Below are 70,965 nucleotides of genomic sequence, written 5' to 3'. Positions count from 1 at the left end.
CCCTCACAGGCTGGTATGTTCAATGTGATAGGTGGCCATTATGTTCAGCCTTGCTAGGATGCCCTGATGACACGGTATGTGACTGTTGAGCCTTGCCATGTCAGTGTGTCAGTGTGCCATGTTTCAAGGTTCGTGACCTAGGTGGGACCAAGCGGTCTCGTTGGCACTGTACCGGCCCTATCTTTGAGGGGGTCTCGATTTTCCTGACTTCATGCGGGCGTCTGACTTTGGCTGTGAGCTCCCGTGGTTCGCCATGCAACGCGGGGGTCTCTGGCTATTTGGTCCATTCCTAGCCTATAAATGGGGTCCTTTCTGTTGTTTGAGCAACTCATGGCTATAACTTCAAATCGCTCCCTATTTCCCTATTGAGAGAGTGTGGTAATGGGAGAGAGGTTAAGAGAGAACCATGAGGTCCCTAGCATGCAACCTGCCAAGGGTCGCTTTCTTCCGCCCCTTCCAACAGCTGGTGCCAGAAGGAGATTTGTGGGTGAGGGGGGATGAGTTGGCAGGTAGGTCCTTCTTGCTGATGATGCGAGGAAATGCTTCCTTGACCTATGTGCATGCGGCCGAGAGGCTTTTTGTGAACGCGCGTTGGCTCATAGGTCTTGAACCTTTTGTTTTTTCCACATGACCGAGTCGTGATCACGCTTGGGCTCCACATTGCACATCACCCTCGCCATTTGCTTCATCGATCTCTCCCGGAGAGGTTGCGGACCTCTGATGGTTTATGAGTCTCTGGAGGTGGCCTTAGGTTTGAGACCTAGGATGTAGGGAGGAGTTAGTCGGGGCTTGGCCCTAACTTCTTTCGGGATCACGGGGACCCAACTCCATTTTTCCCTAACATCCTTGCTGACCTCGAGAGGTCATGTTGCCTTGTTAAAGGCGGGTTTGGTTTCGCCCCACGCGGGGAGAGGCATGTCCACCATAACCACATGGTCAGAGCGGTGCGCCTCGTTGGGGTCAATGGGTAATTCGAGCGGGACCCGATATTCTCCCCAATCGACATGGAGTTCGACTATGCCTCATCGAGAGACGTCCCATAAATCATCGGTCATCAATCCCATCGGTCCCCAACCGCCTTCGCAGCGGCCAGAGGGCAAGATGCCTCCCCCTAGAGGGGGTCAACCCAAGAGACTTCAAAGTGGACAACTCGAACATAGGGAGAGATGTGAGTGTGGCTCCGCACCACCGATTAGAGCCGAGGGGCCCATACCCTCCCTGTCCCTATCCCTTTTGTGGCCTTAAGCCCTTCTAAGGGCCAGCCTAAGAGAGGTTTTTCTGAGCACAACGTGGGGTCATGGTTGCGGTGGGTCACTCTATGCACGATCTTAGGGGGTTGTGGCCTCCCTGGTCACATCATGGCATAATGGCGCCCACTCACGAGCGGTCGTGAGCCATGAAATATGGGCGTATAAATCGAAATGATATGGAAAAAGTGGTGAAACACAAGGCTTACTCAGTTCATGTCGTCGCGTGGGCAGCCGCCGTTCTGCCTTCCCTCCGATCGCTTCACCTGCTCTGCATGATTTCCAAGATGGTCAGTAAATAAGGGTGAATACGCGTGTGCCCAAGGTATCCATTGTGGTTGATTCCTATGGCTATAAATCTAGAGAGCTAGTACGGTGGAGGGAATCATCTGCTCTTTGGTGTTTGCCCTGATGCTTCTTCCTTCTCGCTTTTCGATGCTCGTAGCTTCCTTTCCTCTTCGAGTCGATGGATCGCGATAAGCATCTGTGGGAGGGGTCGCTGGAGGTGGTGGTCCACCGCCATGTCTCCAAGGTCTGCTGCGTGAATAGGGGTAAGTGTTTAAGCAATGTTTTGAGTTTTGATGTTAACCTAAGTTGACCACAAGTGCTCCTCAGGGCCATCTCTCATGCCGTGTTGGGAAGGGTCATCGGTGCTGCTAGTGTTGCCCTAGCTAGGGCCCCACTGGGGGCAAGGTCGAGGTCATCTTCTTCATCTCCATTCAGCCATCGAGAGTTTCGCCGCCTCATCCGTGAGGTGAATGAAGCTCACTGGTAGTTCTCTGTGGCCATCCATGAGGCGAGGCGGTTGGAGCTTGACCTCGACACCGCTAAGGTCGCTCTCGCTGCCTTAGAGGGTGAGTTTGCCGCCGCATAGGCAGTGACCGCCATCACCTAGGCCCGCATCACAGGTAAGGTTTTCCTTCATCTTGATGTTTGGATGGATGTCTGCAGTCGCTGATCTTCATGTTGTCTTGCTGCCAGCATTGGAGGAGCAGCTGGCAGTTTCTCGCCACGAGGATGAGGTGGCTCGCCTCCAGGGGTTCATCATAGCAAAGGATCATGAACGGGCGATGGTGGCAGGGGTATGCAAGGGGCCAGCATCATCCTTGCCGCCATGTAGCTATGGACCGGGGTGAACCTCCGTTGGGTGGTGCCTGGGTTCCCAGAGCACGTCCGGCCGGAAGAGTGGGCTGAGCTGGTCAATGATTTCGCCGCTACCGCAAACGCCATTGTCATTGCCATGGATGTAGAGGAGATCCTTCACGGCGGTGGCTAAGAGCCCTGAGGTATTATCGGGGCCATTAACAATATTGAGTACAAATCAGTTCCTTTTGCCTCATGTTCCATGATTTTCTTATGTGCCGCCATCTTGTTGTGACCGTCGTCGGTCTGGTCGTTCGAAGATCGTGGCTGTGTGGCCCTACCCGGGGATCATCCCATGGGACTTGGCCCAACGTGACCTCATTTTTGTGACCTAAATGTTTGTAGGGTAGGTGTGGCAACATCATGCCTTTCTTTGCTTTTTCTTCGAGTGGCACGGATTCCCTCCTCTTCTTGCTTTCATGCGAGCATGAGGCCCTACTTGGATTAGGCTATGAGGATTCGACCTCACGTGGTCCTCTATTTCGTATGAGCTCGTGGCACGTTGCGGTGTCGTGGGTTGTGCTGCCACTCGCAGAGCAGAGGTTCTCGTGGGCGAGGTGTCAGTCGCCCACGTACGCCATCAGTTCTAGGCTTCCATCATGTGATGGTCCTTTTGGAAGGATTCCATGCTGTACGGGTGTTCTTATGGCGGTGAACATATTTGGGTTTTGTGTGGCTAACATGTGATCGTCACATTCATTTGTCATTTTGCTGCCTCTTCACTTTTCTTTTCGTTTGGATTGGAATGTGCTTCATCCCCTTTGGACCTATGCTTGTAGGTGTATATTTTACCCTAGGGTCTGGCCCGTGGACCTAAAATGGTACACATTCTGCTAGAGCAACGTGACGTCGAGGGTAGGTCATAGATCTAGCTCGATGCGAGAAGTGGGTGAGCGGCTCATGACACCTTCCCTTTAGTTCCTTCTGCCTTGAGCGAGCGAGTTCCCTGTTTCCTTTCAGGTTCATGCAAATGAGAAGTCAAGACTCGGGTCATTAGTTCGTCGCGGTGAGGGACGCTTATTGGGAAAAGTTTGAAATGGATCGGTCACTGGGACGATGACAAACAGTGTTGCGCCATGGGTCGTGTGTATGTGTCTATGAGTGTAGCCCCTGCGAGTTTGTCATGTCCGACCACTAGCGCGAGTCGGATCGAGTCACTCGGTAGTTGAGTGCTACTAGGTTATACTATGTAGGCATCATGCTATCTGGTTTGCTCTATGGGTCAGCCCTAAGCTTCAGCAACTATTGGTGGGCTTTTATGTGTATGTGGACGTGCTTAGGTAGAGAGGCTAAGGCCAAAGTGGATGTGACTAACCGATGTACCAGAAGCTATCATGGAACTGGTTGTTGTTGTTCAGGTTGCGGCGACCCCTCGAGCATCTGCTTGTGGTGGAGTTGCTATTCGAGGCGCTGTGAGCCCCCAAGTGCTTGCTCGCGATGGAATCATTGCAGTCCCTGGGCAGTGAGCTGATGGGGTTGCTTCTTGACTTCTTTGAGCTATCGTAGCTAGTGTGGATCGGCCTCTCAGGTAGCCTTGGGCCGGTCCCTACTGGCTTGACATCCTTGAAGGGCTCGTGAGCCCCTAGGGATGACTTCTTTGCATCTGACCTGTTGTAGTTCCTGGCTAGGAGAGCTCATTCATTTAGGAGCTTGAGTCCTCCTGGCATGACGATGTCATTGCCGCCGTGTCTCTGCTTCTGGGTGTGATTTTCGCTTTTGACAGAGCTGTCATGACCTGTCGCTGTGGGAGCTAGCTTTGAGTGCAACGCGGTTCGATCCACTCGTCGTGGCACGCGGTGTGCTCGGGGAGCCTGCTTCCTCAGATGCACGCGCATCCGAGTGATGGCTGACAGTTTGTAGAGATATGTCATATGACTTGTACATCATGCAGGGGTGGATCCTAGTTCTGGGCTTGGCCCTACGTGGCATGGTGCCAATTAGCCACCTGATCACCTATGATGCCGCCATGCAGCGGTGGGCGATTTTATTGCTCGTCCGCACCCAGGCGCGTCGCGTTCCGCTGGTGATGGAAACGTTGCTCTGGGTAGGTGAACTCTGGGATGTGGCCCCCGAGGGTAGTTCCAAGAGTGTGTCCGTTGTAGGCTACATGTCCTAGATCTCTATGGCAGAGGTTTGGGTCGTAGCCACGGGCGGTCACGGATGCTGGCCCTTTGATGCTAGTGAACTCATAGTTTTGGCAGCAGATGTGGCCACCATGGGCCATTCCACCAGCGAGTTCACCGACAGTGCAAGGAGCCATTGCTTCCTTATCAACAAATGAGAGTGCGCGACTATCCCCTACCTAGCATGCCAACTGTCGGTGTTTTGTAAACCGGACTAGTAAATTTATACGATTTCCGCGCTGCTCTAGGAAGACGATGGTAGCATCCAATAGACACGAGGATTTATACTAGTTCAGGCTAGAGCCCTACACCCAGTCTTAGAGATGATCAAGTGCGCATTCCATGCTTGAATGCTCTAAAATTCTTATAATGGGGGCTGCAAGAAAGGTGGAAGAGATGGAAGGACCTATGCTAGGCGAAGGGCTGCCCGAAGAGAAGCTCCAGGAGCCCTACTACAATGGTGAATGAATAGAATGGTAGAGGATGTGAATCATCCCAAGATAGGTGCCCTGGCTGCTCTTATATAGAGTTCGGGGGCAGGGCTTGTACAAAGAGGTGGTTCTCCCGACCGAAGGGTCGAGAGCCTAAGGGAGGGCCTAGCTAACTTGGCTTGCAAGTTATGCCATTTTCTGGTGCACGTCCAGTCATCATGGTCTTTTGGCCACATTGTGGCAGGGTGTGACATGGTACTACTGTGCTGGCCATGGCAGTATTGTAGCCTCATTGGTGGTTCGTCAGCCATCCTGTGCAACGCGGTGTCCATTGTGGCCTTCATCATCATCTCCTAGTTCCCAGGGGCATCTTACCTAGAGTAGGTAGTTGCCCTGGATCGTCGATCACTTTGTCACTTAGCGAGGCCGAGGACCTCGATCCCGATCATTGGGGTTAGGGCGCTCTGCTGGTCTGGGTGGCCTTTGTGTCATGCCCCTTGTCGTGGATCCCATCCCATAGTGGGTGGGATCGTACAAGCGTCTATTCGGTCCGTATTTGGACGGTGGGTGCCGTACCTATTTCCACCGTGGTGCGGTGTTGTCTCATCGGTACGACATGGCACAGGGATGATATCTAACCGGGCCAAGGTGACCGCTATCCCCTCGGTCCTTGCAGGGTCGGTGTGGCGTGCTTGCCCTTGTCAGAGCAGGCACGCTTAGCTAGGCTCGACCTCTCCCCATTCCTTCTAGGGGTCATTATGGGGAAGAGGTCGTGTGCCTTTCCAACGTTGTGTAGCTAAGGCACGAAGGTGGGGTCATGGCTGACTCTGGCCTTAGCGTCTGGCCTGGTTTGCCTAGCTTAGCTAGGCCTCGGTTGTTCGGACCTTTGCTAACTTATGTGTTATGGGCCGCTCGCCTGCTAACTAATTGGTGCCTTGAGACATCCCGGGGTTATAACCCCGACATCACTAGATGTTTGGGGTGATTACAAACCTCCTAGGACTACCACACAAGTTGGCAAGCTCCACGAGCAACGCTCTAGCTGCTAGGAGCAAGCTCCAAGAGTAACAAACACAATCCACCAGCTTGAACGTGAACCAAGTGCTCTAAAAGATGAAGAACAGTTGGGACTGCTCTCTAATGCAGTTTGGAGGCTCAAGCTCTCTTGGATTTGGAAGGGAATCAAAGGAGAAGCTTGAGGAGCTCCAATGGTGTGTGTGTGTGTGTGTGTGTGAGAGAGAGAGAGAGAGAGAGAGCTGCTCTGGTCGCACTTGGGAAGGGAATGGTCAATCTAAAAACCAGGTTACCGTTGTGAGGAAGAAGAGAATGTATAAATACCCCCCTGCTCCCAATGGTCAGTTAAGTCGCGGTAGTGCCGTGGCTAAACTATGGCAGTGCCTCAGTGTGGCAGTGCCTCACCTAAACTATGGTAGTGCCTCAGTGTGGCAGTGCCTTGCCTCAGCGCGGTAGTGCCTCACCTGCCAGGCAGCACAAAAGACAGGATTGCAAAGCTTGCTATCTTGGCTAAGGCTTTAAGGATATTTGGTGGGTAAATGAGCACTTGGTTGCACATTAAAGCTTGTGCATTGTATCCCCTTTATAGTACAGCTTTTCCTAAGCTCAAATTCAAAATATCAAAGAATTTAAACACCTTTGAGTTGGTCACCGCATCCTTTTATAATTGGGGGCTCCACCATCGAATGTATTGTCCTCTTTCTCAATATTACTTCATAAGGTTTGCAATTATCTTTGTCTCATCTCTTCAAGGAAACACATGTTGATTTTATGACTTGAATCTTTCCAACACATGTGAGTTCAGTCCATTGCTTCAAGTCACTTTCACTAATAATTTGATCCTTAACACAATATTACTCCACATAGCTTGATTAGTTTCTCGACTCAATGCAAGTACTCTCTTCTTCACCTTAGCCACGGTACCTCGGTCCTCAAGCCATCGCTTGCTCTTCACCTCCGCTTAGTCCCTCGAAGCCCTTTCCTTGCTATCTTCACCTTATCAAGCCATACTCATGTCACGTCATACTAAGCATCCATTGAAAACTCATTTCTTCAATATTGTGATCCTTGCTTGAATACCTTCTAGATATGAAAGTTTAGATCAATCAAGCTTCAGTTAGACTCACATAGAGACATATATGGATTAACATCAATATGGTCAAGCCAATTCACGATTCCTTGTATCCTCTTCATTTTGGCTTGACATTCCTAACACTCACTTCAATCTCTATCTTTATACTTCTAGCTTGATCATATTAATGCAAAGTGATTTTCTAAATCTTTATCCATACAAGCAAACCAATGTAGAGAACATCATATATCCATTATACATTATCTCCTTTGTCATTTCACCTTTGCTTGACATTTCCTCACTTATGCACTCTTCATTCATTCATCAATCCTTGATCAAAGCTAGTCCACTATCCAACTCTTCTTGTTCACGCAAAGCAAGCCATTATAGAGACCAATCCAAAATCATCAACTCATGTCTCATTTACCATTTGCCAAATATGCTTGCTTTCACATGATGCTATGATATCTCACAACATAAAAGCCATTTCATCAACTCCATTTGCATTGTTGTCTTTTTCTTGAACTATATTGTTTCCATGATCTTCCAACATAACAATACACAATTTTGGCCTTGATTTAAACAATATATGGAATATCATTAAGTTTGCCTTCTTGTTGAACCTATATGCAATAAACTCAATTTTCTGTTCAACACTTCGTAAACTTGTTATACCTTTAATGGTGTTGTCATTCAATTCACCAAAACCCACTAAAGGGCTAGATGCACTTACACATTCTGGTTGGAAGCAATAGTGACAAGTTTTCTACCACTTTAATTTCTACTTTGGATTTCTCTGTTAGCATTATGTTGTAGGATAAGAAAAGGGAGAATTCTTTATTTGGCACTGAAACAAATCACTCTTCTGTATTTGGCACTAGAAATTTTGAACTTCCTTATCTAGCATCAACTTGAAAATTCCTTCCATATATGGCACTTCCGTCCATTTGATGCAGTAACGGTGTCAAGTGCCACCTAAAATGACATGTATGCCCTTCTATGTACCAGCAACATGTAGTGCCAGAAAGGAAAATAATAAATGGACATAATGTCAAATAAGGAAAGCACAAATATGACAAATATACTTGATGCACAAGCTTCACAAATCTGACCACATTGTCAGCATATCTACATAGAGAATCACATTACAGTTCACATGTCTAGGTTCATAAATATGCATACATTACCAGGTTCATAAACATAAACAAATGAAGGTTCATACATAGAGGGTCTAAGTTCACATTACAGTTCATAGAGCATATGCCTTACCCATTGCCAAGCACATCTACATAGAGAATCACAAGCTCAACCTTCTCTTGGTTCTTGTGCTATTTATAGGACTAGCAAGCTTAGCTGTTTTATTTCTGGTGCCCATTGCAGGGCTGTCAATTTTTTTTAGGTTGAAGCAAGCTGTTTCTTGGTCCTTTTAGCCTTCTCCTTTGTTGGAGATTGAAACTTAGTGGAAATTGGCTCGGGTTGATTGGAGCTGCTTCTTGACCTGCACATGTACATTCAAACTAGGATGACATCCTTGCTCTTCGTTGACTACAGAATAATATTCAAAAATACGAGACAAGATTGATAAATTCATACTATAGAGCAAAGACATCAACTGGCATAGAGGTGACAGTCAGTTACTTTGTTAACAGCTGATTCCAGCATGTGTAGCACCAACCCAACTTTGCAACATAGAGACTACAACAGAGAATTGTAACTGGCATTTGCTACAGCCTCTGATGGCATATATACTAGTAAAACTATTTACTACCTCTTTTACAGCATAGAAAATGTACATTATTATGTCCGCCATTTGATTTTGGGAATATTGTGTTCTTGCCCCTACTTTGATGTCCAATTGTGATTTTACCCTCGTTTTTGTCATCGTTGTGATTTTACCCCTGCTTTGTAACTACTAAGACTCAGTCTACCCTTACTTTTAACTCTGTTAGTTGTTTCTGAAATAAAAAAATTAAAAATCAACAAAAACCCTTGCCAGTAAGACCGAGGGACAAAAATACCCTTATCCTCTCACGAATGGCGTGGCGCATAGTCGGCCCCCTCCTCTCCTGAGCGCGCGTGGCCCCCTCCTCTCCTGAGCACGTGGCGCGTGATGCGCAGGTAGGGCGGCGCCCCTCCCTATCCCCCATGATGGGCAACTCGGCGGCCCTCCCCTCATGGTGGCGCATCCCCTCCCCTCTCGGCGGCGCGGTCCCTCCCTTCCGGTGGCGCTCACCACCGCTTCCCTCCCGGCGGCGCTCACCACCGCTCCCTGTGGCAGAACCGCCTAATCTAATGCCTCACCTGAGTGCTTGCCTTCCATTAGACACTAAGCACTCGAGGGAGAACACTAAATTACTCGATTCCGTCAGGCACACCCCAGGGGAGAACCCGAAAATCCACATTTTTGCCACCAGGATCACAAATGAGAGAATAAAGCTTACATCATTCGTAACCATTTCTTACATCACTTTTAATACAACATCAGAGTATAATATTTATTAATATAACAGCGGGATAAAATCATATTATCAGAGGTATAAACAATTTAATTTAATAGCGGAATAGAAACATATGAACAGAGTTACAGCGGAAATAAACATCTATTAATGACATGATGAATTATTGATATATAGCAACTATGACAACAGATTGTAAAACTTTCTTTTATAAAAGCATTTAGTGAGAGTTATAAATAACAACTACGATCGCAGCGTAAAGGAAATCCTCTCTGAGCCCACCAGGAGGAATCCACACACAAAGGTCAGCTCAAGCGTCCACCTGTTACCTGCAACAGGGGGAATAAAACCCTGAGTACTCAATTGTACTCAGCAAGACTTACCCGATAGGAGAAAAGAAAAGACTCCACGGATATGCAAGGCTATCTGGCTTGTGGGTTGCATTTGCAGAAAGCATTACTAAGCGTGCGTCCTTATATTCGGTTCTTTATTAATAGCCGCATTGGTTCATTAACTAATCATTCTATGTAAGCACCTGTGCTACTTTCAAGCAGGTGGTAAGCAATCAGATTTCCTTTGTCCATCTTCCATCTTTCAATTCTTACTACGATGCTAAACCGCAGACAAGTCGTACCGGATCGCCCGGCGATTCGTGAATCAATGCCCCCAGCTGGGTACCCTGAAAACACATGCCCCGCTTGTACCCCGGGCACAAGCAGGACCAACCCATCACTCTCCTATCCCGGGTGTCCAGGTCCCCGTCTAAACTGGGACTCCAAGCCCCCGCCCCTGAGTCCCGGACTCAGTGCGGTGCAAGGACCTCCTCCACCAAAATAAACCCTAACAGTCGGTCCGGAAAGAGCCGGATCCGCGACAAGAGAGCAACAAGTCTTCCAAGCGCCCATACACAAGTATGTGCTCGGGATAATAAGTCTGTGACCTGCCTAGAGTCATATGCAACGATCGGTCCTTAACCGACCAGACAGGGAAAAATGGTGTAACCAAGCTATGACCCGCCTCCGCGGCGACACAGCTTCTTACACCCACCAATACCCAAACCATATCCCTGCCCGGTCTCCATTTTCCTTTCCACCATTTTATATATTCTAAGTGATAGTAATCCAATAATATATTTCCTATCTCTCGCGAGTGACAGGCAATCACTCGACTTCTACTGGAGTCCTGTAGCATAGCAATCTACACGATCCTGTCATACTAGTAAGACTCATAGGATAAAGATATATATGCAAGTGGGTTTCATTCAACTCCTTGAAACTTAATGCACAAATATAATTTAAACTACAGAAAAGTAGGGGTTATGCACCGGGGCTTGCCTGGGAAAAATATAATCAGAAGTTAGCTTTCCATCATGGCGACATGATCTCCAAAAGCACCATTTCTCTAGCAACTCCCGATGACTCCGTGATCCATCGACGTCCCTATCATGATATGCAAGGTGATGAAATGCAAGGGTATGATCAACTGACTGCAATCGTGACTCGTATAAATTCGCTCTACGTCCCTCAAGTTAACGGGCTAATTCTAACGACGACCGTACTTAGGCTATATATACACGTTGTCGGATAAGGCGTTATTTCCCAACAATTATTGTAGTTATATAAACCAACGGCATTTCTACATTTCATTGTATCGATTTAATCGTTATTCAAAATAGAGCATCATTATCTCCCTAGCAAACTAACTCTTATTGAGCTACAAAATTTACAGTGAGTATGTAATAATATTAGTAGTTTATTGTCAAATTTTTAGAGTCAACACTATTACCGATTTATCCGGAAAATTCCTACAAGTTCATCTTTTAACAATATTCAGCATTTTAAAATAATTATATAGCTCCCAAAAATATTGCCAAACTTTGTGAACAAAATACACTAACATGTAGAGCATGATTTTAGGGGACTAACAAAACTGGTTTCGCTATTCATGGATTCCTATGCCATTTTATATTGATGTTACAATTTTATTCCCGAGACTCAATTAGCAATCGCTTTATAAAACTAAAGGGCCAGCGGCCACACATCTGGCCCAACAACCAGCGAGTCGACCTGGCCCGCGGGTAGAGGGGTGCGATCAGCAGCCCAGGCGGGACCAGCGGACGGGCGCGCGGTGGCCCAGCAAGGCGCGCGGCACCCGACGTGCGGCCCAATCGGTCAGGGCAGCCCAAGCGCGGACAGCCCAGCACGTAGGCGACCAGCCAGCCCAACGGGGCAGGCGGTGGCCCAACGCGGCAGGCGGCCCAGCAAGGCGCGCAATGGCCCAGGCGCAGGGCGGTAGGCTGGCCCAACCGGTCAAGCCCACAGGCATGGCAGATACGCGAAATGGCCCCTACGCTTTTCACTAATCAGTCCTAGGTCCAGAGTACTGTTCAATGTGCCAGGTATTATTGCAGTAAAAACCCCGTATAACATTTTTGCTTGGATTAATACCCCTTCCTCACCTTCCTTCCAAAATCCTGAAGCGAAACGCAGGGAGCAGAGGAGCGCCGGGATGGACGCGGCCGGCCCAAAATCCGACCACCGGCACAGCGTGGCTCCCGGCGGTGGAGGGGACGCGAGGCGGTGCGGGGAAATGCCAGCGGCCTCGGCCGCAGTGGGGCAGCACGGTGAGGTGGGGCTGCGCGAACGCCGAGACACCGAGCGGGCACGGCACGGCGGCAACGGGCGCATCCATGGCGGCCGTGGTCCAGCGTTGCGGGGCTGACGGTCCAGCGAGGGCGAAGAGGCACGGGCACGCTCGCTCACGGGGCGACCAGCACCAGTGGGTTGAGCGGCTCGGCGCGTAGTGGAGGCGACGGCGCAGCTGCAGGTGAAGACCGGTACCGGCGGCGCGAGGCGCGGCGACTGCGAGCGCGGCCCAACGGGTGCCGCGGTGGAGCGGCCGTACCAGAGCGGCATGGAGCTCTGGTGGAGAGGCGCGGGTGGAGGCAAGGTGCTGCTGCCCAGTGTGCCAAGGAGCAGCAGACCCACGCGGAGCCAAGGCGGGCATGATGGTCGTGCGGGCACGTACGGCGGTGGCGATGCGGAGGTGCGCGGAGGAGTAGCGCTCACGGCTCGGTCCAGTGTGGCGTGGCGGCGCGTGCTGCGGGGAGCAGACCAACGTAGGCCGAGGCTCACTCGCGAGGAAGGCGCGGACCAGCGCGGAGCTCGAGCGCGCGCGGGCTGGAAGAAGAAGAATGGCGCCGCTGTGCATAGAGGAGAGGAGGCGAGGCAAAGCCGGGCACGCATACACGAAGGGAAAAGGGAAACAATAGACTGCGTGACCGCCGCGGCAGTACTCCAGGGCTCGGGCGCGCTCACAAGGAGGAAAAGGATGGCGCTGGCGCAGAGCGAGAGCAGCTGCAGCGACACGGAGGTGACCCCTGTCGCTGTGACCCGTCCTGGCCTTGTCTTGGCGTAGAGTGAACGACAGTGACAACGCGCAGGCGCAGAGACATCAGTGGCCTAGCAGACGCAAGAACTGTGGGGTAAAAGGAACTGCACCGCTGCAGGATTGCTGTGCTTCCATAAAAAAATGGACAAGACCACTCGCTGTCAAGCACGAGAAAACGTGCAGCACGGACAGCAGTAGTAGTAGCAGCTCGGTAGATGTAGACTGTATGTGTGCGTATATATATATATATATATATATATATATATATATATATGAGTTCTGCATGGACTTGTGTGGATCTGCATTTGACGCGTTTAATTATGATGACTGGTGTGGTTTTCACGGAGTTCTATGGACACATGTTAAGTTTAGCCCTGTCATGAGCCAGGCGACGCTGACAGAAGTCACATAAAATGATGTGATCCCCCCTCATATGTGTGTATCTATATCTATATATATATATATATATATATATATATATATATATGTGTGTGTGTGTGTGTGTGTGTGTGTGTGCGTGTGTGTGAAATGAGACAATCGATAGCATGCATGCACGTACTTTGATTTAGAGTCATTGTTGTAACGGGTGTATATATATATATACACACATATATGCATATATATATTTTATAACGGTTTACTGCTTTAGTCAATTTGCAACGTCTAGGCACAGGAAAATTTCAGCAAGCTCGAATTTAAATTTGATTCAAAAGCTATATATATATATGTATGTATATGTATATCGTTCTATTTATTAATGGATTTTATTTTATTTACAAAAGTTGCTTTTCATGCTTAATCTAATAGAACGATCCGTTTGTTATCGATTGGCCAGAATTGGCGTTCGACATTCCTAAATATTTCTACGCCCGGCGTAATTTAACTTGAGCGCTTAATTCGAGTCCGCGAAACTAAGTCACACAAGATTCGCTTATCGCTTCACGTATGTTTTAAATCAAAAATTCAAGAAACTCATTTCGAAAGTTTTACTTAGGCCTAAATCGCGGCGCTAAATAGGATCGTAACACCGGGGTGTTACAACCAACCCCCCTTAAAAAAAATCTCGTCCCGAGATTCGAAACTGGAAGCAGAAAAGGGGAAACGCGATTACATTCCGTAGATCAGGGATTACACGAAAGATTACACGACTTCGGATACTAAACCACATGGGGTCTAGGGATACATGGTTACGAGCAACTTGATACAACCGAGATCTAATCCAGAAGTCGAGATAGACGGGGACAATGGAGAAACAACAAGATAATGTTTATCCAAATCATGGCGTAGCACCAACAAATCCAGAAACAGTCGACTGAGAAGTAAAACATCGTGAATCCTAAGGCCAACTAACCAAGGGAACTTGAACTTCTTCGACGAATCGAATCCTTTCTTCTTCTTAGATCACACCATCACCTCAGACAGGCGAACCTAGCTTCACAACATCGACTGGATTTCGTAGCTCTGTTGTGAAAGCGAGAGGAATGGGGATGAAGAAGAAGAGCAAGGACCAAGGGTATCTTATATAGGCGAACAGTGGGGAGCAACACACCGAAAGTGGATGCGGCGGGGATGGGATACACAGACGGTGCATGCTGTGGAGATAAGGTCGGAAACATGGCGTGCTTCCTGCGTGAGCGGCGGAGGGGGAACTAAAGGAGAGTAGAGGGGGTCTGCTCGACGAGGCAGGCGTGCGAGCGGTCGTGTCACTAAAAGAAGAAGGAAAGGAGAGGGAAAGGGGGTCCGGTACGAGGGACAAGGCGTGAGAGTCGAGAGCTGACCGGATGCTGGGAAAAGAAGTGCACAGTGCACAAAGATGGCGAGCACTGCATGATGCCGTGGCCACGCGAAAACGGAGAGCTAAAGACCCGATGCCGACAGCATTCGTAGGGCACGTAGCGAAATGACCCAGCATGCATAGCGTAGTCAACTAAACACAGGGCTTGGGACATGACGTCTACTCAGGCTTTTCTATTACTCCCGGCTATCCACTGCTAACCTTCCTTTACTACTCTTCTTTTTCTTTCCTTTACTCGACCATATCCGTCTTTTCTGTAAACCCAGATCATGTCATGCTTTCTTTCTCCAAACCATCTCTTGTTTACCTTGAGAGAACACTTCTGCATCACCCCATTGTGGATTTCCTGTTTGAACACCTGAACATTTCCAAGGAGAAAATTTTTAAAACAAATGGTACGGTGGTGTAACTCGGCAAGGTACTTGGTCAACAACCTCGATACCAGCGCGTGCCGAGCAGCAGCACCATGTGGCAGTTGTTCCACTGTGAGCCCTCGGTTTCATCGCGGCACCGTAAGCTATTAACCAGGCAACTACTACCAACTTACACGCCATGAAGGCAGTGGGGTCATAGACCACAGAGTAAGGGGGTATCGCAAGGAAAAAATTCAACAACAAAAGTTTCCCTCCACAACAAGGGACAAGGAATTCAAATCCAATGACGGATTTGTTTTTTTTTTAAATCAAGTATTCTGTTGGGACATCCATAATTAGTCGATACACTATCCAATAACACCCAATCACGGCTGATCTGCTGGTATCGGAATGGCAACTTCTCTTGTAACCCACTTGATATCACCCATGAAACTCTTAAGCACATCTAACGAACTTAAGGTAGATGAACGCAATAAACACATCGAAATAAATAAATTGCATGTTACAACCGTCTTATACGGGTACAGCATACAGGCATTCAGGCTCCCATTCACGACACAGCATTCACCTATGGTCGGACGATCTCAACAACTACGGAGGACGAACAACAGACAAGAGTACAATACCAGGGGGAACAGCGACAACAAGCACTACTACTACGGCACAACATCCCAAGGCAACTAGTCTACATCCTCGCGGGGCAACGACTGAGTGAGGGGAACCAAGGGCTCTTCATCTGACACTTCCGAGGGTGGAGGTGCGGGCGGTGCTATAACACCAGTTCTTCTTCTTTCGGGTGGGTGGATAGGGATCCGTTCCAAGATTGGGGCATCCTACCTTTCAGCAGCCAACGTCCTCCGTTCGGCCCTGGTGACAAGATAGGCCACTCGTAGCTGATGAACATGCTGATCTTCGGCTTCCTTCAGGGCTTCCAACATGGCAGTCTCCCGGCTCTCCGCAGCTGCAGCACTGGCATGCGCTTCGGTGAGCTGCACCTAAAGCATCCGGTTGAAGATCTCGGCTTCCTCGGCGCGCCGAAGGCACGCCCTCAGCTCCAAGGCTTGATGGTCGTACTGCTCATCCAGAGCGAGTAGGTACGTGGTCAAGTGCACCATGGTGGGACTATCCTCTTGCACAACTCGTCCTTGCAAAGCCTCCATGCGGGCCCTCCATGCCTGCCGATTCTTATCCAAAGGAGGAAAGAACCGCATGGGGGTACGGGCAATGGGCTCCTCATAGATCTGGCAGAGGTACCGCAAGGCTTTGCGGGCCACAACCTGGTAGGTGTCGACGAAGCGAAACCCGGTTGCGGTCACACTCTAGGCTTCAGTGAGGTCGGAGAACTCTTCACTCTTCCCGATGTAGACGGTAACCTCACACCGCTCGGTGCTATGTTCCTCATACTCTCGGCCCTCATACTCGGGGCGATCATTGACTCCAAGCTTTTGCAGAGTGGCATGCAGGATTCTAGGAAAACCCTCAACGTTCATGCAGTAGGTACTAACCCAGGCTCCTGCCATCTCTGGCGGTGGTTGCAAGGAAGGCTGAGCGAAAAGCTGGCTCAAAGGAAAAGCTAAGCGAGCTAAAGTGCGCCGAGTGATGGTACCAATGGCTAAGTCAGGCTCTACTTATAAAGGCAGAGCGTTCAGTGGTCCTAGCGCGGTTCACTAGGGTTCCCGCGCGAGATCACTATGGCGGATCGACCAAATTTCGCGCGTTGGAGGCGAGCGACGTGCGATGCCATTACTGACTAGTATGACTGCAGGGCAAGGGTCCGACAAGAGCGCAGAAAGGGGTACAGAGAGACGTGGGTCACGACCGGCGCGAACCATGGGCGAACGCGAAACACGAAGCCATAGTGTAGACCTAACTCTAGGACAGGAACGAGTCAGTCGTGCACAATACGACACGCGTGACACCTAAGGATAGCGTATCTACCAGCAATACGAGTACTACAATGCACAGGCAGGATATGCATGAATGCACGTCCTATATGTCCTTTCACTATTGCCACATATAGGGCAACCGTTCTTAGATTTTTGGCACATCGTTCTCTCCCTGTAACTAGTCGATACTATCGAACTATGCTCGAGTCAGTGTACCTGCAGAAACTTGATTAATCCTATCTAAGTCAGCAAAGTGCCATCTATCCTGGATACATAACCATAGTAATAGGGCTACTTATATAACTTCGCATACAAATGCCCTAACTTTTTGCAACAATGGGTTGTCAATTTTTAGTTTAGAAAAGGTTTTCGAAGCTTTATTTCCTCATTTATGCTCTGATACCACCTGTGGCAGAACCGCCTAATCTAATGCCTCACCTGAGTGCTTGCCTTCCATTAGACACTAAGCACTCGAGGGAGAACACTAAATTACTCGATTCCGTCGGGCACACCCCAGGGGAGAACCCGAAAATCCACATTTTTGCCACCAGGATCACAAATGAGAGAATAAAGCTTACATCATTCGTAACCATTTCTTACATCACTTTTAATACAACATCAGAGTATAATATTTATTAATATAACAGCGGGATAAAATCATATTATCAGAGGTATAAACAATTTAATTTAACAGCGGAATAGAAACATATGAACAGAGTTACAGCGGAAATAAACATCTATTAATGACATGATGAATTATTGATATATAGCAACTATGACAACAGATTGTAAAACTTTCTTTTATAAAAGCATTTAGTGAGAGTTATAAATAACAACTACGATCGCAGCGTAAAGGAAATCCTCTATGAGCCCACCAGGAGGAATCCACACACAAAGGTCAGCTCAAGCGTCCACCTGTTACCTACAACAGGGGGAATAAAACCCTGAGTACTCAATTGTACTCAGCAAGACTTACCCGATAGGAGAAAAGAAAAGACTCCAAGGATATGCAAGGCTATCTGGCTTGTGAGTTGCATTTGCAGAAAGTATTACTAAGCGTGCGTCCTTATATTCGATTCTTTATTAATAGCCGCATTGGTTCATTAACTAACCATTCTATGTAAGCACCTGTGCTACTTTCAAGCAGGTGGTAAGCAATCAGATTTCCTTTGTCCATCTTCCATCTTTCATCTTCAGTTCTTACTACGATGCTAAACCGTAGACAAGTCAGTACCGGATAGCCCGGCGATTCGCGAATCAATGCCCCAAGCTGGGTACCCCGAAAACACACGCCCCGCTTGTACCCCGGGCACAAGCAGGACCAACCCATCACTCTCCTATCCCGGGTGTCCAAGTCCCCATCCAAACTGGGACTCCAAGCCCCCGCCCCTGAGTCCCGGACTCAGTGCGGTGCAAGGACCTCCTCCACCAAAATAAACCCTAACAGTCGGTCTGGAAAGAGCCGGATCCACGACAAGAGAGCAACAAGTCTTCCAAGCGCCCATACACAAGTATGTGCTTGGGATAATAAGTCTGTGACCTGCCTAGAGTCATATGCAATGATCGGTCCTTAACCGACCAGACAGGGAAAAACGGTGTAACCAAGCTATGACCCGCCTCCGCGGCGACACAACTTCTTACACCCACCAATACCCAAACCATATCCCTGCCCGGTCTCCATTTTCCTTTCCACCATTTTATATATTCTAAGTGATAGTAATCCAATAATATATTTCCTATCTCTCGCGAGTGACAGGCAATCACTCGACTTCTACCGGAGTCCTGTAGCATAGCAATCTACACGATCCTGTCATACTAGTAAGACTCATAGGATAAAGATATATATGCAAGTGGGTTTCATTCAACTCCTTGAAACTTAATGCACAAATATAATTTAACTGTAGAAAAGTAGGGGTTATGCACCGGGGCTTGCCTGGGAAAAATATAATCAGAAGTTAGCTTTCCATCATGGCGACATGATCTCCAAAAGCACCATTTCTCTAGCAACTCCCGATGACTCCGTGATCCATCGACGTCCCTATCATGATATGCAAGGTGATGAAATGCAAGGGTATGATCAACTGACTGCAATCGTGACTCGTATAAATTCGCTCTACGTCCCTCAAGTTAATGGGCTAATTCTAACGACGACCGTACTTAGGCTACATATACACGTTGTCGGATAAGGCGTTATTTCCCAACAATTATTGTAGTTATATAAACCAACGGCATTTCTACATTTCATTGTATCGATTTAATCGTTATTCAAAATAGAGCATCATTATCTCCCTAGCAAACTAACTCTTATTGAGCTACAAAATTTACAGTGAGTATGTAATAATATTAGTAGTTTACTGTCAAATTTTTAGAGTCAACACTATTACCGATTTATCCGGAAAATTCCTACAAGTTCATCTTTTAACAATATTCAGCATTTTAAAATAATTATATAGCTCCCAAAAATATTGCCAAACTTTGTGAACAAAATACACTAACATGTAGAGCATGATTTTAGGGGACTAACAAAACTGGTTTCGCTATTCATGGATTCCTATGCCATTTTATATTGATGTTACAATTTTATTCCCGAGACTCAATTAGCAATCGCTTTATAAAACTAAAGGGCCAGCGGCCACACATCTGGCCCAACGACCAGCGAGTCGACCTGGCCCGCGGGCGGAGGGGTGCGATCAGCAGCCAAGGCGGGACCAGCGAACGGGCGCGCGGTGGCCCAGCAAGGCGCGGGGCACCCGACGTGCGGCCCAATCGGTCAGGGCAGCCCAAGCGCGGACAGCCCAGCACGTAGGCGACCAGCCAGCCCAACGGGGCAGGCGGTGGCCCAACGCGGCAGGCGGCCTAGCAAGGCGCGCAATGGCCTAGGCGCAGGGTGGTAGGCTGGCCCAACCGGTCAAGCCCACAGGCATGGCAGATACGCGAAATGGCCCCTACGCTTTTCACTAATCAGTCCTAGGTCCAGAGTACTGTTCAATGTGCCAGGTATTATTGCAGTAAAAACCCCGTATAACATTTTTGCTTGGATTAATACCCCTTCCTCACCTTCCTTCCAAAATCCAGAAGCGAAACGCAGGGAGCAGAGGAGCGCCGGGACGGACGCGGCCGGCCCAAAATCCGACCACCGGCACAGCGTGGCTCCCGGCGGTGGAGGGGACGCGAGGCGGTGCGGGGAAATGCCAGCGGCCTCGGCCGCAGTGGGGCAGCGCGGTGAGGTGGGGCTGCGCGAACGCCGAGACACCGAGCGGGCACGGCACGGCGGCGACGGGCGCATCCATGGCGGCCGTGGTCCAGCGTTGCGGGGCTGACGGTCCAGCGAGGGCGAAGAGGCATGGGGACGCTCGCTCACGGGGCGACCAGCACCAGTGGGTTGAGCGGCTCGGCGCGTAGTGGAGGCGACGGTGCAGCTGCAGGTGAAGACCGGTACCAGCGGCGCGAGGCGCGGCGACTGCGAGCGCGGCCCAGCGGGTGCCGCGGTGGAGCGGCCGTACCAGAGCGGCGTGGAGCTCTAGTGGAGAGGCGTGGGTGGAGGCAAGGTGCTGCTGCCCGGTGTGCCAAGGAGCAGCAGACCCACACGGAGCCAAGGCGGGCACGGTGGTCGTGCGGGCGCGTACGGCGGTGGCGATGCGGAGGTGCGTGGAGGAGTAGCGCTCACGGCTCGGTCCAGTGTGGCGTGGCGGCGCGTGCTGCGGGGAGCAGACCAACGCAGGCCGAGGCTCGCTCGCGGGGAAGGCGCGGACCAGCGCGGAGCTCGAGCGCGCGCGGGCTGGAAGAAGAAGAATGGCGCCGCTGTGCATAGAAAAGAGGAGGCGAGGCAAAGCCGGGCACGCATACACGAAGGGAAAAGGGAAACAATAGACTGCGTGACCGCCGCGGCAGTACTCTAGGGCTCGGGCGCGCTCACAAGGAGGAAAAGGATGGCGCTGGCGCAGAGCGAGAGCAGCTGCAGCGACACGGAGGTGACCCCTGTCGCTGTGACCCGTCCTGGCCTTGTCTTGGCGCAGAGTGAACGACAGTGACAACGCGCAGGCGCAGAGACATCAGTGGCCTGGCAGACGCAAGAACTGTGGGGTAAAAGGAACTGCACTGCTGCAGGATTGCTGTGCTTCCATAAAAAAATGGACAAGACCACTCGCTGTCAAGCACGAGAAAACGTGCAGCACGGACAGCAGCAGTAGTAGCAGCTCGGTAGATGTAGACTGTATGTGTGCGTATATATATATATATATATATATATATATATATATATATATATATATATATATATATATATATATATATATATATATATGAGTTCTGTATGGACTTTTGTGGATCTGCATTTGACGCGTTTAATTATGATGACTGGTGTGGTTTTCACGGAGTTCTATGGACACATGTTAAGTTTAGCCTCGTCATGAGCCAGGCGACGCTGACAGAAGTCACATAAAATGATGTGATCCCCCCTCATATGTGTGTGTATATATATATATATATATATATATATATATATATATATATATATATATATACATGCATGCACGTACTTTGATTTAGAGTCATTGTCGTAACGGGTGTATATATATACACACACATATATGCATATATATATTTTATAACGGTTTACTGCTTTAGTCAATTTGCAACGTCTAGGCACAGGAAAATTTCAGCAAGCTCGAATTTAAATTTGATTCAAAAGCTATATATATATATATATGTATGTATATGTATATCGTTCTATTTATTAATGGATTTTATTTTATTTACAAAAGTTGCTTTTCATGCTTAATCTAATAGAACGATCCGTTTGTTATCGATTGGCCAGAATTGGCGTTCGACATTCCTAAATATTTCTACGCCCGGCGTAATTTAACTTGAGCGCTTAATTCGAGTCCGCGAAACTAAGTCACACAAGATTCGCTTATCGCTTCACGTATGTTTTAAATCAAAAATTCGAGAAACTCATTTCGAAAGTTTTACTTAGGCCTAAATCGCGGCGCTAAATAGGATCGTAACACCGGGGTGTTACACTCCCTCTCCAGGCTACCAGATCCGGTGAGGAGGCCAGCCGCCGCGCCCGGATCTAGCCAGTAGGAGGCCGGCCGTGCATGGATCTCAGAGTTGGCGGTATGTCTCTCACCCTCTCTCTCCTCTCAGTACATCTCTAACCCTCTCTCTCTCTCACACAGGCTGTCAGATCCGGTTGCGGTGTCCGCGTCGGCCGCTCCCCCAACCTCCGAGCAGCCGGTGGCGATGGGCGTGGATCTGGCGACCCGCGGTGGTGGCGGCCATAGATCCGACGAGTAGCAATGGTGGCGGCGCTGTGGAGGTCCTCCAGGAGGCGGCGAGCATCTAGGCGATGGCGGATCGAGCACTCCCGGCTGCGGCGGCGCACGGAGCAGGGCTTGCTCCCCCGGCGGTGGCGACCTAGATCCAGCGGCGGCGGCGGATCCAGCGACGCGAGGCCCAGATCCAAGTCCGGTTGGGCTGCGGGCCTAGGTCCATTTTTTTAAAAAAACCAAGGGTAAATTCACAATGTATTCAGATAAGTAGGAGCAATTTCGCATGGGCAAACTTGTCCTTACTTAGCCCATTTGACACCGTTACCTGCTGTTCACGGAATAGGGGTAAACTTAAGCTTCGTTTTCAAAAAATACGGGTAAAATCACAACGATGACAAAAGTAGGGGTAAAATCACAACCGGATGTCAAAGTAGGGGCAAGAACGCAATAGCCCCTTTGATTTTTATTCATTGGTTTTTGCACTTTCAGTTTCTCCAATAGCCTCATTTAGTGTTATTTATCAATAAATGATATTCAATAAGTGATATGGAACTAAATCAAAATCAACTGACAAACAATAGGGGAAAAAGTTGCTTTTACATAAAGCTAAATGAACACTTTCCACCTTTAGAGCTACTCCTTTTAACAATGTGGAACTAGAGCAGTGTGGCCTTCCTGTTCAACCACTAGCTCATGCTTATCCAAAGCATTGCACTTCCTAATTTTGAAGTGTAATAAAGCGGAATGGCCGTCAATCTACTTAAATCAGCTCCTGATACAATGCTATTAAAGTTGACAAGATCTTAGTTTCATGTAAAATAACACTCTCCAGTCTCAACTAAACTATCCTTAAGTATTCAGAGATAAAATAACACTCTCCAGTGTGAAGATAGTGAGTTACCTTTTTGATGCACTAGAGCTGGAGTTACCATGTTTCTCATTTTTCTTGCTTGTAGTATCCATGCTTTGGCTATGGTGAGAGAAGATTGGTAATTAGGTTCTCTAATTAGATTGGAAACCATGTTTCATTAAATAAAATACAAAAGAGATCTTAATACCAGTTTGAACTCTTTGAAGGTCCAGATGTAGAGTCAGGCTTTTTTCCTCTTCTTCTTACTTATTATCTTCTTAATTGGAGACTTCTTAGTTGTAGTTCCCAAGCTTTGACTATGTTATCAAACAATATAATTACAAATCAGCACAGGTGAGTAGATTTTGTACATAGAAATCAGCACAAGTGAGCAGATTTTATAATTAGAAATCAGCACAAGTGAGCACAAGTAAGCAAATTTTGTACTTAGGAATTTACCTAGGTGGAAAAAACATAGATAGCGCTGGTACTTCATCCTCTAAAGGCATAATATAAGTTTGAGCAGATTTTGTAGTCTTTGCCTTCTTCTTTCGTGGTCCTCTACATTGAGCAATAAGAGATTAGTAAGTGGGTTGTAGCAAATTATTTGATGCAGCAAAATATGAACACATTTCTTACCTCACAGCCTTCATAGCTTCAATATCAGCCGGGTTGCCATTCTTGCAATTATGCCAATGATGCCCATAGTCCAGGCAAATAGGACACTGGTGCTGGCCCTTTCTTTTTTCTTATCAGTGCCACCTTTATGCCTCTCAGTTGTGGGCCTACCAGCTATGGGTGTCAATAGTGGGGGATGCATAAAAACCCATGGGAAGATTTAGGCCATTGTGTCTTATCAATCATAGCAGGTATTAGTTGGGCATAGGCTGCTCTAAATTTTTCAATGGAGTAGTAAGAGTCCACATGCATCTCTATTTTACCATTAGCAAGAGTTGTGATGAATGCAAGAGCATGTTTGCATGGAAGACCAGAAACTTGCCACTCTCGACAAGAACAAGTTCTATCTTCCAAGTTAACCACAAATCTGAAGGCACTACCTCCTAGTGCAGTTATTTCAGCAACATGTGGTCCACATTCAAGCACTTCCAAGTTTAGTTCTCTACTCTTTTCATTAAGCTCCTTGATTATGTGTGGCAGAATCAATCCATCTAGTTTCTGTCCAATCTTCCTCCTTTGATGCCACTTCGTCATAACCATTTGCCTAATCTTGTCCATCAAGTCATCTAAGTTCATGGATTTGTGAGGCTTGATCCAATTGTTGAAGCTCTCTGCCAAATTGTTTGTAACATAGTCAACTTTGCATATGGTCAAGAACTGACTCCTAGTCCACAACTTTTTGTGGCATTGCCTTAGATAATCTGTTGCGGCTGGCCTAGCCACCTTCATTGCTGCCCAATGTTTCTCAAATAAATAGGAGTTCCACGAGTATGCTGCAGCCCAAAGATGGTCATCAAATACCTTCCCATGGAATTTCTTCTTGAAGTTTGACACCAAGTGAAACATGCATTCTCTATGTTCAGCTTGTGGAAACACTTCTGCTACCCCTACCATCACAGCCTGTCTAGCATCAGTGCATATGGCTAAACCCCTTGGTGATCCAATCGCCTCTCTAAGCTGAGTCATGAACCATATCCAATTATCATTTGTTTCAGAATCAAAGACTCCTAAAGCAACTGGATACAACCAATTATGTCCATCTACAGCAGATGCACTAGCTAATTGACCTTTGAATTTGCCTGTCAGAAATGTGCTATCTACTGCCAAATATGGCCTACAACCACTAAGGAACCCTTCTATGCAAGGTTTCAAGGCGAAAAAAATCTTCTAAATCCGATTTCTTCTGCAATAGTGTGATGATCAATAATTACTAAATTACCAGGGCAGCAGCTCTCAACTTGTGCCTTAAATCTGTACAGATTATCAAAACTGGAGTCCCAATCACCATATAGATGCTTCAATGCAAGGTTCTTACCATCAAATACTCTCTTGTAGTGGATGGTAACCTTGTAGTGTTCTTTGAGCTTTTCTTGCAATGCACTTGCTCCCAGAGTTGCATCCTGTATGAGCCAGTCCTTCACCTTTTCACAAATCCAGTGTCTGGTGGCATTCCTCACTCTCTTCTTTCTTCTACTACTAGAGCAGCAATGAGCACTAGGGTTCTTTTTCACCTACACAAAAAGGCAAACATAGTCAATTAAATATACATATCAAGTTTGCAATAAAAGTAAGATGTGCAAGTTTGAACAGTAGATAATTACCATTACTGTTATTCGATCAGCCGTTGTAGAAGCATGTATCCTCCATGGACAATTATCGGCTTCTTTCCTTGAACAATAAGGCCTCAGCTGTTTTGGTCCACTTCTCTCTGTATTATACTCAAACTCATTTTTGATTGCATGCTGCGAAAGAGCCAACTTAAACTCTGTCATATTGGGATACATACTGCCTACTGTCATTGAAGGATCTTCTTTGTCATATTCCACATGCGGGCCATGATTTGGATCTTTTTGCATCTCATCTTCTGTCATCTCATTCTCTGTCACCTCCTGTTCACTACCAGATTGTGCCTTATCTTCAGTTAATGGAATAGAGGTCTTCTCCTTCCCTTTATCAGAAGGGACAGCTACCACACAGTCTTCCTTTAACTACATTCCCTCCTCATCCACACCAACCTGGTCATTGTTTGGTAATGGATTCATGAGATAGGTATCCAACTCTTGTTCTATGTCGTCCTTATGTTGTGCTTCTCCTTCAAATTGCCATTCAGTGATAGGCTTGTAAGGTTCAGATGGATCACAATAAGCATCTCGATGACCTTTTCCTTATGTTTACTGAACATTACCATCAGTTCTTGGTCTGACGTTACTTCTGGAAAAGTTTTCAACTCAGCATCATAGTATTGCACATGTGGAACTTCCAAGTACCCTCGGAGGATACCGTTGAACAATGGATTCAACAAGGTCCATATAATTTGTGAAATCAGCATCCACAACCTTCTCCAAGGAAAAACATCTCACATCCTTTCTACTTTTCTTTGGATTGCCAAGAAGATGAATTTTGAGCAAGTAACTTGTATCTGTATCCATTCTGTGTGTCCAAACAACAAAACAGGATTTGATAAATAGGAGTAATAACCTGGAGGATCAGATGGCTCTAGAGGAAGTAAGCTAACTAGTACCCACAAGAAATCCCCTTTTCCTTATCTTCACTCTTTAGTTTCATCAAAAGGAAGCCTATAGTTCATTAAATGAACAGAAACAAGATGCTAACATGCAACGCAACTTAATTACATGATAATCCTTGATTTCCATCTCATACTAGATTGATTAATGCACTCAAATTACAAATGTGGACAAGAAACAAAACCAAAGATAGAAGTTGAGAACACTTTTTGCAAGTAGCAAACTCTGGTCTCTGAAATCTTGTTCTAACCAATGAAAATGCATAGATGTACTAGTACTAGATAAACCATTCCAGTTAGCAGCAAGTATAAGAATGTTATAGAGGTACACTAAACATGATCTAATCTAACAACATAGTGCTAATGGTAATGGTCTAATGGAGGAGCCTCCAACAAAAATGCACAGATGTACTAGCACAAGATAACTCACCCTTCATGCAATTGTGCTGGTGCTGGTGGGCCACTGTGCGAGGTCGGTGAGCCATTGGACGAGTCGACCGTTGCGCCACTGGGACTGCTGCTTGGGCAGGCCGCGACGCCCAGTCCGCCACGCGGTCTGGCCGGAGCTCCGGTGGGTGAGCTCGCCCCGCCGCGTCTGCCACGCCATGGCCTGCACCCCGCGTCGTCGGGCGAGGCCGCCCCGCCACACCACGAGCTGCCACCAATGCCGCTGAGCGAGGCCGCCCCCCGCACACCACGCGCTGCAAGATGGGGCTAGCGCCGGCCGGCGAGCCCACCCCGCCACCGCGTTCCCTGCCGGACCCGCGCCTCGAGCTTGGCAGACTGTGGGGCGCCTCGAGCTGGGGGGCCCGCCCCGCGAGTTCCTGGGCATCGGCGACCGGTGCCTCCTTTTCCCCATCCTCATCTCCTCCAGCTTCCATTCTCTCTAGGGTTTCAGTTTGAGAGGTTTCGTGTCTCTTGTTTCTCTTTCAGAACAGAGGAGCGACAAGAGAAAGGAGCTCGGGGGAGAAGGGGAGACGGACGGATGCACGAGACCGAGGACCTACGCGCGACCAAAATAAACATGGGCATTTTGGTACTTCTAATGAAAAGCTGACATGGTCTTCCTAGTCAACTAACGGAGGGATGCCTGAAATGGACGGAAGTGCCATATATGGAAGGAATTTTCAAGTTGATGCTAGATAAGGAAGTTCAAAATTTTCAGTGCCAAATACGAAAGAGTGATTTGTTTCAGTGCCAAATAAAGAATTCTCTCGAAAAGAAAATGGGGTTTAGCTGAAAATTAGTAGGGGTTTATGGTTCTCCTCATGAGGAGGGGAAGTGTGGCAGAACCGCCCGAAATAACATGCTTTCAGATGTGCTCGTCTTCCACTAGACATTAAGCACCTCGAAAGTGAGCTACATCGGACAGTTCCATCAAGCACACCCCAAGGGAGAACTCGAAACAATCCACGTTTTATATCCAGAATCCAATAATGAGTATGAGCTTACAATACTTAGTCCATTTCATACAACAATAATTCTTAGAAATTATTTATTACAATACCAGAGTTCAGAGTGCGATAATTAAACAGCGGAATGAAAATAAACATCTAGCGAAAATGCTACAAGGATCTGTCTGTGCCCACCAGAAGAATCATCCACACAAGAGCTACTCCTGAAGCTGCACCTACAACAGGGGTAAAATAAACCCTGAGTACACAATATACTCGCAAGACTTACCCGACTAGTGGGAATAGTTTCCCAACTCTCAAGGATATGGTAGGCAATATGGGTTTGCTGTTTTCTTTTTGTTTACAAAAAACATTACTAGAAGTACGTCCTTAAGATCAAGTTTAATTAGCAGTCATGATTACTTCATTAGCTAACCATTCTAGGTAAGCACATGTTCTACTTTCAAGCAAGGGTTAAGCAATTAGAACCATTTCACCACCTTTCATCTTCCAGTTCTTACTACGATGCTAGACCATAGCCAAGTTGTATTGTCTCACGAAAACGATGATTCACGAACCAATGTATCCCAGCTGGGTACCCCGAAACACACGCCCCGTTTGTACCCCAGGCACAAACAAGACCAACCCATTCCACTCCTATCACGGGGTCTAGGTCCCCGTCCAAACTTGGACTCCAAGCCCCCACACTTGAGACCCGGTCTCAGTATGGTGCTTAGACCTCCACCTTTCTCCGCCTCCAATCAGTCGGTCCGGAAAGAGCCGAAACCCACGACAAGAGCGTAATAAGCCTTCCTGCTCCCATAAGCAAGTATGTGCTCAGGATAATAAGTCTGTGACCTAACTACCATCCACAGCAACGGACGGTCCTTAATCAACACGAACAGGGAAAACAGTATAACCAAGCTAAGCCCCGTTGGCCGCGGGACACAACATGTTACACCCACCAATACCCATACCATATCACTGCCCTGTCTCTATTTTTCCTTTCATCATTTTCTTATGAGAGTAATAATAATCCCCTATAGTGAGCAACCGTAGATTACTCATGCTACCAATGACCTAAGCATAGCATCTACTCGAACCTACATTAGTAAGACTCTTAGGACAGGTGTATCTATGCATGTGGCTTCCATAAAATTTCTGTAACGTAAATGCACAATACATTTATATACGGTGAATTATAAAATAGAGGTTTTGCACCGAGGCTTGCCTTGGGTAGGCGCGGTGTCAGCTGAGTCAGTCAGTGGCGACTTCGGGACCTCCTCCTGCACGAGAATCTTCTCCTCGTACTCCTCGACGATCTCCTCGAACTCATGATCATCGGTGGTCATGATCTCCACCAACTCATTCTCTACATGCATGCGATGATGATGCAACACTAGCATTTAGGCAACATCAACTCTTAAAATAAGAATACGCATATCAAGCTACTAAGCTAGCTCTAATGACTAAGATACTAAGCTAACTATTATTTTCAGCAAACAAGGCAGTGGGTTCATCTAACAAGTATGAACTTAGCAACTAAAAATATATCCTTACTCCTACTAACGATTTAACATATATTAAAACAAGGAGCATCCCACTACCCTAAGACTTAGGCTATTCTAAGGCTACAAAAATTACAGTGAGCACATAATAATACAATGAAACTACCATAAAATTTTTAGGTCTAAAGCTATTACCATGTTGCCACCAAAATTTCTACAATTATTTGCTTAACAATATTAAGCATTCTTTAAACTATTTAATAGTTCCTAATGTCAACATATATAAGCATGAACTAACTATACCAACAAACAGAGCAAAATTTCAGGAGTCCAACAAAATTTATTGCACAATTTTTTGACACCTACATGATTTGTTATAATTTACAAAGATCAGCTCAAACTAAATTAGAAAACATTTGCTAATTCCCTGGAAAAAGGAAAACCAGTTTCTTGCGAGGCCCACACTCGCGACCCACGCGCGGTGCAGCGCGTGCACACACGCGGCCCGCTAACCCGGCCCACGCAACGCAGGCCGGCCCGCGACAGAGAGAGAGAGCCCGCGCACGAGGCACTTTTGCGGCCAGCACCCCGGATTCTTCCCAAACTGCACCGGAGTCCTATCACTATTCCTATCACTCACAGCTACTCCCGCTTAACCCCCCAGAATTCTGGAAATTTTCCGGCGCACACCTCCTGGTAAACCCGTGCGTGGCGGCGCGGCGAGCGGCGGCATGGAGAAGCTACGCAGGCCACCGGAGGTCCACTCCAGCCCGTCGGTCGGGCCGACACTCATCTAGGGTTCCACAACCTACACCTAGCAGTGACGCGGGGCTGCGGGACAAGCTGGAGATGGCTACGGCGGCGCGTGGCCGGCCGCGACGGTGGCGCAGCCCCCCCCCCCCCCGACGAACTAGAGCTGCTACGGTCCCAACCAACTACCGTGAGAGCATCAAGGGACTACCATAAGTCAAGCCGCGGCGAGGGTTGGAGCGCCGAGGGACGGAGGGAGGCCAGCCGCGTGCGGCCGAACCATGTGGCGGCGTACCGCGGTGGCATGGTCGCGTCAGCGGCAAAGTAGAGGCGGTAGCGACTGGACTGGGGTGCGCAGGGCTAAGAGGAGAGCAAGGCGAATGTAGTGGCGCAAGTAATTGGGCTCAGGTGGAGGAATGGAGGTCTGCCCTCGGTCATGGCCGAGGCGTGGCCTTAACAGCACGCCGGTGGAAAGGAGCCAAATTGGCGCTTGGCCGGGGCGTCATCATGGCTGTACGGGGTCGGGCGACGAGAAGACTGGAGGGCGAAGGTGCAGATGGGCAGAATTGAGTAGAGGTGACCGCTCTCTGGCTCGCACGTGGGCGCGGCTCGACGGCGACAGAGAGATGAGAAACAGAGAGAGGGGGGTGGGGTACGGCCGGTGGCTCGGCATGTGCACGCCTTGGCTGGATGTGGTTGACGCGACCGTGGAGACCCACGTCCAGGCGCTAGCAGACAGGCGCGTGCATTCGTGACCAGCGTGGCCCGCGCGCCGCAGTGCCATCAATTTCATGGCGACGGCAAGCACGGCCACGTGTGCGCAGCATCCAACCGGGCCAGAGGCGCAACGCAAGGATGACACGACGGCAGCGGCTGCGGCTGCATCGCGACGCACGGCGGGCTGGCAGTGCGGCAGCGCGTGGGATAGGGGTAGGGCCGCACGGCCGCACGGCCCCACACCGCAGCGCCCCCGACGGACCGGCCGGCCGGCAAGGCTAGCCGAGCATAGACAGCGCGTGGGCGCGCTCAAGACGCACCGACGCGACGACGTCGTGCCCCTGAGGCGCGATGACCGTGCCCACTCGGGGAAACACGACGAGGACGTGCTGTGCACGGTTTTTAAAGCTCCCACCGCGACTAAACCGCTGCTACAAAACCTAAACGGTCTTAGCTACACTCGAGATGGTATATGAGACTACCAAATCGAGCTACTACCGAAAAAAAAGGAGTCAAGATTGATAACAGGTTTGTGGTGCCCCATAATGTGGATCTATTAGTTAAGTACCAGGGCCACATAAATGTTGAAAGTGTTAACCGTAATGGAATGGAAAAGTTCTTATTTAAGTACACTAATAAAGATCCTGACTGTGCTAAAGCCACACTCAAGAGAAAAAAGATGGTTCGGATCCTACAGCTCAGGTAATTGATGAAATAAAGGAATACTTGGATTGCAGATAAGTAACTCCCAATGATGCAGCATGGAGATTGTTCCAGTTCGATATACACTACACTAATCCATCTATCGAACGTCTGCCAGTCCACCTTTCGCTGGAAAATGGTGTGACGTATACCGAAGACGACTATCTTGACCAGGTGATCCATGATCCATCAAAGGTCATAACAAAACTAACAGCATGGTTCGAGGCCAACTGGCAATATCCAAAGGCTCGACAGCACACTTATGTAGAGTTCCCTGAATACTGGACATGGCACGATGATCATAAATACTGGGATTGTTGTCGCAATAACCGTGCCAAAGTTGGACGCATTGCTAATGTAGCTCCTAATCAAGGCGAAAGATTTTACCTCCGTATGTTGTTTCATGTCGTCAAAGGAGCACAACACTACTCAGATCTTCGTACTATTGGTGGCCATCGACATCCAACATTTCGTGCTGCGTGTGAGGCACTGGGCTTGCTTGGCGATGATCAGGAGTGTATCAATGCTATGGCCGACGTGTCGCATTGGGCGCTTCCATATCAGCTGCGCCAATTGTTCGTCACATTACTGCTGTTTTGTGAAATTGCAAACCCAGTCAGATTACTTGATGACCATATACAGAAAATGGGAGAAGATATAGCATATCGTGCAAACCATCTAGCTCCAGAAATCCCGGTAGCTCTAATCAAGCAACAGGTCAGATCCTATGTCCTGCACGAATTAGATAAATTGCTCAAGGATGCTAGATATAGCCTAGATCGCTATCAACTACCACAGCCAGAACATGATTGTTGCCCAGTTCTTACCAACAGATTTATAATGGAAGAGCTTTCTTATGCTTCTGATGGTACAAGATTGGACTTAGCTCAGCAGATCAGCCAACTCAACACAGGCCAGAGACATATTTACAACATCATAGAACATTCAGTCTTAAATGGTTGTGGCCATACCTTCTTTGTTTATGGATATGGGGGAACCGGCAAAACTTTTCTCTGGAATACTTTGCTTAATGGTATTAGAAGCAAAGGGAAAATAGCCTTGGCGGTTGCATCTTCTGCCATAGCAGCTCTACTACTCCCAGGAGGTCGAACACCCCACTCGCTTTTCAGAATGCCTTTGGACATCCATGAACATTCCATGTGTTCAATTAAGAAAAATACAAAGCTGGGTGAACTAATACAACATACATCACTGATCATATGGGACGAAGCACCTGTGCACCACAGACATTGCTTCGAAGCCCTTGATCGCACGCTTACAGATGTCATGTCATCCAATACCAATGATTTAGCGCACAAACAGTTTCGTGGCATAACAGTTGTACTTGGTGGTGACTTCAGACAAACTCTACCAGTTATCCCACATGGAAGGAAACATCAGGTGCTAAATGCATCCATCACCTGATCCTATTTATGGCGGCAATGCAAGGTCCTTCAATTGACAGGCTCTGTTCGCTTCTCTTATAATCCGTACTTTTCAGCTTGTTTTTTCAACTGGAACAGTATTTTCTCTCACAACAAATCAGCCGAAACAGTGTTTCGGCTTGTTTTTTCAGCGAAGCAAACGGAGCCAGAAAAATGAGACTTGCATGTCCAACTCTTTCTGATTTTTGAAAAGGTTGAATTAGACAAGTTTGCACAATGGCTCCTCTACATCGGCAACGGCACAGTACCTAGCATCACACCTGCAGAAAACCCCGATACATCGTGGGTCCAAATTCCAGACAACCTACAGTTGCCCCTGGATGAAAGAAACCTTGGAGGCCGTCTCTTTTGTATATGGGACAATTGCACACGCCCCTGAATTAGCAGGCTACCTATGTGAACGGGCAATATTGGCCCCAATAAATGAGGTGGCTACCACCATAAATAGAGAAATTATTGATCAGATAGCTACCGAGGAGATGTCATACTATAGCTCTGATTCCATTGATGATGCCACATCTAACTACTGCACTCTAGAATCCCTCTATCCTCAAGAGTTCCTCAACACTATTCAAATGAGTGGCCTACCTGATCACCATTTGCAACTGAAAATTGGAGTCCCTATAATGCTACTGAGAAATCTAGACCCACCAAGGGGTCTGTGCAATGGAACCACACTAATAGTCACCAACTCATCGTATAATTGAGGCCGAAATAATCATAGGCAAGGCTAAAGAATCTAAAGCATGACTCTGTTCTCACTCCCAACCGAACGCACCCCGCCTTTTCCCACGGTTACAAGCACTCGAGCCATGCGGGCCACGCCCCGGGCTCCCAAAGTTGCAGCCTATGGGACAAACGGGCAGGTACGAAAAAGAAAGGATAAAAAACAAAAGTTATGCTAGGATAAAAAGAACAAGGAACTGATAGTGGCTCTATCATAAGAACAGAACTGATGTAGTTCATTGATACAAAAGCTGTTCACACGAGGGCTCACCCACAAACCATTACATTTTTTCTAACTACTTCCATTCCAAATACTACTACGGCCGCTCGACGACATCACATGACGCCGAAGAAAAACGGTACTCGCCGCCAGACATAGCCCCCGCTACAAGGGCCCCACCCGGTTCTGCTCCCTCGACTTCGGCGAGCGCAACGGGTGCCTCAAGGGCTCCGTACCCATAGATGCTCAGCAAAAGAGCATGGTGCTATGGACCTTTTCATGTAGTCGAGGTAGCTCCTGCACAAGGACGCCGCCACCGAAGTATGGCCGCCGTGGCTGGAAGAGATCTCATCAAACTTTATGAACTGGCCAACCTGAGCAGCTACAGGCGCGGAACCCTCCACTGGCACGATCCTGAGCAACTTCCCCTCCGACAAGGCTCTCCTGGCGAAGATCCACCGAAGAAAGTCCGCACACGGCTCCATCCCGAAGAAGGCCTCGTAGATTAATCCAGCACCGCCCCAGGTAGCCTCCAGCTTGACATCACGCTCCGGATCCACGAAAGGATCTGTAAGTCATCCCCCTCGCTCACCCCCTCTCTCACTTAGGAACCGCCGCGGCATACAGGCACTCTTGGTGAGAAGGAAGAAGGAGGAGAGACAATAGTTGGCGTACAGGCAAAGGGTTGTGACGGAGAACCCTCTCCCTCCCCCTATTTAAGGAAGAAACGCGGCAGCCGAAGAAGGGCAAAAGATCAGAGCGAGAAACTCTCTCCCTTCCCCCATTTAATATGAACAGGAAACGATGAGACGCGCCCTGATCGATAAGACGTACCCTGTCCGATGGAACGGCTCCTGATCAGGCGGGACGTGGCCTGGGGCATGGCCCACCACTACCGCTCGACCAACCACTACCGCACACCAGGCACAAAAACCGAACGCCACCGCACGCGGACGACACCCCGCTTCCCTAGGCTAGGCCTAGAGGAACCCAAACGAAATCTCCGTCGGGGGAGATCATCGGGTCCCCTGAGTCAATCGAATCACTCAGGATAGACACCAAGAGACAGGTAGGAAGCTAAGGGACACCCCGTGTAGGCCATGCCGACTCCATCACGAACGACGAGCACGGGTCCCGATCGGACATTTCCGACTGAAGCTCTCCGAACCCCGTCGCTCAAGACATCAAGGTGAACACTACCAACCACCTCTATTTCCTTATAAGCATTTCATACATCCATACATGCATTCATTCCATATGCCCGTGCCTCCCGGACGATTCGGGCCCTGAACCACCCGGGGGCTCGAGAACTAAGCATCGCACATGCAGTGAAATGCATCACAACGCTCTGTGTTGCGTCACGAAGCGGCGGTTGCCTCATTCGACATGAGCAACCAACAAGAGCCAGAGGAGAAAAACGTAGATGAGCCCCGTGCGGCCCTCGCCCGGTCTGGCAGACTGGGTCATCTCAACCTTCTCGTTCGATCCTGAACCTCTCGCTAAGCCCACAGAATCTCCAACGAGGGGAGGCCGTTAGGCCACCCAGGTCGATCTCCGGAACGACCCAGGCATCTGTCGGGTTGCAGGTAAAGGAGTAGTGGAATGTCACAAGAGGGCTATGCTGACCCCGTCACGAACGACGGACCCAGATTCCACTCGATCACACCCGTTAGCAACTCACCGAGCGCGTCACTCGAGCCTGAGCTATCGCGACAGGCGACAAAACTCAGCCCCTCCGGTTGTGAGGAACCGAGGATGGGGTAACGCACATAACTCACACCGACCCCTACTAAGGCCCAACGAGGCTCAGGGGCTCAAGACACAAAATGCCCGGGTCTGCGACCCCGATCTCGCCCCATCCGGCTACGCTTCCGACTGTGCTCCAAACACCTAGGTCTGCGACCCCGATCTCACCCCATCCGGCTACACTTCTGACTACGCTCCAAACACCTAGGTCTGCGACCCCGATCTCACCCCATCCGGCTACACTTCCGACTACGCTCCAAACACCTGGGTCTGCGACCCCGATCTCGCCCCATCCGGCTACACTTTCGACTGCGCTCCAAGCACTTGGGTCCGCGACCCCGATCTCGCCCCAACTCCGACTCACCCGATCCCACGACGCGTACCGACTCTAGGATCAGTGAGATATGTCTCGACTAAACTAACTACCTCACCTGATCCTGCGGCGCGCACCGACGCTAGGATCCACGAGCTCCCTCTCACCCAATCTCTCAAGCAACCAAAATCACCTGGGCTGCACAACGACGCCTAGGTTGACAAAAACCATCTCAAAACTAAGAACACGCACACACGCCCGCTAAAAGAACATCCCCTAGACAGTTCTTTCCAAACCAACCGGGGGCTCGGGGGCTACACCCGCTGGTGCGCTCGCGCGCACCCGCCGAAACAGAAAACCTCCCCCACTAACAGCACAGGAAACCCCCCCCCCCCCAGACGGTTCTACCCGAACCACCCGGGGGCTCGGAGGCTACACCCGCGGGTGCGCTCGCGCGCACCCGCCGGCAAGGCAAAAATCCCCCAGACGATTCTAACCGAATCGCCCAGGGGCTCGGGGGCTCCTGTCGGGTTCGTAAAATCGGGGCTCGGCCCAAGAAGGCAGCACACAACTCGTGGGCTAGCCCGAGAGTCTAAAAACAACAGGCCGGAAGGACGGTCCAGTTACCGACCGGAAGGTCTGGCCGAAGAGGAACGGCGCCCGCTCGTCAACTACTTCGGCCCACCTCTCCGACCGGAGCGCTAGCTTCGGACTCCAGCCGCCTCCGAACGGCCTCTCCGATCGGAAGACCTGGCCCAAAATGCTACTTCCGACTCCGACCCCGCGTCTCCGACCGGGGTGCGCAGAAACCCTGCTCACCGCTCTTCTCCTACTGGCGCGATCAGAGCCGACTAGGGCCATCCGACCAGGAACGCCCGCTCGGAAGGAGGCAAGGGCGAACGGAGAAAGTAAGCCAGGGCGCATAAGTCAAACCACGATACCAGGGACCATACCTGTACACCTGCAGGAACAGCACTCTGCAACCGCCCTAACACAAACTGTATTGTAGGCGCCGACATTTTCCTCTATAGTACTGTAGGCGTCGTTAAAACTCCCATACGGTAAGGCCCCCCACGTGCCTCTGGGCATCAATAGTGTTGTGGGCGTCGGGATTTACCGTATGGGGTGAATATGGTGACACTCCTCACATGCCTCTAGGCATCAAACAGTATTTGCAGGTACCGACGTCTATCATTCCTAAACAAGGCAGCACAATCTCCTACATGCATCCGACATTCTACAGTGACGTCAACAGTATTGTGGGCGCCTACCATTATCTTGTACCCGTCGGCGTGGGCGGCAAGGTTCGGTAACATACGCACCCTTTCCCTCTTACTTGTAAAGTCGTCCCCTTCATCTATAAAAAGGGGTGCGCTTCCTCCAACAAGGGGAGACCGATTCCAGTTGATCAGAGTTTCTTAGATCGATAGCTCACAACCACAGAACCGCCAGGTTCGGACCTCAAGCACCCGCTTGAACATTTAGCTCATAGCGAAGTTCCTGTCGTTTTCGGCCCTTCCGACCGGAGCCGGCCGGACCTCTTGTACACCCCATCTTTCTCCTTCTCGTTTGTAACCCCACTGTAAACTTCGAGCACCTGGGCTCAGGAATAAAGTCGCTGACCAACCCAAACTGGACGTAGGGCACGTTACCTGAACCAGTATAAACCCTGTGTCATTAAGTGCTAGGCCACCTCCGATCACATCGTACGGCAAAACTACAAATATTTACTAGTTGGTCACATTCTGCACCGACAATGGGGTTGCAAGAAGATATCATCTTTTTGATCTGGGGATGTAATATTTGATTTGTGTTCTTTCAGGCGAAGGAATTAGGGGAGTGGTTCCCTTTTGAGATCCAGGATAAGGAGGGTACCACTAGGATAATTCTCACCAGGAGAGATCAGAAGTTGCAAATTGAAGTGGAGGTGTTCTTGCCGAGCCCTGCCGATCCAGTGGAGCACAATGGTCAGCAAAAGCACGATACCAAAGATGACAACAGCCAGGCTTATGCTATTAATGGTCCTGCAAATCAGTACTATATCCCGCTGGTGGTGAAAATTCACAAAGGGATGGCTTCGTGGCTGGAGATCAGCTGTAGATCTTACCCTGATGAACTTGCCATTGAGAGCTTGGCATTTGGACCGACGGATGAGTCTTTTTATTCATCAAATGTTGAAGCTAAGATATGGTGAGCATTGGCACCTGTATAATAGTGCTGTGATGTTCTCTCATGTTGCGGTTTTACTGATCATGGCCTTACATTCTTCTGCAGTAATCTTCCTGAGGAACTTCAGCAAGCATGTTATGCCTACTTGAAAAGTAGAGCCATTTCGTCAGATGTTACCAACTTCTTGCATGCGTACATGATAGATAAAGAGTGCCATGAGTATCTCGCTTGGCTGAGAAAACTTAAGGGTTTGATTAAAAGTAAATGAAGTGCAACAGAGGTTCTTTATTTTTACACAGTTTTGGACAAGTTTCCTTGCATCAATTCTTGAGGCCCCCTTTCAATGCTACTGTGTAAATCACAACCACGTGTATTGTTTCGGTCGCTAGTCTCGGTAATCAGTGGATTACCGTGGCCAGCTTAGGGTGTAACAAACTCTACTTCTGCTTAATGAAAAACGTGCTAATACAATCGCAGAAAAAAAAAGTGTCATTGTGTTGTCTGAGATGAGGAGGTACACTGCTATAAATGCACCATTTATGGTCATGTATGTGAATGTTGGTGTCCTGTGCTTCTTCGTTTATGGTTTTTATTAACAAGATTGTGTCTTTGTACTGTTACAAGGTGTCTTCCTTGAATTCCAAATATTTCATCAATGTCATTTGTTGAGGTCCAAGCCTCGTGAAAATTGTTATTCACACATCCTACGGTATTGTCAATTGTATGAGTACTGGAAAGGTTATAAGTACAGTGATGGTGTTTTTCAAAATCTAATGATATTTGTTGGCAATACAGCACATTCAACTTGCAAGAATACGAGTAATTAACAACATCTTGCTGGTGAGACCCAGAGCTCCAGTCCATACTACTCCATAGAGTGTGTGTGTGTGTTTATATATATATATATATATATAAACTCTTGTAGGCATAATCTGTGTTGGTGCCTGCAATATCGAGTCTGTATGAACTGACGCGGAGATGGAGATCCGACGCGGAGTGTCTGGCAGAAGCCCGCCTTCCTCGTTCCGTCGTTAACGTTTTAGGCCCCGTTTAGATTCAAAAATTTTTGGATTTTGGCTCACGGTAGCATTTCGTTTGTATTTGATAATTAGTGTCTAATTATGGACTAATTAGGTTTAAAAGTTTCGTCTCGTGATTTCTCATCCAACTGTGCAATTAATTTTTTTTTTTTGTCTACATTTAGTACTCCATGCATGTGCCGCAAAATTCGATGTGATGAATACTGCACAAAATTTTTTGGAATCTAAACATGCCCTAAGGCGAGTGGAATCGGAACCCCGGTAGGTAGATGCTCGCCTCGACCGCCGCCAGTGTCGTATCTTGCCCCACCGAACCGAAGCCTGGTGGACGACATTAGTGCAGAGGGTGCTTGCTAAAGCCGTGTTTAGATCGCCTGAATCGGCGCCGACCGACGCACTGTAGATGCACTGTAGCTACAGTGTCGTTTTGTTTTTATTTGGCAATAATTGTCCAATCGTTGACTAATTAGACTCAAAACGTTCGTCTCGTAAAGTACAACCAAACTGTGCAATTAGTTTTTTATTTCGTCAACATTTAGTACTCCATGCATTGTACCGCAAATTTGATGTGATGGAGAATCTTCTTTTTGCATAGTGTCAAAATTGAGAATTTGGAGCGAACTAAACATGGCCTAAGCCTTTTGCACCTCCGCACTCCAATGTTTGGTACGTGTTATCTCTCCTCTGCCTTAATGGAAGATTTTTCAACTTTTTGTGAATTCTACCGCTGCCGATCCCGATTGTGCATTTGGGTGATTTTTTTTGCTTCAACTATACTTTCAGGCTAGAAAGTAGAAACCCCACCCCAGTTTCTCAGCTCTGTGCACGGTTAGCATCCAACGTTGTAACTAGTTAGAAAACCGGAAGAGATGTACTAGCACACAAATACACACGAGATCATGAGAATACTGCTACCCAAGAAAGGATTGTATGCAAATCAAAGCGCAGGACGGTGCGTTTTCACTGAACAACGTGGGAAGACTTTTTGGTGCCGAACTCAGTAAACTCTGTACGGCACGCTGTAAAATTCTGTTCACTACCTAGATAGAGAAGAACTTGCAAATTAGCCACTTCAAATGAAGAATGCCCAAGGCACAACAATCTAGGGTCAATATGTATGTCAAGTTGTCGAGTAAAACAGGTATGTCTGCCTTTGCCCTTTCAAAAGATGTTTTCCAGAACAAGCCGTGGACAAAGAGCGCATCAGGTCACCTGCCAAAAACAGAGTTTTTTTTTTCAGAATCCAAAGCCTCAATTAAGCAATGCCAGGGAAGGCGGGTACTGGGGTGTAAGAAAGAGGCAGACCTTTGCAAAATCAACAAGCAAACCTCAGGCAAAAAAGAAAACTTTGATGAACAGTGCCAGAGCAAATTGCAGCACTGATGCACTAGCCATCAGAACCATCAGATCAGCTCCCTCAGTGCATTCCTTCAAACTTAAAGCGATGAACCAAGATGATGCACCACCAGCAAGAGCTATGATGACCCATCGAAGAAATTCCACAGGAATAAGCAAAAGTACCTTAACCAGACAAAATAGGAGGTCAATTCATGTTAACATAATGGCACCCTTCATCCCGAAGAACAAAAGTGAGTTCCAAGTGGTCACAACCATGATAACAACATGGATTATTTACACTAAGAGAATCAATTTTTAGAACCATTATATATAATTGCAAGATAGAGAACTGAAGATTCCTATGGATGTACATAATGTTAAAATTGAATGTCCGCATATTCTTGCCAGTGATATAAATAACGAAACGAACGGATGGAACTCGAATACTTACAGATGCAGGTATGAAGACAAACAGAGAATAGCCCCACAGACACCAAAATCGAACAAGACTTTGGCGTGATCCAAAATACTGAAACAGGAAAAAGAACACGGCGGGCACAATGACAGCATAACCATACATGACTGATGCTGCCCAACTGAAATAACCAACATCAAAGTTCCATATGTCCAGATCCTTTTTATTTTGCATCAGATAAGTGGCATAGTTACCAAACGCAGCTAGCATGAAAACCAGAGTAGTGGTGATCCATAAAGGCCCATACCTGCAGAAATTAGAATAATTCATAACACAAGAGAATGTGGAGGCAAGAGATCCAAATGATCAATGAAGTACAAAAGAAACTAAAATTTGCGACAAGATTTAGTCAGACGGTAATCCAGCAAGCACCTTAACTATGCAAAAAATTGGATCAAAATCCGTTCAAAACACTGTGTTGTCCAGTTCTCCCAAAACTATGCTGCAGAAAATAAACACTACAATCTGTATAATGCCACTCAGGCACTATATTTTCATATACTCTTGTAAGAACTCTGCAACTATCCTATCTGAATCATCATCTCGTGCAATTATCAGTAATTAAACAGTGAAGTGTTGAAACAGATTCATAATATGCATCTTATACAACTTACGACATATCTTTCCATATTATAACGATGCTTAGTTACAATGAAAATATCATTTAATGCACATTTTTATCACATGATTGCATATTAGACTATTCACTAGAAATGTTGACATCAAAACAACAGAAAGGTAACTAAGAGCCAGGTTTTGTTTTAGAAAATGATTCAGACGGCAGATCTTGTCCATTAGGAGAAACTTACATGTCAGGATTAGCATCAATTTTCCTATAAAAACCATCCATTGGATAAATTGAACTGATGAGCCTGTCAACTACAACATCAGTATCAACATTGAAGAATGGAGCATAAGATGCAACATTGAAGTATCCTTTCCAATCTGCTTGGTTTTCTACATCTCCATCTGAAAAAGTAAAGAGAGACTTCAATATGGAGCAATGCACATACAAAAACAAAACCAGAATTCTATTCAATAGCTGACATTAAGCAAAAATCCATTCATTTATACTCATCAAAATAGAACAGTGCCAAGGATCAAAATTCAAAGCAGTGAAAGAAACAATAAAACGACTCTCTGGTGCCTTGCTTCTAGTTGAGATGGTTAGAATATTAGACCATCATGGTTACATGTTACAGACTTCTGAAAAATAAAATGTATAGGAATTTAACACGAATGATTAATGGGAGGCATGGTTCATCAAAAGTGCAACATAATTGTCACTTCATGCAAGTCACGATACTTAGTGACTTATTCAAAAGTTCAAGTAAAGGTTGTTCTCAATTATCAACCATCTACAAGATAAAAATCACATCACAAGTTTCTAATTATGTGGCTTCTACAACAGTATCCTTTAGCATGCCCCGAAAATAAAGCAGTACAGGACTGATGTTGCCACATTTAAGAGGCCATTTACCTAGGCCATGTTTAGTTGCTCCCAAATTCCAGAATTTGGCACTATGCAAAAAGAAGATTCCCCGTCACATCAAACTTGCGGTACATGCATGGAGTACTATATGTTGACGAAATCAAAAACTAATTGCACAGTTTGGTTGTACTTTGCGAGACGAATGTTTTGAGCCTAATTAGTCAACGATTAGACAATTATTACCAAATAAAAACAAAACGCTACTGTAGCCAGGAAATCCGGCGGCGCCGATTCCCTCGGCAACTAAACATGGCCCTACACTACATACAATGTATTCATTCAAAATTTCTGACGTAAAGAGAGAATGTTTCTACTAAGCTAAGAACATCAGGATATTCTTCTTAAATTCTCCTAAATCCACAGTTCGCATTTCGATATGGTTCAATAAAGACGCAAGTGGGTACCCCAACGGTGTTTTGTGGGTCAGCCAACTTAATTCATTTCTCCTCCTAAATTTAATGAGATGGCATGCAATTCTAGTTCATTTTAGCAAGTTTTGGGTAGACCCAATGACCCAAAACATGTGGAGCTTGCGTCCCCATGGTTCAGGTTCAAATGTAACCTCATATAACAACCGACTTGCACAATAATATACCCAGTTATCCGCACTCACCAATCATGTACCGTGTGCAATTGTGCATCCATAGTTAGGCCGCATTTAGTTCCGAAAATTTTTGGCTTTTGGCTACTGTAGCATTTTCGTTTTTATTTGACAAAAATTGTCCAATTATGGACTATTTAGGCTTAAAAGATTCGTCTCACGATTTCTCGGCTAACTGTGTAATTAGTTTTTTTTTTCGTCTACATTTAGTACTCCATGCATGTGCCGCAAGATTTGATGTGACGGGGAATCTTGAAAATTTTTGGTTTTTGGCTTGGAACTAAACGGGGCCTTAGATCAATTCGAAACTCAAACAAAATACTGCAGAACGTGGTGACAATTGGCATCAACATTAATTACCTGCAGGGCCACCTGGTGGCCGATACCCTCCTCCATTACCACCAGGAGCAGGCGGGAACTCCTGCAACCGAGAGGTGGCAGCTGCATCTGCAACCGAAAATTAATTAGTGACAATCAGAAAAATAAACCGCAACACACGCGCCCACACCAATTCACAGTTTCACAACATGTCACAACCTAGGGCGGCGGGGGGACTGGGTTTCCTGTCGTCCTGTGTCACAGCCTGCAGAAACAAACCGCCCCAGATCAGCGACTATCCCTAACGAAACGAGAGACGCGGAGAAGCAAGCAGGGATTGCATCGGTACGGGGACGGAGCCGAGGAGGTGGCTGGTGGGGAGGTTGGCGTAGCCCTCGTCCATGGCCTGTGGCGTCGTTGCGCTCGCTCCTCTGTCAGCAACTGCGCATGGCCGCGGCGGCGCGCGTTCGCCGGATACGGGATTTGGATCCGGTGTGGTTTGGGGGGAGAGGGGGCAAAAAAGCCAGAACCAGAAGGACTCTGCCGTGGAAGAGGGGAAGTCGTAATCGAATGCCCTCGTGCTCGGTGTTGCTTCGGAACGAAGGCGGGTCACGACTTCACGAGGCTGGTACAACGACGACGTCGGCCCAACTAGCAAAAGGCCCACCAAGAATTGAAGTGTGAGTAAACCCTTAGAGCATCTCCAACCCAAACCTTAAATCAATTCTAGTAGACACTTGTATATGAAATTACTCATAAGTCATTTCAATCGACTGAGCTATAAGAAGGAGAGGGTGGAGCACAGTTATCGTTCCAATCAACTAAGCTATGTGTTAGATATTTCATAAATTCATACATAAATTAATCTAGAAAATAGATATGTGTACGTGTGATCTATTCGCACATATAAATATGATAAACATACTAATGACTAACACATTACTGAATATAAAATTGGTAAGATCAGAAATACACCTAAAGATAAGACCAGTGTCGGAGGTATCGACAACATCATTCTCACTCATAGCGAGTTGCTCGAAATCGTGGACCATAGTCAGATACAGGAAGATGTACGTTGTGCAGTTCGTCGAATAGTCACCAGAAAAATAGATGAAGTAGCCTTCGTTGCGAAGAAGAAATGTGCGCGCTCGTGCGGCCATCGCCTTCGTCGGGAAGAAGGCAAAGGAGTATTGGATATCACCGAGAACAGGAGCAGAAGTAGTCGCACGATGCGCTCCCTAAAAACCTAATTCGCCCTCACAAGCAAGTGTTGTAGACGAGCGCCGATTCTAGAGGCCTGCTCTTCTAATTCCCTGTGCATGAAGAAGATTGGAGCCAAAACACTTGGTACCCACAAAGAGTATTGAAATAGGAACACTTGTGTGGCAGAACCGCCTAATCTAATGCCTCCCAGGAGTGCTTGTCTTCCATTAGACACTAAGCACCCAAAGGAGAACACTAAATTACTCGGTTCCGTCGGGCACACCCTAGGGGAGAACCCGAAAATCCACATTTTTGCCATCAGGATCACAAATGAGAGAATAAAGCTTACATCATTCTTAACCATTTCTTACATCACTTTTAATACCACGTCATAGTATAATATTTATTAATATAACAGCGGAATGAAATCATATTATCAGAGTTATAACAATTTAAGTGAACAGCGGAATATAAACATGTGATCAGTATTACAGCGGAAATGAATATCTAATCATGACATGATGAAGTATGGATAATAAACTACAACAACAGGTTATGAACTTTCATTTATAAAAACATTCGGCGAGAGTTATAAATAACAACTACGATCGCAGCGTAAAGGAATCCTCGCTAAGCCCACCAGGAGGAATCCACACACAAGAGTCAGATTTAGCATCCACCTGTCACCTACAACAGGGGGAATAAAACCCTGAGTACTCAATTGTACTCAGCAAGACTTACCCGATAGGAGGAAAGAAAAGACTCCAAGGATATGCAAGGCTATCTGGCCTATGGGTTTATTGCATTGGCAGGACGCATTACTAAGCGTGCGTCCTTATATTCGATTTTTATTAATAGCCGCATTGATTCATTAACTAACCATTCTATGTAAGCACCTGTACTACTTTCAATCAGGTGGTAAGCAATCAGATTTCCTTTTTCCATCTTCCATCTTTCATTTTTCAGTTCTTACTACGATGCTAAATACGAGACAAGCCGTACCGGATTGCCCGGTGATTCGTGAATCAATGCCCCCAGCTGGGTACCCCGAAAACACGCCCCACTTGTACCCAAGGCACAAGCAGGACCAACCCATCACTCTCCTGTCCCGGGTGTCCAGGTCCCCGTCCAAACTGGGACTCCAAGCCCCCACCCCAGAGTCCCGGACTCAGTGCGGTGCAAGGACCTCCTCCACCAAAATAAAACCCTGACAGTCGGTCTGGAAAGAGCTGGATCCACGACAAGAGAGCAACAAGTCTTCCAAGCGCACATACCCAAATATGTGCTCGAGATAATAAGTCTGTGACTTGCCTAGAGCCTTATGCAACGAACGGTCCTTAACCGACCCGATAGGGAAAGCAGTGTAACCAAGCTATGCCCCGTGTCCACGGCGACACAACTTCTTACACCCACCAATATCCAAACCATAACCATGTCCAGTCACCATTTTCCTTTCCACCATTTATATTTTCCAAGTGATAATTATATAGTAATATATTTCCTATCTCTCGCGAGTGACAGGCAATCACTCGACTTCTATCAGAGTCCTGTAGCATAGCAATCTACACGATCCTGTCAAACTAGTAAGACTCATAGGATAAAGATATATATATATGCAGGTAGGTGAAAGGTCCTTGTTTGGTTTTGGTAATTGAGTGACAACTTAGGTGGACTAATTGTGTTTATGTGAGAAACACAGGTGATTAGTCCACAGGTACATGTGTGTGAGCAACATATGCCATGAAGGTGAAAATGGCTTGGAAATGTTGCAAAGCTCACACATGCGATGATGAAGGAGCTTAAATGCACATGAGACATGACATTGAGTCATGTGATCAAGGTGGAGAAGATCAAGACAAGACTTGGCTTGATGGACCGGTTGCAAGCGTGAAGGGCAAGTCGAAGGCTTTGGAGTGATGGACCGCATGGCGGTGAAGCTTGAGCAAGACTTGGCGCCGATGGACGATGGCAACGGTGAAGAGCAAGTAAAGTCAAGATCGATGAACCAATATGATCACGTGATGATATGAAGTGGATCATATCATTGTGATCGTGTTGGTGCATGTGTTGCATCGACATTGGAGGAGATGGAATGGAATGCGCAAGGCAAAGGTATAACCTAGGGCATTTCATTTCACCGGTCATAGGTGTGTAGAGAAGTTTATGACCGGGTTTATGATAGATGGCCGTACTATCAAGAGGGGCAAACTTGTTTGCATATCGGTCATCTAGTGCCACTCGAGTGATCTAACTTTGCATCGTCGCTAGGATCGAGTGGCGTGGCAAGTTGAGTGGCTAACATCCTTTGGGAAATGATTGTGAAAAGCTAACACACATACACATGGTGGTGTACACTTGGTGGTGTTGGCACATTTACAAAGGAGGTGGTGTTTGTAGGGTTGAGATGGGTTTGGGTCCCTCTCTCCCTCCCGCCGAGCTTGCAAGGCGGGATTCGGCGCTTTTGGGAAAATGGAATGCCTATTTTCTATTGCGCCGGATGCAAATTCTTGTGGTTGGCACATTGGAGCAAGGGTGAAGAAGTTAGAAGTGAAAACGAGTTGATCGCGAAGACGCTGGCGTCGGTCAACTGACCGGACGCTGGGTCTGAAAGCACCGGACGCTGGTAGGGTGCGTCCGGTCAGGCTGACGTACGGTGACGCAGAAGCTAGAGTGTGACCGGACGCTGGGCTGCATCCGATCACGTGCGACCGGACGCGTCCGATCGAAGAAATACGCCTCGGGTACCTTACTGGAAACGACCGGACGCTGGGGTCCAGCGTCCGGTCAGTTGAAGCTGCTGCGTCCGGTCAGGTCAAGTGACCGTTGGAATCGGGACACGTGGCCATCTGCGGGCGACCGGACGCTGAGGTCCAGCGTCCGGTCAACACGACCGGAGCGTCCGGTCGGCCCGATTTTTGCCCAGTGAAGGGGTAACGGCTAGTTTAGCCCTTGGGGCTATAAATAGAAGTGGCCTTCGGCCATGGCTGGAGCTGAGCACCTAAGGGGACTTAGTGTCCATGCTTGTGAGTGCCTTGGAGCCCTCCATCACACATATGCTTGATAGTGATCATTCGATTGTGTGAGTGAGCGATTCTAGTGCGAGTGCATCGTGAGGTTGCATCGAGTGGCACTAGGTGATCAAGTTGCAAGCCGGTGGTGCTTGTTACTCTTGGAGGTTGCCACCTCCTAGACGGCTTGGTGGTGGTCTCCGTGGAAGCCCGTAAGAAGCTTGTGCGGTGCTCTGGAGAAGTGCTTGTGAGGGGCATTGTGCTCGCCCCGCGGGAGCCACGAAGAGCAACTCTAGTAAAGCGTGTCATTGAGCTACCCTCACTCAAGGGGTAGGTTCTTGCGGCGCTCGACGTGCGGGCTTAGCGGGTGATGCTAATTAGCCGCCGAACCACCAAGTGAGCGGTCGACACAACGGGGACTAGCGTGTTGGCAAACACGTGAACCTCGGGAGAAAAATCATCGTGTCAACCTTGTTCTTCCCGTTGGTTTGCATCCCCGTTACACAAGCTTGCGATTACTTTCATATATATTGAGCTTGTGTTGTTGCTTTTGTAATTAGATAGCTTGTGTAGCTTGCTAATTACCTTCTTGCTTGTGTAGCATAGAAGTAGCTCCCTTGCGTGGCTAATTTGGTTTTAGTGACCTTGTTAGTCACATTGCTTAGTTTGTGTAGCTAAGTATTTGCGCTCTCTAATTAGGCATTGGTTGCCTTGTTATTGAGCATTGCTAGTGAGCATTGTTAGCTTTGTGCTTTTGCTTACTAGCATGTGTAGGAGCTCTCTTGTTGCTTAAAATACTAGTGGCATAGGTTTGTGTAACCTTGCTCTTAGAATTGTTTAGGAGAGCTCTAGCTAGCCCGACACCTTGGTTGCATAATTAGTATCTTTGCAAGGTGCTAGTGAACATATATTGTGGGGTATAGTCTTGGCTAGACCGATAGTTTTAATTCCGCATTTGTATCGGTTAGCCGACGCGATTAAGTTTTTCAAAAGACTATTCACCCCCCCTCTAGTCGCCATCTCGACCCTTTCAGTAGGTTTCATTCAACTCCTTAAAACTTAATGCACAAATATAATTTAAACTGCAGAAAGTATGGGTTATGCACCGAGGCTTGTCTGGGTAAGATATATATTAAAAAGTTAGTATCGGCATCTTCAGATCATCCACAATCATCTAGATAGAAAGCCCATTGCATCATATCCTAGAAAGAATATCATTACACCATCTTCAGATTCCCAATCATCCTCCACTTGATTCGTTGGTCCATCATCGTACCTATATGATATGCATTGATGCAAATGCATAAATGTAAATAATCACGACAGCCGGAAAGCTTAGAAAACCTGATCGCCTCACAAGCTAACGAGCTAGTTCTAACGACGACCGCACTAATCTATGTACCCATGTTGTCGAATAAGACGTTATTTCTAACAATTATTTTTAGTTATACAAACCCAAGTTATTTCTTTATTCCATTCTATCGATTTAATCATTATTCGAAATAGGACACCATTATCTATCTAGCAAACCAATTACTCTGGAACTACAAAAACTACGGTGAGTACCTAATATTGCTAAGAGCCTACTGTAGAAATTTTAGATACCACTATTGCCAATTTATCAGAACAATTCCTACAAGTTATCTTTTTACAATATTAAGTACCTTCATTTACTTATATAGCTTCCAAAAATATTATCAACTATGTGAATAAAATCTACTAACAGGTAGCTCATCATTTTAGGAGACTAACAAAACTGGTTTCACCATTTTATAATTTTTATTTGATTTATTACGGATTTACAAACTTCAGCCATTTCAAACAAATAATAAATCTAGCAGAAAAATAGAAACGCTTCACGGCCGCATTAGGCCCAGCCGGACAAGGCCGGCCAGCCCAGCGCGAAACCCAGGCCATGGTGGCCCAAGGCCAGCCCAGGCGGTGCAGCACTAGCCAGCCCAATGACCAGCGCAATCGGCGGCCCAACGACACCCACAGCCCACGCGGAATGGCGCTGGCGGTCCAGACGACGCGGCACCAGGCTAGGCCAAGCGATGCACGGCCGACGGCCCAGGTGCGGGCGCGAACGGCGGCCTAGCAGCCAACAATAGGCTGGCCCAGAGCAGGCGGTGGCCCAATCGTGGCTGAACGGCCCAGGCGCAAGGCAGCCCCACCCAGCTGGCAATTTTTGCAAAACGACCCTACGCTTTTCTCGATTCGACCCTAGGTCCATAGTACTGTTCAAATGGGTCATGTACTTCGCAAAAACACCCCTATATAATTCTTTTGCTTGGATATATACCCTCCTCACCATGCTCACTCTTTTCTAGGAGCGGAGCGCTCGGAGCAGAGGAGTAGAGGAGCTCCGGCCGGCAGTGGAGTCGCTGCGGTCGCGGACGAGCCGACGAGGCGCTGAGGCGCAGCGGGGTGCGATGCCAGGGTGCTGAGCGGATCATGGGGGCAGTGATGGCGCATGAAGCCGAGAGGGCGGGGCAGCACAGTGGGACCATAGGGTCACGCGCGCGGGCACGCGAGGAATTTCGGTGGCTGCGACAGAAACCGCACGGCCATGATGGCGCGGAAGGACAGCGCGGTGGCTACGATCCAGCACGGAAATGGAGGGGCGACACTCGTGGCTAGTGAGGCGGCTACGGTTGGCTCCGAGGTGGTGAGGTGCTGCGGCACGGCGTAGCAGCGGGGCGTGGCAGTGAGGCGCAGTAGCGAGGCAACGGCGTAGCAAGGAGGGGCGCCGGTGCACAGCAGCGGGGCGCCTGTGCTTGCGCGACGTGGGACGGGTTGGCAACGGCAGACTGGCGCGACAGAGGTGGAGCCGAGAGGGCAGTGCTGCGGCATGGAGTCGTGATGGTCGCATGCACTCACGCGTGATGGCCAGCAATGGCGCTCCTGGGCTTCTAACGCGGCGAGGAGGGGGAAAAGCACATGATGCTCGGTTGGTAAGGACGGCACCGGCGCTGGAGGCTCCGGTGAAGAAAAAGGAAACTAAGTCGGACAGAGGCAGTCGAGGCAGTCAGAGGCATTGATTGCCCTACCGAGAAAGACGCGATGGAGCAGGCACATACAAACAAGGTAGGTCACAGACGAGCGAGGACAGACGGAGACAAGCCGCAGCAGGCGGACACAAGCTAAGCCAGGCAAGGCAAGTAAGCTCAGAGACATTTATGACGCCGCAAAGTGAAACGATGGAACAAGAAGCGAGAGAGGGAAAGCAAACAAATCAGTATACGGCAGCAGCAGCCCGGCCCACCTTTATTATGGCAATCATCAGAGAAAGGACGTGATGGAGTGGGAGCGGTGGCACGACAACAGAAGTCAATGATGCAGCGCGACGCTAATAAACCATAGTTAATTGATTTCGAACAAGGGGGAACGCACTACTGTCGACAAGCGACGGAGCAAGGTAGGGAGACGTCCCATCGTTTCTGTGGAGCCGTTCGCTCGCAAGTCAATAACTAAACTCAAGGCCTTTCAACTGAGCGAGCTTCTCAAAATAAACACATGAGCATATACATATACATATACATATATATATATTGTTCAATCTATTAATGGATTTTATTTTATTTATAAAAGTCGCTTTTCATGCTTAATCTAACAGAACATACCGTTCGCTAGCATCGTCGTTCGCTATTCCTAAATATTTCTACGCACTGCGTAATTTAACTTGGGTGTTGATTCGAGTCCACGAAACTAAGTCACACAGGATTCGCGTATCGCATCGAATACGTTTTAAATCAAAAATTCTGAGAAACCCGTTTTGAAAATTTTCCTTAGGCCTAAATCGTGGTGCTAAATGAGCTCGTAACACCATGGGTGTTACAACCAACCCTCCTTAAAAAGAATCTCGTCCCGAGATTCAAAGCAAGAACTAGAAGAGGGGAAAATACGATTACATTTCGTAGCTCAGTGATTACACGAAAGAATATACGACTTCGAATACTAAACCACACGGGGATCTAGGGATACATGGTTAAGAGCAACTTGGTACAACCGAGACATACTCCAGAAGTCGAGATAGATGAGGACAATGGAAAAACAACAAGAAGATGATTATCCAAAACATGTCGTAGCACCAACAGATCTAGAAACAGTAAACTGAGAAGTAAAACATCGTGAACCCTAAGATTGACTACCCCAAAAGGGAACTTGAACTTCTTCGACGAACAGGATCCTTTCTTCTTCTCAGATTACACCATCACCTCAGACTGACGAACCTAGTTTCACAATTGACTGGATTTCGTAGCTCTGCTGTGAATGTGAGAGGAACGGGGATGAAGAAGAAGAGCAAGGACCAAGGGTATTTTATAGAGGCGAACTGAGGTGGGATGCAACACCTCGAAAGTGGATGCGGTGGGGATGGGATACACAGGCGGTGCATGCTGTGGAGATAAGGTCGGAGACATGGTGCGCTTCCTGTGCGAACGGGCAGAAGATAAGGGAGAAGAGAGGAGAGGGGTCCGCTCGACAAGGTAGGCGTGCGGGCGACCATGTTCACAAAAAGAAGAAAGGAGGGAGGGGAAGGGGGGGTCTGATATGAGGACGAAGGCATGGGAGCCGAGAGCCAACCAGACGCTAGAAAAAGGAAAAGCGCACAGTGCTCAAGGACAGCAAGTGCGGCATGATGCCGCGGCCACACGAAAACAGGGTGCTACATGCCCGATACAGACAGCGTTCATAGGGCACGCAGCGAAGTGACCCAGCATGCGTAGCACGATCAACTAAACACAGGGCTGGTGACATGACGTCCACTCAGACTTTTTACGACTACCTACAGCTAACCTTCCCTACTACTCTTCTTTTTCTTTCCTTTACTTAACCCGATCCATCTTTCATGTAGACTAAGACCATGTCATACTTTCTTCCTCCAAAACCATCTCCTCTTGGTTACAAGAGAGAACACTTCTGTATCAACCCATTGTGAATTTCCCGTTTGAACACCTGAACATTTTCAAGGAAAATATTTTGTAGCAAAACGGTATGGCGGTGTAACTCGGTAAAGGTACTTGGTCAAAAACCTCAATACCAGCATGTGCCGAGCAGCGTCACATGTGGCAGCTGTTCCACAGGGAGCCCTCGGTTTCATCGTGGCACCATAAGCTTTTAACTAGGCAACTATTTCCAACTTACACGCCATGAAGGCGGTGGGGTCATAGACCACAGACTAAGGGGGTGTCGCAAGGGAAAAAATCAAACAACAAAGGTTTCCCTTCACAACAAGGGACAAGGAATTCAAATCCAACAATGGATTTGTTTTAAAAAGATTCAAGTGTTCTATTGGGACCTCCACAATTAGCCGATACAGTGTCCTATATTATCCAATCACGGCTGATCTACTAGCATCCGAATGTCAACTTCTCTTGTAATCCGCCTAATATCGTCCATGCAAACTCTTAAGCACATCTAACAAACTTAAGGTAGATGAACGCAATAAACACGGTGAAATAAATAAAATGCATGTTCCAACGGTCTTATACGGGTACAACGTACATGAATTCAGGCTCCCATTCACAACACAGCATTCACCTATGGTCGAACGAGCTCAATAACTATAGACAACAACAACGGCAAGAGTACAATACCGGGGGACTGCAACGAAAAACACTACTACTACAGGTACAGCATCCCAAGGCAACTAATCTACATCTTCTCATGGCAATGGCTGAGTGAGAGGAATCAAGGGCCCGACTTCTGACACTTCCGAGGGTGGAGGTGCTGGCGGTGCCACAACACCAGTTCTTCTTCTTTCTGGCGGGTGGATAGGGATCTCTTTCAAGATCGGGGCATCCTACCTTTCAGCAGCCAACGTCCTCCGCTCGGCCCTAGTGACAAGATAGGCCACCCGTAGCTGATGGACATGCCAATCTTTAGCCTCCTTCAGGGCTTCCGACATGGCAGTCTCCCGGCTCTTAGCAGCTATAGCACTGGCATGCGCTTCGGCGAGCTGCACCTAGAGCATCCGGTTGAAGATCTCGGCTTCCCCGACACGCCGAAGGCACGCCCCTAGTTTCAAGGCTTGATAGTTATACTGCTCATCTAGAGCGAGCAGGTACGTGGTCAAGTGCACCACGGTGGGATTGTCCTCTTGCGTGTCCTGCCCTTGCAGAGCCTCCATGCGAGCCCTCCATGCCCGCCGATTTTTGTCCAAAGGTGGAAAGAACCTCATGGGGGTATGGGCAATGGGCTCCTCATAGATCTGGCAGAGGTACCGCAAGGCTTTGTGGGCCACAACCTGTTAGGTGTCGACAAAGCGAAACCCAGTTGCGGTCACACTCTAGGCTTCAGTGAGGTCGGGGAACTCTTCACTCTTCCCAATGTAGACGGTAACCTCACACCGCTCGGTGCCATGCTCCTCATACTCATGGCCCTCATACTCAGGACGATCTTTGACTCCGAGCTTTTGTAGGGTGGCATGCAGGATTCTGGGAAAACCCTCAACGTTCAGGCAGTAGGTACTAACCTAGGCTCCTGCCATCTCTAGCGATGGGGGTGAGGAAGGCTGAGTGAAAAGATGGCTCAAAGGAAAAGCTAAATGAGCTAAAGTGCACCGAGTGGTGGTACCAATAGCTAAGTCAGGCTCTGCTTATAAAGGTGGAGCGCTCAGTGGTCCTAGCACGGTTCACTAGGGTTCCTACGCGGGATCACTATGACGAATTGACCAAATTCTATGTGTTCGAGGCGAGCGACGTGCGATGCCATTACTGACTAGTACGACTATAGGGTAAGGGTCTGACAAGAGTGTAGAAAAGGGGTATAGGGAGACGTGGGTCACGACAGGCGTGAACCACGGGCAAACGTGAAACACGAAGCCACAGTGCAAACCAAACCCTAGAACAGGAACAAGTCAGTCGTATACAATACGACACGCGTGACACCTATGGATGGCGTATCTGCAAGCAATACGACACTACAATGCACAAACAGGATATGCATGAATGCACGTCCTTCCACTGTTGCCAGCATATAGGGCAACCGTTCTCAGATTTTTGGCACATCGTTCTCTCCCTGTAACTAGTCGATACTATCGGACTATGCTCGAGTCAGTGTACCTGCAGAAACTTGATTAACCCTATCTAAGTCAGCAAAGTGTCATCTATCCTGGATACATAACCATAGTAATAGGGCTTACTTATATAACTTCGCATAAAAACGTCCTAACTTTTTACAAAAAGAGGTTGTCAAATTTTAGTTTAAAAAAGTTTTTCGAAGCCTTATTTCCTCATTTGCGCTCTGATACCACCTGTGGCAGAACCGCCTAATCTAATGCGTCCTAGGAGTGTTTGTCTTCCATTAGACACTAAGCACATAAAGGAGAACACTAAATTACTTGGTTCCGTCGGGCACACCCCAAGGGAGAACCCAAAAATCCACATTTCTGCCATCAGGATCACAAATGAGAGAATAAACCTTACATCATTCTTAACCATTTCTTACATTACTTTTAATACCACATCATAGTATAATATTTATTAATATAACAGCGGAATGAAATCATATTATCAGAGTTATAACAATTTAAGTGAACAGCGGAATATAAACATGTGATCAGTATTACAGCGGAAATGAATATCTAATCATGACATAATGAAGTATGGATAATAAACTACAACAACAGGTTATGAACTTTTATTTATAAAAATATTTGGTGAGAGTTATAAATAACAACTACGATCGCAGCGTAAAGGAATCCTCGCTGAGCCCACCAGGAGGAATCCACACACAAGAGTCAGGTTTAGCATCCACCTGTCACCTACAACAGGGGGAATAAAACTCTGAGTACTCAATTGTACTCAGCAAGACTTACCCGATAGGAGGAAAGAAAAGACTCCAAGGATATACAAGACTATCTGGCTTGTGGGTTTATTGCATTGGTAGGAAGCATTATTAAGCGTGCGTCCTTATGTTTGATTTTTATTAATAGCCACATTGGTTCATTAACTAATCATTCTATGTAAGCACCTATACTACTTTCAAGCAGGTGGTGAGCAATCAGATTTCCTTTTTTCATCTTCCATCTTTCAGTTCTTACTACGATGCTAAACACGAGACAAGCCGTACCGGATTGCCCGGCGATTCACGAATTAATGCCCCTAGCTGAGTACCCCGAAAACACATGCCCCACTTGTACCCAAGGCACAAGCAGGACCAACCCATCACTCTCTTGTCCTGGGTGTCTAGGTCCCCGTCCAAACTGGGACTCCAAGCCCCTGCCCCTGAGTCCCAGACTCAGTGCGGTGCAAGGACCTCCTCCACCAAAATAAAACCCTGACAGTCAGTCCGGAAAGAGCCGGATCCGTGACAAGAGAGCAACAAGTCTTCCAAGCGCCCATACCCAAGTATGTGCTCGGGAAATAAGTCTGTGACTTGCCTAGAGCCTTATGCAATGAACGGTCCTTAACCGACCAGATAGGGAAAGCAGTGTAACCAAGCTATGCCCCATGTCCACGGCGACACAACTTCTTAGACCCACCAATACCCAAACTATATCCCTATCCGGTCACCATTTTCCTTTCCACCATTTATATTTTCCAAGTGATAATCATATAGTAATATATTTCCTATCTCTCGCGAGTGACATGCAATCACTCGACTTCTATCGGAGTCCTGTAGCATAGCAATCTACACGATCCTGTCATACTAGTAAGACTCATAGGATAAAGATATATATATATGCATGTAGGTTTCATTCAACTCCTTAAAACTTAATGCACAAATATAATTTAAACTGCAGAAAGTAGGGGTAATGCATCGGGACTTGCCTGGGTAAGATATATATTAAAAAGTTAGTATTGGCATCTTCAGATCATCCACAATCATCTGGATAGAAAGCTCATTGCATCATCTCCAAGAGAGAATACCATTACACCATCTTCGGATTCCCAATCATCCTCCACTTGATCCGTTGGTCCATCATCGTACCTAATGATATGCATTGATGCAAATGCAGAAATGTAAATAATCACGACAGTCGGAAAGCTTAGAAAACCCAATCATCTCACCAGCTAACGAGCTAGTTCTAACGACGACCGTACTAATCTACGTACCCGTGTTGTCGAATAAGACGTTATTTGTAACAATTATTTTTAGTTATACAAACCCAAGTTATTTATTTATTCCATTCTATCGATTTAATCACTATTCGAAATAGGGCATCATTATCTATCTAGCAAACCAATTACTCTGGAACTACAAAAACTACGGTGAGTACCTAATATTGCTAGGAGCCTACTGTAGAAATTTCAGATCCCACTATTGCCAATTTATCAGAACAATTCCTACAAGTTATCTTTTTACAATATTAAGTACCTTAATTTACTTATATAGCTTCCAAAAATATTATCAACTATGTGAATAAAATCTACTAACAGGTAGCTCATGATTTTAGGAGACTAACAAAATTGCTTTCACCATTTTATGATTTTTATTTGATTTATTACGGATTTACAAACTTTAGCCATTTCAAACAAATAATAAATCTACTAAAAAAATAGAAACGCTTCATGGCCGCATTAGGCCCAGCCGGACAAGGCCGGCCAGCCAGCGCGAAACCCAGGCCATGGCGGCCCAAGGCCAGCCCAGGCGGTGCAGCACCAGTTGGCCCAACGACCAGCGCAACCGGCGGCCCAGCGACACCCACGGCGGCCCACGCGGAACGGCGCTGGCGGTCCAGACGATGTGGCACTAGGCTGGGCCAAGCGATGCGCGGCCGACGGCCCAGGTGCGGGTGCGAACGGTGGCCCAGCAGCCAATGGCAGGCCTGCCCAGAGCAGGCGGTGGCCCAATCGCGGCCGAACGTCCCAGGTGCAAGGCAACCCCACCCAGCTGGCAATTTTTGCAAAACGACCCTACACTTTTCTCGATTCGACCCTAGGTCCATAGTACTGTTCAAATGGGTCATGTATTTTGCAAAAACACACCTGTATAATTCTTTTGCTTGGATATACACCCTCCTCTCCTTGCTCACTCTTTTCCAGGAGCAAAGCGCTCGGAGCAGAGGAGCCGAGGAGCTCCGGCCGGTAGTGTAGTCGCTGCGGTTGCGGACGAGCTGGCGAGGCACTGAGGTGTAGCCGGGTGCTGTGCCGGGGTGCCGAGCGGATCATGGGGGCGGCATGGTGCGGTGATGGCGTCTGAAGCCAAGAGGGCGGGGCAGCGCAACGGGACCACGGGGTCATGCGCGTAGGCGCGCGAGGAATTTCGGCGGCGACGACTGAAACTACGTGGCCACGATGGCGTGGAAGGACAACGCGGCAGCTGCGATCCAGCATAGAAATGGAGGGGTGACGCTCGTGGCTAGCGAGGCAGCTCGGGCGCGCGGGCACGGAGGCTGCGGTTGGCTCCGAGGTGGCGAGGTGCTGCGGCCCAGCGTAGCAGCGACGCGCGACAGCGAGGCGCAGTAGCGGGGCAATGACGCAGCAAGGAGGGGTGTCGTTGCACGGCAGCGGGGCATCTGTGCTCACGTGACGTGGGACGGGTCGACAACGGTGGATTGGCGCGATGGAGGTGGAGCAGAGAGGGCAGTGCTGCGGCATGGAGTCGTGATGGTCGTGTGCGCTCACGCATGATGGCCAGCGATGGCGCTCCTAGGCTTCTGATGCGGCGAGGAGGGGGAAAAGCACATGATGCTCAGTTGGTAAGGACGACACCGGTGCTAGAGGCTCTAGCGAAGAAAAAGGAAAACTAAGTTGGACAGAGGCAGTCGAGGCAGTCAGAGGCATTGATTGCCCTGCCGAGAAAGACACGACGGAGCAGGCACATACAAACAAGGCAGGTCACAGATGAGCGAGGACAGACGGAGACAAGCCACAGCAGGCAGACATAAGCTGAGCCAGGCAAGGCAAGTAAGCTCAGAGACATTTATGATGCCGCAGAGTGAAACGATGGAACAAGCAGCGAGAGAGACAAAGCAAACAAATCAGTATACGACAGCAGTAGCCCGACCCAGCTTTATTATGGCGATCATCAGAGAAAGGACGCGATGGAGTGGGAGCGGTGGCACGACGACGGAAGTCAACGATGCGGCGCGACGCTAATAAACCGTAGTTAATTGATTTCGGACAAGGGGGAACGCACTACTATCGACAAGCGACGGAGCAAGGCAAGGAGACGTCCTATCGTTTCTGTGGAGCCGTTCGCTCGCAAGTCAATAACTAAACTCAAGGCCTTTCAACTGAGCGGGCTTCTCAAAATAAACACATGAGCATATACATATATATATATATCGTTCAATGTATTAATGGATTTTATTTTATTTATAAAAGTCGCTTTTCATGCTTAATCTAACAGAACATACCGTTCGCTGGCATCGTCGTTCGCTATTCCTAAATATTTCTACGCACTGCGTAATTTAACTTGGGCATTGATTTGAGTCCACGAAACTAAGTCACACAGGATTCGCGTATCGTGTCGAATACGTTTTAAATAAAAAATTTTGAGAAACCCGTTTCAATTTTTTTTCCTTAGGCCTAAATCGCGGTGCTAAATGAGCTCATAACACCAAGGGTGTTACAACTTGGTAGCAGCTCCAACAAATATCACATTCTAAACAAATTTAGGGTCTTTTTTTGCAAGACTCGGTTACAAACGCAGACGCTCACATACACAAGCGCACTAATCGCTAGCTAACTGTCGGTGTTTTCGGACCACCGATGAGTAAATTTGTATTTGCGCGTCTGGCTCGGATGGTGTGCTCGAAGGATACAAGGGTTTATACTGGTTCGGGCAGAACGTCCCTATGTCCAGTTCGCTGCTGCTCATGTTACCGGCACTTGGTTTGTAGTAGGGGTTACAAACAAGCGAGAGAGAGAGGATCCCAAGTCTCTGGTGGAAGGAGTGAATGGGTGCTGAGAGCTCGCTTGTCGCTCAGCCGTGTGCTCGTGTCATGCTCTTGTGTCCTACTTTCATGGGGCGCCCTGCTTTCCCTTTTATAGGCGAAGGGAAAGCGCGGGTTATAGAGGAGGAAAAGGAGAAGAACGAGAGAGAGAGATAGAAGAAGGCTTCTATGGTTGTCGGGTCCTTCTCCTTCATGCGGGTCCCACCGATCCTGTAGATGTCAACAGGGACGGCTCCATGTCACGGCCCTGTTCATCACTAGTGTCATGCGCAGACGTCATCTGCCGGTCATGGCGTTCCCCTCCATCCTAGCGGACATCGTGGTGAACTGACACGCCTGTCAGCGCCCGTACGAGGATTAGGCAGAATAGCACCGGTACGCCCGACACTGTTCTTGATGTGAATCCCCAGGTATGGCCCGTCATAGCCACAGGTTACATCGAGGTGTGCCAGCCTCTTTCCTAGCATCAGAGCTTTGACCTAGGCCCATACGCTTGGACCTGGAGTGATTGGTGGCGGTATGGGTCCCCGTCGGACGAAATGGAACCCATGTCCTCGAAGTCGGATGAGACGGAGCCCGCACCCAAGGGGTCGTTCGACCGGTCCCAAGGGCTCGTTGCCTTTTCTTCGAGGGAAAACCATGGACTAGGAACCGACCAAGACTCTAACGTGGGCTGGGATACCCGTGGCGCTCGTGCGCCTAGGTACTAGCCACTAGTGGGCCCATCCCTTTCCACCCCTCACTCTAAGGGTGCCCCAGAGCGGCTGTGAACCCATTGGAGGGCCAGCCTTCGAACTTCTGGGCCTGAATGGGCCATAGGAGCATTTTCAGCTTTGTACCCCTCCTTACCTGTGACGGTTCTCGTGCCTGTCTACACCAACGCCGAGCTGGACGACATCGAGAAGGAGGTGGTCCCTCTAGCACATGACTTACCTACCGAGATAGAGGATGAGATCACCCCCCAAGAAATTAGTTAGGTAGATAAGCCAGACAGCGAACTTATAATAAGTGGACAAGCTCTTAAATTTCGTTATGACCAAACAGATTTTTAGCTCTTTTCCCCTTTTTATATAAAAAGGCTAATGCGTTCTGACCCTTTCTGTCATTAAGGCTGTAAAGCTCGGGGTGCGGGTGAAAAAACTCTGATCACGCTGGTGAGCAAAAACATCGTAGCCGCTGGGGCGTAGGTTTCTTGCAGTCCGACCAATTTTACTCAGCGTTCGTTTCCGCAACCCTTGCTTCTAGATCTTAGAAAGGGTCAGGCATAGAGAATGTCTACTGGATAGATATACTCTTTAATACATTCTAACTCTTTTTATAGTTAAGGCTGTAAAGCTCGGGGTGCGGGTGAAAAAACTCTGATCATGCTGGTGAGCAAAAAACGTCATAGCCACTAGGGCGTAGGTTTCTTACGGTCTGACCAGTTTTACTCAGCGTTCATTTCCGTAACCCTTGCTTCTAGATCTTAATGTGAGAAAGGGTCGGGCATAGAGAATGTCTACCAGATAGATATACTCTTTAATGCGTTTCGACTCTTTTCATAGTTAAGGCTAAAAAGCTCAGGGTGCGGGCAAAAAACTCTGATCATGCTGGTGAGCAAAAATGTCATAGCCGCTGGGGCATAGGTTTCTTGCGGTCCGACCAGTTTTATTCAGCGTTTGTTTCTGCAACCCTTGCTTCTAGATCTTAACGTGAGAAAGGGTCGGGCATAGAATGTCTACCGGATAGATACGCTCTTATCAGCCCCCGAGTGAGGCCCGACCCCTTGCCGTTGCTGGGGTCGGGTGTCACTAAAGATCAAGGAGTCGATAGTGAAACCGATAAGAGAAAGCGTGTGTAGATTAAGGGTAAAAGCGACGTAGTTGTTCGATGTTCCAGGAATTGACGAAGACTTCACCGTCGGTGATCTTAAGCTTATATGTGCCTGGTCGGAGCACCTTCGTGATGACGAGTGGTCCCTCCCACAGCAGAGAGAGCTTGTGGCGGTTCTTGTTGCTCTGGATGAGGTGGAGCACCAGGTCCCCAACGTTGAAGGCCCGGCCCCACACTCGACAGCTGTGGTACCGGCGCAATGCTTGCTGGTACTTGGCCGAGCGGAGGAGGGCAACGTCGTGCGCTTCATCTAGTTGCTCTATGGCATCGTTGAGGGACGCCTCGGCTCCCTATTCATCGTACGCCCTGACCCTCGGCACTCCATAATCGAGGTTAGTCGGGAGGATAGCCTCAGAACCGTAGACCATGAAGCATGGCGTGTAGCCGGTGGCCCGGCTGGGGTCATCCTTAGGCTCCAAAGCACCGTGGGAAGCTCCGCGACCCATCGTTTGCCAAACTTGTTCAATCGGTTAAAGATCCTAGTCTTGAGGCCTTATAGGACCATGTCGTTCGCGCATTCAACCTACCTGTTCGTGCGGGGGTGCACCACGGCGGCCCAATCGACACGGATGTGGTATTCATCATAGAATCGGAGGAACTTTTCCTAGTGAACTATGTGCCATTGTTCGTGATAATGGAGTTTAGGACTCCAAAGCGATGGACGATGTCAAGGAAGAACAGCACGGCTTGCTCGGACTTGATCACGGAGATTGATCGAGCCTCTATCCACTTTATAAACTTGTCTACGGCGACAAGCAAGTGCATATAGCCCCCGGGCGCCCTCTTGAGAGGTCCAACCAGATAGAGCCCCCAGACCATGAACGGCCATGTGATGGGGATCATTTGGAGTGCTTGGGTCGGTAGGTGGGTCTACCGAACATAGTATTGACACCCTTCATAGGTGCGCACAATATGTTCAGCGTCGGCTACTACGGTCGGCTAGTAGAAGCCTTGTCGGAACATGTTTCCGACCAGGGTCCTAGGTGCGGCATGGTGCCCGTAGACCCCACCGTGGATATCACTCAACAACTGCTTCCCTTGTTCGATGGGGATACAATGCTATAGGATCCCGGTGTGGCTTCGCCTGTAGAACTCACCCTCAATAACGACAAAGGACTTGGCGTGACGCCCGAGCCACCGAGCCTCTGTTTTATCCGTCGGCAGCGCCTCACAGAGGAGGTAGTCGAGGTAAGGCATCCTCCAGTCGGCTAGAGGGTCGGGCTCTGTCGTTGGATCCTCGTCAAGCTCCATGACTTTGGGGTCAAATGGAGCCGTCGGCTGGTTAGCCCCGAGCCCAGGACATGCGGCCTGTCACCGGTCTGTTCCGGCACCTCGTAGCGGACCGAGGGCTTGTACTGATCTCTAGCGAAGACGCCCATGACAGCCGCCTCGTTGAGACACCTCTGGATGTGATTGAGCTCGGGACCATCGAACTTGTCCTCCAACTGGCGGACTTCTCGGCAATATGCAGCCATCTTGGCGTTGTGGCAACTTGATTCCTTCATGACTTGGTCGATGACCAGCTGGGAGTCGCCTCGGACATCAAGCCATCGGATACCCAACTTGACGGTGATGCACAGGCCATTGATGAGTGCCTCATACTCGGCCACATTGTTGGAGGAGGGGAAATGGATGCGAACCATGTACCTCATGCGTACCTTGAGGGGCGAAACAAAGACTAGCCCCGCGTCGGTGGCTTTCTTCATCAGCGATTCATCGAAGTACATCATCTAGTACTCTTGGTCGACGACTGCTGGCGGCATTTGGATCTCGGTCCACTCTGCAACGAATTCAGCCAGCGCTTGTGACTTGATGGTCGTCCGAGGGGCATATGAAATGCCTTGACCCATCAAATCGAGTGCCCACTTCGTGATTCTTCCTATGGTATCCTGGTTTTGGATGACCTCACCGAGAGGGAAGGACGTCACGACTATCACCAGATGCGACTCGAAGTAGTGATGTAACTTTCTCTTGGCGATAAGGATGGCGTATAGGAGTTTTTAGATTTGGGGGTAGCAAGTCTTGGAATCAGACAAGACCTCGCTAATGAAGTACATGGGATGCTGCACTTTGAGGGTGTGTCCCTCTTCTTCTCACTCTACCACTAGGGCGGCGTTGACCACTTGCATGGTGGCCACAATATAGAGCAGAAGCGGTTCCCCGTGGTGAACTGACGCGCCTGTCAGCGTCCATACAAGGATTAGGCAGAACAGCACCGGCATGTCCGACACTATTCTTGATGTGAATCTTCAGGTATGGCCCGTCATGACCATGGGTTACATCGAGGTGTGCCAGCCTCTTTCCTGGCGTCAAAGTTTTGACCTAGGCCCATACGCTTGGACCTGGAATGGTTGACGGCGGTATGGGTCCCCGTCGAACGAGACGGAACCCGCGTCCTCGAGGTCGGGCGAGATGAAGCCCGCGGCCTTGGGCGAGACGGAAACCGCGTCCTTGGGGTCGAGCGAGACGGAGCCTACACCCAAGGGGTCGGGCGAGACGGAGCCCTCGGCCTCGAGGTCGGGCAGGACGGAACCCGCGGCCTTGGGTCGGACGAGACCTTTTAATACGTCTCGAGCTATCCGAGAAAGTCAGTGTGGGCGCTAACTTTTTTGCTTTGGGTATCCCTAATATCAATACCCGACACTAGCTAAAATTAATCATATTACATTTAAATACGAGAGTTTGGGTTAAATTTTTAGCTAAATCTCTAACTACATGTTCGGTCTCGTTCGGTTTACCTAGAAAATGGCACTATTCAGCTTATTTTTTTAGCTAGAACAGTGTTTTTCTTTCATAAAAATTCAGTCAAAACAGTGTTTTTAACCGGTTTCAGCCACGTTTCAACGAGCCGAAGGGGGCCGCTGTCAACTAGTTTTGGAGTTTCTTCGCCTCTCCACACTGATTTTATTAGGCAAGGCAACTCGTTGTTTCTGATGTGATGTGGACGCTGTTACGCTGATAAAAAGCTCTGTGTTTTATCAGGCGGGGCAACTTGTTGTTTCTTATGTGACGTGGATGCTGCTATGCTGATAAACAGGCGGGGTAACTTGTTTCTGATACGACGTGAATGCTGCAACGTTAAGGTAGTGTTTGGTTGTCCTTTCTAAATTTTAGTTGTTGTCCCATCGAATGTCTAGACACATATATAAAGTATTAAATATAAATTAATTACGAAACTAATTGCATAGTTTGCGACTAATTTACGAGACGAATCTTTTAAGCCTAATTAGTCCATAATTTGATAATGTGGAGCTATAGTAACATATGCTAATGACGGATTAATTAGGTTTAAAAAAATCGTCTCTTGGAGTACTGATGGATTATGCAATTTATTTTTTTATTAGTATCCAAACACTCCATATAATAACGTCCCGACACACCTCCTAAATTTTAGTTACCGGATCCAAACACCACCTAAGTGAGGATGTTGGGTCTTGTTTAGTTTACGGGTGTAAAGTTTTGAGGTGTTATACCGGGTATTATATGGAGAGATTGCATGGGATGTTCGGATACTAATAAAAACAAATTAGAGAATCCGTCAATAAACCGCGAGACGAATTTATTAAGCCTAATTAATTTGTCGTTAGCACATGTGTTACGGTAGCACTTTATTATCAAATTATGAACTAATTAGACTTAAAAGATTTATTAATCGTAATACGTGGAATTAATTATTTTGAATCTATATTTAATATTTTATGTACGTCTCCACGTTTGACGGGACAGGACCTAAACTTTGGCGAGGAACTAAACCGCCTTGCGAGCCGGGACTCACCCACCGAGCCTAGATGCGTTGGGATGGCCTAACGAAAACCGTATATACGTTGTTGGCGACCCCACCGTATCCCCCTCGGCCCCTCCTCACTGCTCTCGCTTTCGCTCGCCATCCGTAGTCCCGCACACCCGCCCCGCCCTCGCGATGCCTTCGCCCGCCGCGGCCGCGGCGGCGCCTCTCCACCGCATCGCATGCGCGCGTCAGCGCCTCCCTCAAACCTCCCTCCTCTTCCTCCCACCCCGCGCGCTCCTCAATTCCGGGCGCCTCGCCGTCCCGGCCCCGCTGCCCGTTCACGCGCTGAGGCTGCCTCCGACGGCGACGAGGGCGGCAAGCCACGACGCCGCCACGGGCGCGAGATCGCCCACATCTGGCGGCCAGATGCTGGTGCGGATCTGGTTCTGCCTCCCTCTGCTCGTTGGCTTTCTTTTGTTTATCCATATGGCATTTGACACGTGCGTATGCGCTTTAGATGGTTTCCTCGTGTGGTGTGGGGGTGACAGGGTGTGACGTGTTTTTTTCGCAGGTGTTCGTCCCGCCGCACCCGCTGATAAAGCATTGGGTCTCCGTGCTGCGCAACGAACAGACACCCTGCGCCATCTTCAGTGAGTGTTTCTGAATGGCTTAGTATTTTGATTTTTTTGCGAGGATTCTGAATGGCTTAATAGAAGTTGGATATAGTAGCAATTGAACACCACTTGGGGAAGCAATTTTGTTTGACCATGGTTGGTAGTGTTGCTGTGGTAAGCAGTATGATAGTATTTCACTGAGCCTTTGTTAATTGCTGTCATAGAGAGTGCCATGGCAGAGCTTGGTCGGCTGCTCATATACGAAGCATCCAGAGATTGGTTGGTGAGTTGAAATCCTTTTGCCTGGTTAATCATTTTCTGTTATTCTTCTTTCTCTTCTAATGCTTTAAGGTTGAAATTAACCTTGCTAGTGAAGTCAGAGTAAAACGAAGTTTTGACATGGTATGGACAATTATATTTTTTGGGAAGAATGTTGAATGCCACTAACATCTGAATCAAAACTTATCACAATTTTTAGATGTCTTCATGGCCACTTCTTTTGCCACAGTTTTCTCATGTATTTTTTTTTAACACGTACCTGCGTATTGTTTCTGAGAATGCAGCCTCACAACACCAAGTCATGGACATGTTCCCTTATCTTTCTATATCATGAACAATGTGTTGTGCATAAAAAGATGTGTGGATCAGTCATTTTTAGACACGTCAATCAACACTTCATTGTCAATAGAACTTCAGGAATTATGATAAATCGTTCTGAACCCTTGCAGCCTACAATCACAGGAGAGATTGAAACACCTATAGCTGTAGCTAGCATTGAATTTATTGATCCAAGAGAACCTGTTCTGGTAAGTCTGTTTCTTGACACCAGATATTGTACATGGCTTTTGTAGTGTGTCTAGGATTATATTTAGTCAGTTCTACTAGCATGTCTAACAGGTTATTCCAATACTGAGAGCTGGTCTTGCACTAGCTGAACTTGCTTCATCAGTTCTGCCAGCCACCAAGACTTATCACCTTGGTAAGTTGATTAAGCAATGTTCCATGCATCTATGTCTTAGCAAACTAGAGCCAAATTCTGTTCTTCATTTTTGAAATCAAAATAGACTTTTATGCTCATATATTGCTAACATAAGCTTCATGACCAAAATTCCAGCACTCCAAGCTGATTTATTTTGTTCTCTGTGTACCAAATCAATGCTTGATATTCTTGATTTGATGCATGCATCTTTGCATGGTCAGATGAATAAAGTTGGAAATGTGCAGGCTAATATCCATATATTCTGTACTTAACCACCACATCACACTATTATTCTTCTTGCTAATAATGCATTTGTAAATAAACAAAGAAGCTTGCCTGAACTATTTACATACTCTGTAAATACAATATTTTAGTGGCTCTATTTTAATTACTTACACAAACCAGTATTCATCTCGAAAGCTATGAACAATTATTCTTATCCATTCCATTTCATTGAAAACTGAAGGCCTCCGTAGGGATGAAGAAACACTTCAACCTTCAATATACCTGAACAAGTATGTTTCCTTTCTGCAAGCTCTACTTTATTTTCTCACACACTGTTTTGTGCTCCCTCTGGTCACAAATGCTTGACGCTTTGTCCAAGATCCAATCATTTGAAACTTGGAATGTCAATAACTTTCTAAAATATTTGGTTTGAAAACATAAAAATCATGTGGGCATTCTTACAAGTACTTCCATAATCTCACAAACATTGTTAGAATCTATTAAGTATATTCTAGAAGGGCGGGCCTGGTGCAAGCGGTAGAGTCTTACCGCCTGTGATCGGAAGGTCCCGGGTTCGAGTCGCGGTCTCCTCGCATTGCACAGGCGAGGGTAAGGCTTGCCACTGACACCCTTCCCCAGACCCCGCACAGAGCGGGAGCTCTCTGCACTGGGTACGCCCTATAAGTATATTCTAATAGAAAATAGTGGTCAAAGTTGCACCATTGAAACCATGAAAAGTCAAAAGCGTAAAGTTTTTTTACCAGATTGAATAATTGGGGTTGTCCATGCTTTAGTTTATGCAATTGCTTTGATTGTCACTCTTGGATCATGAGACCCTACAGAACTATTGAAGAATAAAATATTGCAAATGCAAGTTTTTTTTTCTATCCAAGTAAATCCCTCTTGTGTAAAATAGTATGGAATGCAGATATTAGCACACAAGGGTCCCATTGCTATCTTGATTAAATCATAATGCGTAGTATTATTCATTATAACATCTACCATTCTTTGTGTTAACTAATATCACTTTATTGTGCTGATCTGTTGAGCACTGCAAAATTTCTTAAATAGTTAGATGCCTACACTAATTAGAGCAGCCCCTAACATTTCTTTCTTTTTCTTCTTTCGATCCAGCCTGCCAGACAAGATTCCAGAGGGGACTCGTGTACTAGTTGTTGACCCAATGCTGGCCACTGGTAAACATTTAGCTCTGCATAAACAATTTGTGTTCTGCCTAAGGTTCTTAAATTTGAACATACCAATTTCTCAAAAAGAAAATTAAAAATAAGTTCCTGTACCTAACCAGCATTGTGCACAAAAAACTGTTGTTAGTGGTTGAACAACGTGGTGCTAAAAAAGTTGTGATATATGATAAATTACTTTTCTTTTCCAGATATGAAAGGAGTAGAAATAAAAATTCTAGGACTATTGCTGTATAAATCTCTAAGAATCATGATTGTATTTGTTTCTTTAGGTGGGACAATGGTTGCTGCTATTGACTTGTTAATCGAGCGTGGAGTTACCAGCAAGCAGATTAAAGTTGTAAGTTCATCAAAACCTCGATATGCTTCTGTTACTTAACCATTTTATCAATCTCTAACTCCTCCCCCAATTCAGGTATCTGCTGTTGCATCACCTCCTGCACTGCAAAAGCTTAATAACAAGTTCCCTGGGTAAGAAATAGACAATCTTATGTGTTATAACAAGTTCACCATGCTGCATGCAGCATTTACAATTTTCTTCCATTCCAGGCTCCATGTGTACACAGGAATAATTGATCCGGAAGTAAATGAGAAAGGGTATTGTTCTAAACTTATCAGCTCATTGCAAAACTCATGGAGGACGTATTATTAATTATTATTGCTGCATAAATACCCCATTTGGTCCTTGCTTCTGCTGATTAATGACTTCAATTGTTGTTTTGTGCCCACAGTTTTATAGTTCCAGGACTGGGGGATGCTGGCGACAGAAGCTTTGCCACATAATCAGACTGCTCAATTTGATTGGGCCAGTGCTCGACCTGCGAGAATCTTTGCTTGAGTTTCACAGGAATGGAGCAACTGCGAGTAGAAGTGTTCATTGCTGTAGATTACCTTCATTTGAGATTTTGTCCCCAGTGTTACAATCAGCTACCTACCATTTTGTAGCTACCCATTCTATATGATTGCATAGAATATAAGGCTAGTTCAAATGTCCCCAGATGGCGAAATCTTCTTGAGAGAACAAGGTTCCGTTCAAAATGATGGATTATTGAAGTTAGTGCTCTCTAATATTTTGCCAGTCGACGGAATAAAACTGTTTCATTGTGTTTTATCTTGTTTATATAGATCGAGTTAGGCCAGCAGTGTGCTTCCTAGCACCCCTTTCTGTGTACTATATTAGCTGCACCAAAGCAAAGGTTTATGGATCATTATTAATAAATCAAACTTATCCAACTTTGATCAAGTATTAAAAACATGCCAACATATGCAATTTCAAATTATTTTTATTAAAATTTGAATTCATCGAGAAATTAGGTTTGTCATCCGAGCCAAAGAGATTTTATAGTAGTTTGTGGCATGTTCAACAATTTATTCATTCACCCTCCATGATATTATTATCTTCATTGTGAAGACAGAAAATGATATTTCCCCTATTTTTTCCATTAGCTACTCTAGGAATATTTTGTGTCGTTGTCCCTCTTAAGCTACCACAAGTGGAATTGAATCTTCTATGACAGTAACTCTCCTCTTCTTCCATAAACTTTAAGAATTCAGCTTGAATAATAAAAGACTTCCTGGCAAGGAGTACGGCAGGGAGGCTCCTCTCCTCTTCCAAAATTTCCAATTATTGAGCTCATCTTTGAGATTGTTCTTACATTTTCTGCTATGCCCTTTGATACTTAACCTCCACACTTTGAGGAACTCTTAATCTATTTCATTTCAATGCACCATCTTTTTGCAGCATTACTTGCAATAATGTTCTTGCCCTAGATTTTTAGTGATTTTGGGGATAAAATTAGCATGCTATAGTCACGAATTTTCAAAGCAAAACGGTTTCAAGATTTATTTGCCATTTAGCTCAGAATTGAAGATAAGAGGCTTATGGTCAGACATGTATCTTGGAATTTTCTTAAGGTTACAGAGGGGAAGGTCCTGTTCCTAGGATCCAGATATTAGAACTGTCTAGTTTTTCCAAAGTAGGGTCATGTATGTTATTACGCCAAGTAAACTTCCTGCCCACTAATTTCATTTCTTTGAGCTCATGGGTATTTATGATCTGATTGAACATATCGCGAATTTATTAATGTTTAACTTTTTGTTCTTCTCATTACTAAATCTCAACTTTTTTCTATAAACATTGCAATAATAACAAACTCCCTAGCTTTACAATTCTCCAGATCAGACATTTCAATCTGACGCCACTCAGCATACCTATGGATTTACCATTAGAAGGACTCCAGTGCCATAAGAAGTTTTATATGGATCAAGTTTTCTAAAAAATTTATCAGTGTATCTCTGGCAAACCTTTAAGGCTATAAAGTCGGCGTGGCAATCCCAAATTAGATATGAGGGAAGTGATCAAAAGCCCTTATTGGACAGTCCTCTCCAGTTCCTTATGATACCTATCATTAGGATGGTTTTTGTTTTTGTTTAAATCATGCCTCTATCCAGTGGCGGATCCAGGATGAAATCAAGGAGGGGGCTAAGTAATGGACATGTTGATTGATAATGAAGATTTAATGATGATTTATGCTTGATGCTACAGTAATTTAACAAGGAATTAAGGCTCCCGGGGGGGCTGCAGCCCCCCCAGCCCCCCCCCCCCTGGATCCGCCAATGCCTCTATCTCTAAGATTGAATCTTAGGGCAAATCATAGGTTTATCTCCTTCAGAGTTACGTTTGTCAAAGCAGGTTGACCCCTTTTAGCTCTATAGGCCTTTTTTTACTAGGATAATTCCCGTACATTGCGCCGGGTAAACGATCATATATAAAATCAGAGAAATCCAAGAATTTCAACCCCTATTGTTATGAAACACCTTGCACCTTGCTTTTATCGAGACTCATTAAACTCAGATAAAGAAGGTGCCAAAATTCCGTTGGCCTGAACATGAGGATGGGGACGAGATCTTACCAGATTGATTCTGAATACGGCTAGGCGGGACTTGGTATATTAATGGGTAGACGATGATGTTATTATAGTCTTTTCAATATTACCCCTTTTTGTTAAAAAGTATACTAATGCACAACTGTAGACACTGAGAAGCAGCAACAAATGTCTACAAATAATTGAGAATTAAAG

General features: G+C 47.3%; 5 protein-coding genes across 5 annotated transcripts; 3 read left to right on the top strand and 2 right to left on the bottom strand.

Moving 5' to 3' along the window:
- Positions 1-23,855: 23,855 nt before the first annotated feature.
- LOC136510997 (uncharacterized) lies at positions 23,856-26,863 on the bottom strand. Its single transcript, XM_066505252.1, has 5 exons — positions 26,755-26,863; positions 25,836-25,943; positions 25,334-25,680; positions 24,952-25,243; positions 23,856-24,868 (listed from the first exon to the last, which is right to left on the bottom strand). Exons 1-5 carry the CDS (start codon positions 26,861-26,863, stop codon positions 23,856-23,858), a joined length of 1,869 nt encoding a protein of 622 aa, XP_066361349.1.
- Positions 26,864-31,227: 4,364 nt separating this feature from the next.
- On the top strand, positions 31,228-32,752 carry LOC136510996 (uncharacterized). The gene is made up of 2 exons (XM_066505251.1): positions 31,228-31,327; positions 31,446-32,752. The coding sequence occupies exons 1-2, from the start codon at positions 31,228-31,230 to the stop codon at positions 32,750-32,752; spliced, it is 1,407 nt and encodes a 468-aa protein (XP_066361348.1).
- Positions 32,753-37,000: 4,248 nt separating this feature from the next.
- LOC136510995 (uncharacterized protein At2g39795, mitochondrial-like) lies at positions 37,001-38,326 on the top strand. The gene is made up of 3 exons (XM_066505250.1): positions 37,001-37,081; positions 37,600-37,967; positions 38,052-38,326. The coding sequence occupies exons 1-3, from the start codon at positions 37,001-37,003 to the stop codon at positions 38,212-38,214; spliced, it is 612 nt and encodes a 203-aa protein (XP_066361347.1). The 3' UTR covers positions 38,215-38,326.
- Positions 38,327-39,872: 1,546 nt separating this feature from the next.
- Positions 39,873-43,790, bottom strand: LOC136512717 (uncharacterized). Its single transcript, XM_066506716.1, has 7 exons — positions 43,560-43,790; positions 43,430-43,475; positions 43,253-43,339; positions 41,609-41,768; positions 40,776-41,046; positions 40,292-40,507; positions 39,873-40,198 (listed from the first exon to the last, which is right to left on the bottom strand). Exons 1-6 carry the CDS (start codon positions 43,611-43,613, stop codon positions 40,316-40,318), a joined length of 810 nt encoding a protein of 269 aa, XP_066362813.1. The 5' UTR covers positions 43,614-43,790; the 3' UTR covers positions 39,873-40,198; positions 40,292-40,315.
- A 21,148-nt stretch (positions 43,791-64,938) lies between these two features.
- On the top strand, positions 64,939-68,878 carry LOC136513027 (uracil phosphoribosyltransferase-like). Its single transcript, XM_066507031.1, has 11 exons — positions 64,939-65,297; positions 65,437-65,515; positions 65,704-65,762; positions 66,208-66,285; positions 66,377-66,458; positions 66,925-66,973; positions 67,818-67,879; positions 68,158-68,225; positions 68,301-68,356; positions 68,435-68,482; positions 68,617-68,878. The coding sequence occupies exons 1-11, from the start codon at positions 65,058-65,060 to the stop codon at positions 68,666-68,668; spliced, it is 873 nt and encodes a 290-aa protein (XP_066363128.1). The 5' UTR covers positions 64,939-65,057; the 3' UTR covers positions 68,669-68,878.
- The last annotated feature ends 2,087 nt before the right edge of the window (positions 68,879-70,965 follow it).

Source organism: Miscanthus floridulus, chromosome 16 (genome assembly GCF_019320115.1).
Source record: "Miscanthus floridulus cultivar M001 chromosome 16, ASM1932011v1, whole genome shotgun sequence".
NCBI classification, from domain to species: Eukaryota; Viridiplantae; Streptophyta; class Magnoliopsida; order Poales; family Poaceae; genus Miscanthus; species Miscanthus floridulus.
This window is presented reverse-complemented; position numbering and strand designations above follow the sequence as displayed.

Excerpts from the sequence above, each read along its gene's own strand:
- LOC136510997 (XM_066505252.1), bottom strand. The coding sequence starts at position 26,863 with ATGGCGTGGCAGACGCGGCGGGGCGAGCTCACCCACCGGAGCTCCGGC. Across the intron at positions 25,244-25,333 it reads CTGATCGAATAACAGTAATG|GTGAAAAAGAACCCTAGTGC; the intron begins GTAATTATCTAC and ends CTTTTTGTGTAG. Across the intron at positions 24,869-24,951 it reads AGTTGAGAGCTGCTGCCCTG|AAGGGTTCCTTAGTGGTTGT; the intron begins GTAATTTAGTAA and ends AACCTTGCATAG.
- LOC136510996 (XM_066505251.1), top strand. The coding sequence starts at position 31,228 with ATGGAATGGAAAAGTTCTTATTTAAGTACACTAATAAAGATCCTGACT. Across the intron at positions 31,328-31,445 it reads GTTCGGATCCTACAGCTCAG|TCCACCTTTCGCTGGAAAAT; the intron begins GTAATTGATGAA and ends AACGTCTGCCAG.
- LOC136510995 (XM_066505250.1), top strand. The coding sequence starts at position 37,001 with ATGCATCCGACATTCTACAGTGACGTCAACAGTATTGTGGGCGCCTAC. Across the intron at positions 37,082-37,599 it reads CCGTCGGCGTGGGCGGCAAG|GCGAAGGAATTAGGGGAGTG; the intron begins GTTCGGTAACAT and ends GTGTTCTTTCAG. Across the intron at positions 37,968-38,051 it reads AATGTTGAAGCTAAGATATG|TAATCTTCCTGAGGAACTTC; the intron begins GTGAGCATTGGC and ends ATTCTTCTGCAG.
- LOC136512717 (XM_066506716.1), bottom strand. The coding sequence starts at position 43,613 with ATGGACGAGGGCTACGCCAACCTCCCCACCAGCCACCTCCTCGGCTCC. Across the intron at positions 43,340-43,429 it reads CAGTCCCCCCGCCGCCCTAG|ATGCAGCTGCCACCTCTCGG; the intron begins GTTGTGACATGT and ends TTTCGGTTGCAG. Across the intron at positions 41,047-41,608 it reads ATTGATGCTAATCCTGACAT|GTATGGGCCTTTATGGATCA; the intron begins GTAAGTTTCTCC and ends TAATTTCTGCAG.
- LOC136513027 (XM_066507031.1), top strand. The coding sequence starts at position 65,058 with ATGCCTTCGCCCGCCGCGGCCGCGGCGGCGCCTCTCCACCGCATCGCA. Across the intron at positions 68,226-68,300 it reads CCAGCAAGCAGATTAAAGTT|GTATCTGCTGTTGCATCACC; the intron begins GTAAGTTCATCA and ends CCCCCAATTCAG. Across the intron at positions 68,483-68,616 it reads CCGGAAGTAAATGAGAAAGG|TTTTATAGTTCCAGGACTGG; the intron begins GTATTGTTCTAA and ends TTGTGCCCACAG.